The following is a 71,576-nucleotide window of genomic DNA, read 5'->3' on the forward strand; positions in this document are numbered from 1 at the left end:
ATTTTATAATTTACACCGATCATAAACTCCTTACATATGCGTTCAACCAAGATCCTGATAAGTGTTCGCCGCGACAATTCCGGCAACTAGATTACATCGGACAATTCACTACCGACATAAGATATATCAAGGGGTTAGACAATAATGTTGCCGACGCTCTGTCACGCATCGAAGCGATAGGAAAGTCTGTGGACCATCGAGCTCTCGCCGCCGCGCAAGAAGCCGACAAAGAACTAAGCAACATCGTCAACTCCGGTACATCCGCGCTACGGTTAAAGAAAATACGTTTCCCCGATCACGACGTAGAAATATATTGCGACGTATCGGGTGACTTTGTACGACCGTACGTACCGAAATCCTTGCGGCGCGACGTATTTAATTCGCTCCATGGACTTTCCCATCCAGGGATACAACTCTGTTATTTTTCAGATGAAATCCGCACTCTCCGAACAGATCGAAATTCTGCAGTGAAGGGGAAGCTGCAACGACTCAATCCATTTCTCGACAAAGACGGGATGTTGCGAGTCGGAGGCCGACTCAGTCACTCATCAATGCCGTTCAGTCAGAAACACCCACTCATTCTACCCAAATCCTAAGTCACAGCGCTCATAATCGAGCATGAACACCTCATCAATGTCCACTCCGGAACTCAAGCTACCTTATACGCCTTAAGAAGATCTTATTGGCCTATCGACGGCCGTAGTCAAGTTTGGAGCACGCTGAAGAAGTGCGTCCGTTGCTGCCGAGCTAATCCACCTCCAGTGGATTACGTAATGGGCGACCTCCCAGCTGCACGGATAACGGAATCTCGACCGTTTACCAACGTCGGAATAGATTATTGCGGACCGTTTTACATCAAAGAACGAAAGGATCGCAACCGACGCAAAACTAAGGTATATGTAGCAATCTTTATATGTTTTGCAGTCAAAGCAGTCCACATCGAGCTGGTCGGCGACCTCACTAGCGAGGCCTTCATTGCTGCTCTGCGAAGATTCATCGCTCGCCGAGGATTCTGTGTGACAATTTACTCCGACAACGGTACCAACTTCGTTGGCGCCAACAATGAATTACGAGAGCTCCGAAATCTCCTGCAATCCGACGATCATAAGGTAAAGGTTCAGTCCTTTTTAGCCGACCGACGGATCGAATGGCTCTTCATTCCTCCCAACTCACCTCACTTCGGAGGGCTATGGGAAGCTGCAGTGAAGACCTTCAAACGACATTTCAGGCGTGTCGCAGGTAACGAGCTCTTTACATTCGAAAATTTAAATACACTTATCATTGAAATCGAGTCTATGACTCCAGTATCATCTGATCCATTACAACACAGGCTGGGGATACATGGGAGGCAGACGTAGAGAGGACGGAGCTGCGAGCGTAATCGAAATCTCCGGTAAACTGGAGAGCCTGGGCAAGGGAGGTAACCAGAATGGAGGACTAGTGCCTGTGAGCGCAAAACGGGTGTGGATGCGGGTAGTCCGGCTTGGACAAGGAGGAGTTAAAGCAAAACATACCAAGTGTGAGGTTAGGACGGTGGAGTAGCCATATTAGGACGCGTGACAACAGCGCCGCTATACGGGCTACCTGAGGAACTACCCAGACGCAGCCATATTGGCGCGTGCGCCGAAGCGCGTTGCGCGGGCTACTTGAAAGTGACAGCAACTGGCAGAGTGGCAAGTGCTGACCGAGCGACATTTCCTGCCCAACGGGGAAACGGACGCAACCATGGCGAAAGAGAAGGAGGTAGAGGAAAACGCTAGGGGACGGAGGGAAACGGAACTGGCTGCGGAGCCGCCGCACGTTAGCACCTGGAGCGTGACGAAGGCGATGCCGCCAAAGGAGGGACCCTCCCGCTTCACGCTGTACAAGGAGGGAATATAGACTGAGGAAACAACAGAGGAGGAGGAAACCCCCGACAGAGAAGCACCCCGAGCGAAGAGAAAGAAGGCCAACGAATCCCCCGAACTCCCCGCGGACCCGGCTGAAGAAATGAGAACAGCCACAACGGCGGACATAGGAGCCAAACTGATTCGCCGGGCCGCCGAGGTGGCCAAGGCTGCCGAGGCACCCCGCAGCCACAAGGGCACGCAGGGGAAAACCCTGAAGGAGGCGGCGAGAACCATCACCGCGGCCGTGACAGAGATAGTGAGGAGAACGGACCCTGTCACCGACGTACTCGCTATAGCGCAAGGACGCATAGCAACACTGGAGGCGGCGGTAGAGGCACTCCGAAAAGAGCCGGCCTCGCGCCCCACCGCGGATGAGAGCAGCTACAGGGCGCGTCTCGCTGCAGTCGAGCACCATGTAGAGGAGATGAGGTCCTTGCTGCACCGACTGGAGGAACAACTGCAGGGAACAGAAAAAGGAGAAGGAAAGGAGGTCGCCCCTGCCGCGAACACGAGAGGGATGGAGCCTGGAGCCCCAAGCGCCCCAGCGCTCAAGGGAGGCCGAACGGCTGTCACCGAATGGCAGACCGTCGGAAGGAAAAGAAGAGGAATGAAGAAGGAGGCAGGGAAGAAGCAGCCGGCGAAGCTGATCCCCGAGACAGGGGCGGAGAGCCAGAGGAAAACTCCGGAGAGAGGATTGGAGAACGCACGAAGAGGGGGAGGCAGGGGGCCCCTCCCGCGCGCACCGCGAACGTCAGCGGTAACCATCACCCTGACGGACAAATCGAGCCAATCCTACGCGGAAGTGGTGGCTGCGGCCAAGGACAGGGTCTCCCTGACCGATCTCGGCATCAACACGATGAGGATGCGGAAGACCATCACCGGAGGTGTCATCTTAGAGGTCCCTGAGGACCAGGGAAGGGAGAAGGCCGCAGCGCTCGCAGCACAGCTGACGCGGGCTCTAGACCCGAACGAGGTCCGCGTGGCGACCCCCTTCCGAGCCGCGGAGGCAAGGGTGTCCCTGATAGACATAGCGGCCACCAAGGCGGAAATCCAGAACACCCTGGCGAGGGAGAGCGGCTGCAAGCCGGAGGACATCCGGCTGAGAGAAATCCGCCCCGCCCGGAACGGACTTGGCACCGTATGGATACGAGGCCCTGCCAGTGCAGTGAGGAAACTGGCCCAGGCTGGAAAGGTCGCCATAGGCTGGTCGACGGCGAAGGTCGAAGCCATCGAACGGAGACCGTTACAGTGCTACAGGTGCCTTGGGATAGGACACACGGGGAAGACCTGCACCGCCAAGGAGGACAAGGGGCACCTGTGCTTCAGATGCGGCGAACCGGAGCACCAGGCGACAGCATGCACTACTGCGAGCCCGAAATGCCTGCTCTGCGAGGCGCTTGGAGCACCGTCGGTGCACAGGATGGGGGGACCGGCCTGCGCCCCCTCGAAGAAAGGCTGCAAGAGGCAGCGCGAAAGGCTCCCCGTCGCAAAGCGACCCTAAGAGCGCGAACAAGGAGGTAGGCACGGAGGAAGCCACAAACAAGGAAAGAACACCAAAGAACTGAGAATGCGCATCCTCCAGACTAACCTGGGAAGGTCAAGGCGAGCACAATACCTGCTCCACCAAACCATCCGGGAGAGCACGGTCGCCCTAGCGGTGGTGGCGGAACCATACAGAGTTCTGGATGCCCCGGAGTGGGTCGGAGACACGGACGGAATGGTTGCCGTCACCTGGACATCAACGCCCGGGGCGTTCGCCCACGGAGCCCCTGCTGGAACGCGGCAACGGGTACGCCGCGGTCGAGTGGGCAGGGATGATGGTGGTGGGGGTGTACGTGTCACCTAACAGCGGACGGGCAGCGTTCGAAGAATTCCTAGACGGAGTTGGCGACTGCGTCAGGCGACGACTCCCCCGACAAGTGCTCGTCCTGGGAGACTTCAACGCACACTCCACGGAATGGGGGAACGCCAGGACCAACGCGAGCGGCCGCATGCTATCAAACTGGGCCGCGGGACTTGGACTTCTGTTAGTGAACAGGGGCTCGACCAGTACCTGCGTGACGTGCAGAGGGAGCTCCATTGTTGACATAACATGGGCCTCCCCCGAGGCATTCAGGCGGATCTCAGGCTGCAGAGTGGCCGAAGGGGTCGAGACGCTGTCGGACCACCTCTACATATTCATGGAGGTGGACGCACCTGGACCTGGAATGCCGACGACAAACGACGGGCGCGGCCCGCCGAGGGGGAGACACGCGCGCCCACCACCTAGATGGAAAATAAAGGAGAGGAATGAAGATCTACTCCGGGCGGCTGCTATAGCAACAGCTTGGAGCTGGGAGGCCTCAACAACGACGACCGAAGCAGACGTGGAAGAGGAGGCCGAGAACCTCCGCCAAGCCATGACAGCAATCTGCGACGCATCCATGCCACGAGCCACACCGGGCACGGTGCGAAGCAGAGCAGTTTACTGGTGGAACCCCGACATCGCGGAACTGAGGACGAGATGTGTCCGGGCTCGAAGACAGTACCTAAGGGCCCGCCGCTGGCGACGACGCGACGAAGAAGAAGTCTCCTTGCGCTACCGGACGTACCGCGCGCTACGGCGCTCGCTACAAAGGGAAATTAAAAAAGCGAAGGACCGTGCCTGGTCCGAACTGGTCGAAACAGTCGAGTCGGACCCATGGGGGAGGCCATACAGGACGGTGACACAGAAACTACGCGCGAAGGACCCCCTGACTACGGCGGAAATGGAACCTGCGCTGCTGACGCGGATCACCGGAACGCTCTTTCCCCCACAAGAAAACAGAGCGGCGGAACGGCCACGGGAAACGACACGACCGCTGGAATGGTGGGACGACTGGGAAGTCACGGAGGAGGAGATATGTGAGGCAACCAGAAGAATGTCCGCCCGCAACGTGGCACCGGGCCCGGACGGAATCCCTGGCCGGATCTGGGGGGAAGTGATGGGGGTCACGGCTCCCAGACTCCGGCACCTCTTCACAAGATGCCTGAGGGAGGGAGTCTACCCCCGGGCGTGGCGGACGGCGAGGCTGGTCCTGCTCCATAAAGAGGGCCGACCGACGACCTCGCCGTCAGCGTACCGGCCGATATGCCTACTGGACGAGGTCGGCAAACTACTCGAGAGGGTAGTCGCCGCCCGGTTGGAACGACACATAGCGGGCCAAGTGCCAGGTTTGCACGAAAGCCAGTACGGCTTCCGGAAGGGGCGCTCGAGGATTGACGCGGTCAGACGCGTACGAGCGATTGCGGAGGACATGGTCTCCCGGAAAGGCGTGGCGCTGGCGGTTTCCCTGGACATCGTCAATGCGTTCAACACCATGCCATGGGACAGGATAGTGACGGCCCTGGAGCACTTCGAGGTTCCCAGCTACCTCGTCCGATTGATACGAGCCTACTTCGACGACAGGTGGGTGTGTTACACCAGTAAGGAAGGAGAGGAAAAGCGATCCGTTGAGCGTGGCGTCCCGCAGGGCTCGGTGCTGGGCCCCATACTATGGAACGTTGCGTACGACGAGGTACTACGATGCCCGCTACCCCCAGGCGCGGCCATAGTATGCTATGCGGACGACACCCTAATCCTGGTCGAGGGTCGTGGCTGGCACGAGACGCTGCGCATTGGCGGAATCGCAACGGCCTGTGCGACCCGTGCCGTGAACGAACTGGGCCTGTGAGTCTCCCCTGCGAAGTGGGAGGCCACCTGGTTCTTTGACAGGAAGAGGCGAGGGACTCCACCGCCCGGCCTATGCATAAACATGGCAGGTAAAACCGTCCGGGTGGGATCACAGATGAAGTATCTGGGACTCACCATCGACAGCCAGTGGACGTTCGAGCCACACTTCGACTCACTGATCCCGAAGGTGTCAGCGGCTGCCAATGCCCTGTGCGGCCTACTACCGAACATCGGCGGGGCCGGAGACGCGGTGCGCCGACTTTACGAGGGCGTCGTTCGGTCACGAGTGATGTATGTGGGGGCCCCAGTATGGGCGGACGACCTGATGGCAAGCCGTCGCAGCATTCTGCTCCTGAGAAGACTGCACAGAATGACCGCCATCAGAATCATTAGGGGATACCGGACGGTGTCGCACGCGTCGGCGTCCACCCTAGCCGCGTCCCCCCCGTGGGAGCTGCGGGCGCTGGCGCTCAAAAAGAGATACACCCGCCGGAGAGAATGGCACCCGGGAGGAGACCCCACCGAGCAGGCGGCTTCAAACGACACAGGAACCGCCGAAGAGGACACATGGAACCTGTGGCGATCCCAACTGATCAACGGGAGAAGCGAACACCGAGGCGCGGATGCGGTCCTACCAAACTGGGAGGCATGGAGGAGCCGCCACGGCCTCCCACTCACATTCAGGATGACACAAGTACTCACCGGACACGGCGTGTTCTGCGAGTTCCTGAAGAGAAAACGGCGAGATACGACAGACATCTGCCACCACTGCGGAGAGGGCAGGGACACAGCGCAGCACACCCTGGAGCTCTGTCCGGCGTGGGAGCTGCTCCGCTACACCCTGCGGCACGCCGTAGGAGAAACGTTGACCCCCTCAGCGATTGTGGAAGCGATGTTGAGAGGGTCACAGGAATACGAGACCGTCCGCCTCTTCTGCGAGCGAGTTATGCTCGCGAAGGAGCGAGCGGAAAGGGAGAGAAAGAAAAACTCTCAACCCTGCAGGATAAGACGATGGAGAAGGATGGCAGTCAGACGACCCAGAGCCGCCCCGCCTCCACCCCAACGGACTACGACCAGAAGAAGTGACAGCACTAGGGGCAACGACATCCCCCTAACGCCTACTCAATAGCCGGCTCGAACTAGAGAACGCGTGAAGTGGGTGCAACTGAAGTTAATTCATAAGAGAATCCAGGAGCATCCCTGTCATACGCGTCGGGTGGTCATCGTGGAGTTTTAGTCGGTAAGAGTCCGACACTACTCTGCTGTTACGTAATTACTGCAACAGCGGAGTGTCCATGAGGATTTCTCCACGTAAAAAAAAAAAAAAAAAAAATTTGTATGTGAGTTACTCTGGCTTATCAATATGCCCTGTTCAAAGTTGGCCATGCTGAGTACTGTCACAGGCGTCTATCTTCCTTAATAAGAGCTGTACGGGATCGAATAATGAGACTACCAATATGTGTACTCGTTAGTGTATTTAAAACAGATCTTGTCGCAAAACGATATCTATACAGACGTTTAGTCACAGTTTATACTGAATCGTTTGTGATCACGTTCGTTTAGTCATAATCGTCAGAAGGAGGTCAAAAGATACAAATTCGTCTTGTCTTACGGATACATGTAGCGGCGCCATTGTTTTGCCCGGAGCTTATAATTCCTTACAATACCTCTTGATATTCCGAAGCAAAACAACAACATGGTTTGAAGCAAATTCTAACTCTTTTGGCGCTACAGAGCTTTTTAAGGCATGGATAAATTGAATGCATCTTTGTTGAGTCTAGATGATCCAGAATGGCGAACTACCGCAAGTAGAGCAACTAATCGAAATACTAGACATGCACATATACGTAATATGTTTAACATGGATAGGAAATTGTTTTGAAATTTAACAATCATTGCAATAATTACATCGGTTCGGAAGTCGTGTTACTAGATACTTATTGTAATATCGTAAAGTAATTCGAATTAGAAATCAGTTGAAAATAGAAAAACCGTGTACGTCGTGTTTCTGTGGTTCGTTTACATTTAAGAGTGCCTACGTGACTAAAGGCACGTAGTTGGTAGTTCTTACATAGGAATGAGGGAAACAATAGACAACGTTAGAAGAAGGACGGTTTCGCTACGCAAGGCGAGTCGAAAAGTGTGCGTGTTGCGAGAATCAGAGCTAATTGAGTCGTCGAAGAGTAGAGTAGTTAGAGGCATCGAATCGTCGAAGACTAGAGTTGTGAGAATTGATAGAGTTGTTAGAGAGAGAGTGTCTGTGTGTTAGATTCGTTGTGACGAGAGCGGTCAAATAACTGTAAAGTTATTTGATATAGATACGAGTATTGCATTTAGTTTCCGTTAAATAAATATCGTTTCCTGTCCAATTTATATATGTATATTCAATTTAATATTAATAAGTTGCAAGTAATCGGGAAAAAATTTCTATCCTTATTTTCCGATATTACATTATTTTCACAGATTTCAATTCATTTATCCATTGATTGATATTAGGACAAATGAGGAACTTCGCATCTTATTACATTAACAAATAAAATGTATTGTTCCTGATAAATGGTATGCAGAATAGTATTGGAAATAAAAGACTGGTTTATATTACAGTTCAAGTGACTGATAGTAGGAAAGCAGTGATGGAAAGTGAGGCAACGTATTATAAAATTGAATCCCTAATTATAGCACGTAGATAGTATTTTGAGTGTGGACGGAGGACAAAATTATGCACATTCCTTTTTCAATACCAAGGAAGAACATCATCGATGAGTCAGTTGTCAAAACACGATGGAAATTGCTCGTTGTTAATTGAGCAAGTTTGATATAATTACACAAGCTAAAGATTTAACTTGAAATTTGTTTGAAGAAATTTATTTTTGCTTATACCTGATGTCAAGCGCGGTATTAAGTATCATGCTTTTATAACTATTGTTTTAAATATTTTTGTGTTGAAATATTGTCGTTTGGGTATCTGTTTTGTACTGGAGGAGTACCCGAAAAAATTACACTCGCCGTGTACAGCTAAACAACTACAGACAGTTGATTCTATTCCTGGAACGCGTTGGATACGTGTTTACATGGTACGTTGATTGGAATGACTTAGAGGTGGGATACTGGGAGTGTGAGTAATTATGTTTCAGCCAGGATTGGATAGAGAACGCGTTTAATCGACGTTTAAAGATCCGCTTAAAATACACATGCTCTGGTAGTTTCTAATTGGATCGTTATACATGTCGTATACTTTCTGCTAAATCCGTTTTTGGGAGAAATTAAGATGAAAAAGGTCATATTTTTATCTCGTAATGTAATGTAAATTTCGATGATTTGGCTGCATTGGTTGATTTTATGTATCAGGGTGAAGTAAATGTGGTTCGGGAACAATTGGCTAGTTTTTTAACAACTGCTGAACTGCTTGCTGTTCAGGGCCTTGCCGATGGTATAGGAAAAGATAATGATAGTATAGTAGAGGTATGTTTTTCAAAATCGTTAAATATGATTAGATATTTTCTGCTTAAATTAAAATAATACACTTGTATCACGTCAAACTGTGTTTCGGGATGACATTTTTATATCAACGTTATTGTTTTTGTATTCGTAATGACGCAATTTTATTTGATACTAGTGCTTCAAAAAAATATTTAAAAGTCAATAGATCTTGTTCATATATTTGATTTGAATGTAATTTAATATATTATTTTTATAAGATTTATGTTCCATATACAAATACATTTATTTAGTTACTATTCTCTACTTATTTCATACGAATTTCATAGTCTACAGCCTACTTTATCTATTCTGTGTGTAACGTAAAATCATTGGAATAATTATTTTTGCATCAAGATTAATGTACGTGCCAAATAATACGTGCAGTACACCTTCATACGCTATTGATTATTTCCTGTAACTCAAGAATTTTAATATAATGTACAAAATATATAAAATTTAGCACTAAAATTGTCGCACATATATTTAAAAATTAATTGGAGTGAAGTATTTTTCAAAAATTCTTAGAATGTAAGGCCAACGTAAGATTTTACACGGAACTAGTTTCCATTTTCGCGCGTAAGACTACGTCATAAAGACAGGGGAGGGGGTATAGAAAGCGGACTTCAGACGCGCAGCGTAGACTTCCCTTAGTCATCTTACGACTGTGCTGTGAGGAGGGTGTTTTGCTCGGTGGTTTCAAATCCTTTGTGTGAAGTTGTGTGAATCTACATCAAACACGAGTTGGATACAGGTTGGTACACTTTTTACTTATTCAATAATTAGGTGAAATAGTTGAGAAAGCATGGCGAGGACAAAAAAGGGACTTTCAAAAACAAACGCCAACAAGCCAGAAACAGAACGGTTACTAACATGGAATGACGAAGTTCGCCGCAAAAGATCAAAGTGTCGCCGAATGCGCAGACGCGATTTACGGATTGAAGCAATGCTGACGTGCGCTCTTTCCAAAGCTAAAAATGATTTACGCATCCGGCGATTATCAGCAGCTTCAAAATGGCAGAAATTTAAAAAACAATGCTTGAAGAAGAAGGTAAATTATACAAATTATGAACTCTACAATGGTGAGGACACGGAAAATCCGGGATCGTCTCAACAGAATCCCCGGGAGGAGCCATCGTGTCCTGAAGTGGGCAGTTTAGACGATGTCGTGTCTAAGTTGGCAGAAATAAAAGTAACGTTACGACGCTGAAGTAGCGGGAAAAATGCAAGCGATCAGGTTTGGAAGACCTAACTGTGACAAGAGGATTTCTCGCATCGTTTTATCTACCAAATGCGTAGAGATTTCAACAACTAAATGGAATCTCGAGCGATTACGGAGCACCGTGTATTACGTCGGTGCTGCAAGAATAGAAATCGCATTACTATCTTGATGTATATATGGATATTTTTTGTTTGCAGTCTCACCGTACGAGATGGCATTGGGACAAGCGGAGGGAGTTGGTGTTTGCAGCGATGCTGAAGCGTACTGCACGCTCGAGGACCCCATGTTCTCCAGTCTCTGCGCCTTTCATTGGTTTGGTTTATATATTATATTATATGTATTGGTTTGGAAATATACGTAATAATGAGCGTTCGAGGTATGTTCGAAGAGTGTTTGATCCGATATTTTTTATTTTCAGAAATATATACTTTGTATGCTTTATAGTTTGAAGAAAATTTGTATAGTACATTTTAGCTTGTAGATTTAGTAGTATCGTTTCTAATATTCGCTCCATTATACTGTACGTCAAGATTTTGTATATTTGCTTAATGTTGATTAACAGTTTTGTAGACTTTAAGAAATGAAATGAAATTAATAAAATTTGGAAAATGTTTACAGTTTTTCTGCAATCTTCTAGTTCATATTAATGGCAAAAATGCTTTTCTGCCCCGCATACTACACATAACGAAATTCTGTCGCAGGCAAGAGACCCGTACATGTACCCAGGCTGTTGGCCGTCATCGGCAACATTATTTGGCCTGTCTCTGTATGAGATAAGGAACGAGGAGAGAGGATTGGTACGGCATAAAGAAGGGGGAAAATGTCTTTCTTTTTAGAAAATCGTGCATGAAGTTTTCTGGCTGATGAATGGGTTGCACCATGATCAAGTTGTACATAAACGTCTCATCACTCCGCGCTTCCGTATCTTGAACATCCAAGCATCAACTAATTCGAAAATCGTTTGACACGCGATACTCATAGGCTTATTGTGACGAACTACAGCAAATTGTAGCAAATCTTATTTGGTGGGCTCTAATACATTTTGTACGTTATCTGTGCTAATGTGTCTTCTCATGTCCCGAAAAGTGTTTTCATAGCTTGTACCACCAGGTTGTATGCGAGTTGTCGAAGCACACAAGACAAGACTCCACTGAATATCAATAAGGAGAGACTGCGCTAGGGGTAATGGCCCCCCCTAACGCCAATTCAATATTCAGGAAATATTAGGACTGGCTAGAACTAGAGAACGCGTGAAGGGGGTGCAACTGAAGTTAATTCATAAGAGAATCCTGGAGCATCCCTGTCATACGCGTCGGGTGGTCATCGTGGAGTTTTAGTCGGTAAGAGTCCGACACTACTCTGCTGTTACGCAATTACTGCAACAGCGGAGTGTCCATGAGGATATCTCCACGTAAAAAAAAAAAAAAATTTGTATGTGAGTTACTCTGGCTTATCAATATGCCCTGTTCAAAGTTGGCCATGCTGAATACTGTCACAGGCGTCTATCTTCCTTAATAAGAGCTGTACGGGATCGAATAATGAGACTACCAATATGTGTACTCGTTAGTGTATTTAAAACAGATCTTGTCGCAAAACGATATCTATACAGACGTTTAGTCACAGTTTATACTGAATCGTTTGCGATCACGTTCGTTTAGTCATAATCGTCAGAAGGAGGTCAAAAGATACAAATTCGTCTTGTCTTACGGATACATGTAGCGGCGCCATTGTTTTGCCCAGAGCATATAATTCCTTACAATACCTCTTGATATTCCGAAGCAAAACAACAACATGGTTTGAAACAAATTCTAACTCTTTTGACGCTACAGAGCTTTTTAATTCATGGATAAATTGAATGCATCTTTGTTGAGTCTAGATGATCCAGAATGGCGAACTACCGCAAGTAGAGCAACTCATCGAAATATTAGACATGCACATATACGTAATATGTTTAACATGGATAGGAAATTGTTTTGAAATTTAACAATCATTGCAATAATTACATCGGTTCGAAAGTCGTGTTACTATATACTTATTGTAATATCGTAAAGTAATTCGAATTAGAAATCAGTTGAAAATAGAAAAACCGTGTACGTCGTGTTTCTGTGGTTCGTTTACATTTAAGAGTGCCTACGTGACTAAAGGCACGTAGTTGGTTGTTCTTACATAGGAATGAGGAAAACAATAGACAACGTTAGAAGAAGGACGGTTTCGCTACGCAAGGCGAGTCGAAAAGTGTACGTGTTGCGAGAATCAGAGCTAATTGAGTCGTCGAAGAGTAGAGTAGTTAGAGGTATCGAATCGTCGAAGAGTAGAGTTGTGAGAATTGATAGAGTTGTTAGAGAGAGAGAGAGAGAGTGTGTGTGTGTTAGATTCGTTGTGACGAGAGTGGTCAAATAACTGTAAAGTTATTTGATATAGATACGAGTATTGCATTTAGTTTCCGTTAAATAAATATCGTTTCCTGTCCAATTTATATATGTATATTCAATTTAATATTAATAAGTTGCAAGTAATCGGGAAAAATTTCTATCCTTATTTTCCGATATTACATTATTTTCACAGATTTCAATTCACTTATCCATTGATTGATATTAGGACAAATGAGGAACTTCGCATCTTATTAGATTAATAAATAAAATGTATTGTTCCTGATAAATGGTATGCAGAATAGTATTGGAAATAAAAGACTGGTTTATATTACAGTTCAAATGATTGATAGTAGGAAAGCAGTGATGGAAAGTGAGGCAACGTATTATAAAATTGAATCCCTAATTATAGCATGTAGATAGTATTTTGAGTGTGGACGGAGGACAAAATTATGCACATTCCTTTTTCAATTCCAAGGAAAAACATCATCGATGCGTCAGTTGTCAAAACACGATGGAAATTGCTCGTTGTTAATTGAGCAAGTTTGATATAATTACACAAGCTAAAGATTTAACTTGAAATTTGTTTGAAGAAATTTATTTTTGCTTATACCTGATGTCCAGCGCGGTATTAAGTATCATGCTTTTATAACTATTGTTTTAAATATTTTTGTGTTGAAATATTGTCGTTTGGGTGTCTGTTTTGTACTGGAGGAGTACCCGAAAAAATTATACTCGTCGTGTACAGCTAAACAACTACAGACAGTTGATTCTATTCCTGGAACGCGTTGGATTCGTGCTTACATGGTACGTTGATTGGAATGACTTAGAGGTGGGATACTGGGAGTGTGAGTAATTATGTTTCAGCCAGGATTGGATAGAGAACGCGTTTAATCGACGTTTAAAGATCCGCTTAAAATACACATGCTCTGGTAGTTTCTAATTGGATCGTTATAGATGTCGTATCCTTTCTGCTAAATACGTTTTTGGGAGACATTAAGATGAAAAACGTCATATTTTTATCTCGTAATGTGATGTAAATTTCGATGATTTGGCTGCATTGGTTGATTTTATGTATCAGGGTGAAGTAAATGTGGTTCGGGAACAATTGGCTAGTTTTTTAACAACTGCTGAACTGCTTGCTGTTCAGGGCCTTGCCGATGGTATAGGAAAAGATAATGATAGTTTAGTAGAGGTATGTTTTTCAAAATTGTTAAATACGATTAGATATTTTCTGCTTAAATTAAAATAATACACTTGTATCACGTCAAACTGTGTTTAGGGATGACATTTTTATATCAACGTTATTGTTTTTGTATTCGTAATGACGCAATTTTATTTGATACTAGTGCTTCAAGAAAATAATTAAAAGTCAATAGATCTTGTTCATATATTTGATTTGAATGTAATTTAATATATTATTTTTACAAGATTTATGTTCCATATACATATACATTTATTTAGTTACTATTCTCTGCTTATTTCATACGAATTTCATAGTCTACAGCCTACTTTATCTATTATGTGTGTAACTTAAAATCATTGGAATAATTATTTTTGCATCAACATTAACGTACGTGCCAAATAATACGTGCAGTACACCTTCATACGCTATTGATTATTTCCTGTAACTCAAGAATTTTAATATAATGTACAAAATATATAAAATTTAGCACTAAAATTGTCGCACATATATTTAAAAATTAATTGGAGTGAAGTATTTTTCAAAAATTCTTAGAATGTAAGGCCAACGTAAGATTTTACACGGAACTAGTTTCCATTTTCGCGCGTAAGACTACGTCATAAAGACAGGGGAGGGGGTATAGAAAGCGGACTTCAGACGCGCAGCGTAGACTTCCCTTAGTCATCTTACGACTGTGCTGTGAGGAGGGTGTTTTGCTCGGTGGTTTCAAATCCTTTGTGTGCAGTTGTGTGAATCTCTTCTGTTTTGTTCTACAACAAACACGAGCCGGATACAGGTTGGTATACATTTTACTTACTCAATAATTGGGTGAAATAGTTGAGAAAGCATGGCGAGGACAAAGAAGGGACTTTCAAAAACAAACGCCAACAAGCCAGAAACAGAACGGTTACTAACATGGATTGACGAAGTTCGCCGCAAAAGATCAAAGTGTCGCCGAATGCGCAGACGCGATTTACGGATTGAAGCAATGCTGACGTGCGCTCTTTCCAAAGCTAAAAATGATTTACGCATCCGGCGATTATCAGCAGCTTCAAAATGGCAGAAATTTAAATATCAATGCTTGAAGAAGAAGGTAAATTATACAAATTATGAACTCTACAATGGTGAGGACACGGAAAATCCGGGATCGTCTCAACAGAATCCCCGGAAGGTGCCATCGTGTCCTGAAGTGGGCAGTTTAGACGATGTCGTGTCTAAGTTGGCAAAAATAAAAGTAACGTTACAACGCTGAAGTACCGGGAATAATGCAAGCGATCAGGTTTGGAAGACCTAACTGTGACAAGAGGATTTCTCGCAACGTTTTATCTACCAAATGCGTAGAGATTTCAACAACTAAATGGAATCTCGAGCGATTACGGAGCACCGTGTATTACGTAGGTGCTGCAAGAATAGAAATCGCATTACTATCTTGATGAATATATGGATATTTTTTGTTTGCAGTCTCACCGTACGAGATGGCATTGGGACAAGCGGAGGGAGTTGGTGTTTGCAGCGATGCTGAAGCGTACTGCACGCTCGAGGACCCCATGTTCTCCAGTCTCTGCGCCTTTCATTGGTTTGGTTTATATATTATATTATATGTATTGGTTTGGTAATATACGTAATAATGAGCGTTCGAGGTATGTTCGAAGAGTGTTTGATCCGATATTTTTTATTTTCAGAAATATATACTTTGTATGTTTTATAGTTTGAAGAAAATTTGTATAGTACATTTTAGCTTGTAGATTTAGTAGTATCGTTTCTAATATTCGCTCCATTATACTGTACGTCAAGATTTTGTATATTTGCTTAATGTTGATTAACAGTTTTGTAGACTTTAAGAAATGAAATGAAATTAATAAAATTTGGAAAATGTTTACAGTTTTTCTGCAATCTTCTAGTTCATATTAATGGCAAAAATGCTTTTCTGCCCCGCATACTACACATAACGAAATTCTGTCGCAGGCAAGAGACCCGTACATGTACCCAGGCTGTTGGCCGTCATCGGCAACATTATTTGGCCTGTCTCTGTATGAGATAAGGAACGAGGAGAGAGGATTGGTACGGCATAAAGAAGGGGGAAAATGTCTTTCTTTTTAGAAAATCGTGCATGAAGTTTTCTGGCTGATGAATGGGTTGCACCATGATCAAGTTGTACATAAACGTCTCATCACTCCGCGCTTCCGTATCTTGAACATCCAAGCATCAACTAATTCGAAAATCGTTTGACACGCGATACTCATAGGCTTATTGTGACGAACTACAGCAAATTGTAGCAAATCTTATTTGGTGGGCTCTAATACATTTTGTACGTTATCTGTGCTAATGTGTCTTCTCATGTCCCGAAAAGTGTTTTCATAGCTTGTACCACCAGGTTGTATGCGAGTTGTCGAAGCACACAAGACAAGACTCCACTGAATATCAATAAGGAGAGACTGCGCTAGGGGTAATGGCCCCCCCTAACGCCAATTCAATATTCAGGAAATATTAGGACTGGCTAGAACTAGAGAACGCGTGAAGGGGGTGCAACTGAAGTTAATTCATAAGAGAATCCTGGAGCATCCCTGTCATACGCGTCGGGTGGTCATCGTGGAGTTTTAGTCGGTAAGAGTCCGACACTACTCTGCTGTTACGCAATTACTGCAACAGCGGAGTGTCCATGAGGATATCTCCACGTAAAAAAAAAAAAAAAAATTTGTATGTGAGTTACTCTGGCTTATCAATATGCCCTGTTCAAAGTTGGCCATGCTGAATACTGTCACAGGCGTCTATCTTCCTTAATAAGAGCTGTACGGGATCGAATAATGAGACTACCAATATGTGTACTCGTTAGTGTATTTAAAACAGATCTTGTCGCAAAACGATATCTATACAGACGTTTAGTCACAGTTTATACTGAATCGTTTGCGATCACGTTCGTTTAGTCATAATCGTCAGAAGGAGGTCAAAAGATACAAATTCGTCTTGTCTTACGGATACATGTAGCGGCGCCATTGTTTTGCCCAGAGCATATAATTCCTTACAATACCTCTTGATATTCCGAAGCAAAACAACAACATGGTTTGAAACAAATTCTAACTCTTTTGACGCTACGGAGCTTTTTAATTCATGGATAAATTGAATGCATCTTTGTTGAGTCTAGATGATCCAGAATGGCGAACTACCGCAAGTAGAGCAACTCATCGAAATATTAGACATGCACATATACGTAATATGTTTAACATGGATAGGAAATTGTTTTGAAATTTAACAATCATTGCAATAATTACATCGGTTCGAAAGTCGTGTTACTATATACTTATTGTAATATCGTAAAGTAATTCGAATTAGAAATCAGTTGAAAATAGAAAAACCGTGTACGTCGTGTTTCTGTGGTTCGTTTACATTTAAGAGTGCCTACGTGACTAAAGGCACGTAGTTGGTTGTTCTTACATAGGAATGAGGAAAACAATAGACAACGTTAGAAGAAGGACGGTTTCGCTACGCAAGGCGAGTCGAAAAGTGTACGTGTTGCGAGAATCAGAGCTAATTGAGTCGTCGAAGAGTAGAGTAGTTAGAGGTATCGAATCGTCGAAGAGTAGAGTTGTGAGAATTGATAGAGTTGTTAGAGAGAGAGAGAGAGTGTGTGTGTGTGTTAGATTCGTTGTGACGAGAGTGGTCAAATAACTGTAAAGTTATTTGATATAGATACGAGTATTGCATTTAGTTTCCGTTAAATAAATATCGTTTCCTGTCCAATTTATATATGTATATTCAATTTAATATTAATAAGTTGCAAGTAATCGGGAAAAATTTCTATCCTTATTTTCCGATATTACATTATTTTCACAGATTTCAATTCACTTATCCATTGATTGATATTAGGACAAATGAGGAACTTCGCATCTTATTAGATTAATAAATAAAATGTATTGTTCCTGATAAATGGTATGCAGAATAGTATTGGAAATAAAAGACTGGTTTATATTACAGTTCAAATGATTGATAGTAGGAAAGCAGTGATGGAAAGTGAGGCAACGTATTATAAAATTGAATCCCTAATTATAGCATGTAGATAGTATTTTGAGTGTGGACGGAGGACAAAATTATGCACATTCCTTTTTCAATTCCAAGGAAAAACATCATCGATGCGTCAGTTGTCAAAACACGATGGAAATTGCTCGTTGTTAATTGAGCAAGTTTGATATAATTACACAAGCTAAAGATTTAACTTGAAATTTGTTTGAAGAAATTTATTTTTGCTTATACCTGATGTCCAGCGCGGTATTAAGTATCATGCTTTTATAACTATTGTTTTAAATATTTTTGTGTTGAAATATTGTCGTTTGGGTGTCTGTTTTGTACTGGAGGAGTACCCGAAAAAATTATACTCGTCGTGTACAGCTAAACAACTACAGACAGTTGATTCTATTCCTGGAACGCGTTGGATTCGTGCTTACATGGTACGTTGATTGGAATGACTTAGAGGTGGGATACTGGGAGTGTGAGTAATTATGTTTCAGCCAGGATTGGATAGAGAACGCGTTTAATCGACGTTTAAAGATCCGCTTAAAATACACATGCTCTGGTAGTTTCTAATTGGATCGTTATAGATGTCGTATCCTTTCTGCTAAATACGTTTTTGGGAGACATTAAGATGAAAAACGTCATATTTTTATCTCGTAATGTGATGTAAATTTCGATGATTTGGCTGCATTGGTTGATTTTATGTATCAGGGTGAAGTAAATGTGGTTCGGGAACAATTGGCTAGTTTTTTAACAACTGCTGAACTGCTTGCTGTTCAGGGCCTTGCCGATGGTATAGGAAAAGATAATGATAGTTTAGTAGAGGTATGTTTTTCAAAATTGTTAAATACGATTAGATATTTTCTGCTTAAATTAAAATAATACACTTGTATCACGTCAAACTGTGTTTAGGGATGACATTTTTATATCAACGTTATTGTTTTTGTATTCGTAATGACGCAATTTTATTTGATACTAGTGCTTCAAAAAAATAATTAAAAGTCAATAGATCTTGTTCATATATTTGATTTGAATGTAATTTAATATATTATTTTTACAAGATTTATGTTCCATATACATATACATTTATTTAGTTACTATTCTCTGCTTATTTCATACGAATTTCATAGTCTGCAGCCTACTTTATCTATTATGTGTGTAACTTAAAATCATTGGAATAATTATTTTTGCATCAACATTAACGTACGTGCCAAATAATACGTGCAGTACACCTTCATACGCTATTGATTATTTCCTGTAACTCAAGAATTTTAATATAATGTACAAAATATATAAAATTTAGCACTAAAATTGTCGCACATATATTTAAAAATTAATTGGAGTGAAGTATTTTTCAAAAATTCTTAGAATGTAAGGCCAACGTAAGATTTTACACGGAACTAGTTTCCATTTTCGCGCGTAAGACTACGTCATAAAGACAGGGGAGGGGGTATAGAAAGCGGACTTCAGACGCGCAGCGTAGACTTCCCTTAGTCATCTTACGACTGTGCTGTGAGGAGGGTGTTTTGCTCGGTGGTTTCAAATCCTTTGTGTGCAGTTGTGTGAATCTCTTCTGTTTTGTTCTACAACAAACACGAGCCGGATACAGGTTGGTATACATTTTACTTACTCAATAATTGGGTGAAATAGTTGAGAAAGCATGGCGAGGACAAAGAAGGGACTTTCAAAAACAAACGCCAACAAGCCAGAAACAGAACGGTTACTAACATGGATTGACGAAGTTCGCCGCAAAAGATCAAAGTGTCGCCGAATGCGCAGACGCGATTTACGGATTGAAGCAATGCTGACGTGCGCTCTTTCCAAAGCTAAAAATGATTTACGCATCCGGCGATTATCAGCAGCTTCAAAATGGCAGAAATTTAAATATCAATGCTTGAAGAAGAAGGTAAATTATACAAATTATGAACTCTACAATGGTGAGGACACGGAAAATCCGGGATCGTCTCAACAGAATCCCCGGAAGGTGCCATCGTGTCCTGAAGTGGGCAGTTTAGACGATGTCGTGTCTAAGTTGGCAAAAATAAAAGTAACGTTACAACGCTGAAGTACCGGGAATAATGCAAGCGATCAGGTTTGGAAGACCTAACTGTGACAAGAGGATTTATCGCAACGTTTTATCTACCAAATGCGTAGAGATTTCAACAACTAAATGGAATCTCGAGCGATTACGGAGCACCGTGTATTACGTAGGTGCTGCAAGAATAGAAATCGCATTACTATCTTGATGAATATATGGATATTTTTTGTTTGCAGTCTCACCGTACGAGATGGCATTGGGACAAGCGGAGGGAGTTGGTGTTTGCAGCGATGCTGAAGCGTACTGCACGCTCGAGGACCCCATGTTCTCCAGTCTCCGCGCCTTTCATTGGTTTGGTTTATATATTATATTATATGTATTGGTTTGGTAATATACGTAATAATGAGCGTTCGAGGTATGTTCGAAGAGTGTTTGATCCGATATTTTTTATTTTCAGAAATATATACTTTGTATGTTTTATAGTTTGAAGAAAATTTGTATAGTACATTTTAGCTTGTAGATTTAGTAGTATCGTTTCTAATATTCGCTCCATTATACTGTACGTCAAGATTTTGTATATTTGCTTAATGTTGATTAACAGTTTTGTAGACTTTAAGAAATGAAATGAAATTAATAAAATTTGGAAAATGTTTACAGTTTTTCTGCAATCTTCTAGTTCATATTAATGGCAAAAATGCTTTTCTGCCCCGCATACTACACATAACGAAATTCTGTCGCAGGCAAGAGACCCGTACATGTACCCAGGCTGTTGGCCGTCATCGGCAACATTATTTGGCCTGTCTCTGTATGAGATAAGGAACGACGAGAGAGGATTGGTACGGCATAAAGAAGGGGGGAAATGTCTTTCTTTTTAGAAAATCGTGCATGAAGTTTTCTGGCTGATGAATGGGTTGCACCATGATCAAGTTGTACATAAACGTCTCATCACTCCGCGCTTCCGTATCTTGAACATCCAAGCATCAACTAATTCGAAAATCGTTTGACACGCGATTCTCATAGGCTTATTGTGACGAACTACAGCAAATTGTAGCAAATCTTATTTGGTGGGCTCTAATACCTTTTGTACGTTATCTGTGCTAATGTGTCTTCTCATGTCCCGAAAAGTGTTTTCATAGCTTGTACCACCAGGTTATATGCGAGTTGTCGAAGCACACAAGACAAGCCTCCACTGAATATCAATAAGGAGAGACTGCGCTAGGGGTAATGGCCCCCCCTAACGCCAATTCAATATTCAGGAAATATTAGGACTGGCTAGAACTAGAGAACGCGTGAAGGGGGTGCAACTGAAGTTAATTCATAAGAGAATCCTGGAGCATCCCTGTCATACGCGTCGGGTGGTCATCGTGGAGTTTTAGTCGGTAAGAGTGCGACACTACTCTGCTGTTACGCAATTACTGCAACAGCGGAGTGTCCATGAGGATTTCTCCACGTAAAAAAAAAAAAAAGAAAAAAAATTTGTATGTGAGTTACTCTGGCTTATCAATATGCCCTGTTCAAAGTTGGCCATGCTGAGTACTGTCACAGGCGTCTATCTTCCTTAATAAGAGCTGTACGGGATCGAATAATGAGACTACCAATATGTGTACTCGTTAGTGTATTTAAAACAGATCTTGTCGCAAAACGATATCTATGCAGACGTTTAGTCACAGTTTATACTGAATCGTTTGTGATCACGTTCGTTTAATCATAATCGTCAGAAGGAGGTCAAAAGATACAAATTCGTCTTGTCTTACGGATACATGTAGCGGCGCCATTGTTTTGCCCGGAGCTTATAATTCCTTACAATACCTCTTGATATTCCGAAGCAAAACAACAACATGGTTTGAAGCAAATTCTAACTCTTTTGGCGCTACAGAGCTTTTTAAGGCATGGATAAATTGAATGCATCTTTGTTGAGTCTAGATGATCCAGAATGGCGAACTACCGCAAGTAGAGCAACTAATCGAAATACTAGACATGCACATATACGTAATATGTTTAACATGGATAGGAAATTGTTTTGAAATTTAACAGTCATTGCAATAATTACATCGGTTCGGAAGTCGTGTTACTAGATACTTATTGTAATATCGTAAAGTAATTCGAATTAGAAATCAGTTGAAAATAGAAAAACCGTGTACGTCGTGTTTCTGTGGTTCGTTTACATTTAAGAGTGCCTACGTGACTAAAGGCACGTAGTTGGTAGTTCTTACATAGGAATGAGGGAAACAATAGACAACGTTAGAAGAAGGACGGTTTCGCTACGCAAGGCGAGTCGAAAAGTGTGCGTGTTGCGAGAATCAGAGCTAATTGAGTCGTCGAAGAGTAGAGTAGTTAGAGGTATCGAATCGTCGAAGAGTAGAGTTGTGAGAATTGATAGAGTTGTTAGAGAGAGAGAGTGTCTGTGTGTTAGATTCGTTGTGACGAGAGTGGTCAAATAACTGTAAAGTTATTTGATATAGATACGAGTATTGCATTTAGTTTCCTTTAAATAAATATCGTTTCCTGTCCAATTTATATATGTATATTCAATTTAATATTAATAAGTTGCAAGTAATCGGGAAAAAATTTCTATCCTTATTTTCCGATATTACATTATTTTCACAGATTTCAATTCATTTATCCATTGATTGATATTAGGACAAATGAGGAACTTCGCATCTTATTACATTAACAAATAAAATGTATTGTTCCTGATAAATGGGATGCAGAATAGTATTGGAAATAAAAGACTGGTTTATATTACAGTTCAAGTGACTGATAGTAGGAAAGCAGTGATGGAAAGTGAGGCAACGTATTATAAAATTGAATCCCCAATTATAGGATGTAGATAGTATTTTCAGTGTGGACGGAGGACAAAATTATGCACATTCCTTTTTCAATTCCAAGGAAAAACATCATCGATGAGTCAGTTGTCAAAACACGATGGAAATTGCTCCTTGTTAATTGAGCAAGTTTGATATAATTACACAAGCTAAAGATTTAACTTGAAATTTGTTTGAAGAAATTTATTTTTGCTTATACCTGATGTCAAGCGCGGTATTAAGTATCATGCTTTTATAACTATTGTTTTAAATATTTTTGTGTTGAAATATTGTCGTTTGGGTGTCTGTTTTGTACTGGAGGAGTACCCGAAATAATTATACTCGTCGTGTACAGCTAAACAGCTACAGGCAGTTGTTTGTATTCCTGGAACGCGTTGGATTCGTGTTCGTATGGTACGTTGATTGGAATGACTTAGAGGTGGGTTACTGGGGGTGTGAGTAATTATGTTTCAGCCAGGATTGGATAGAGAACACGTTTAATCGACGTTTAAAGATCCGCTTAAGATACACATGCTCTGGTAGTTTCTAATTGGATCGTAATAGATGTCGTATCCTTTCTGCTAAATACGTTTTTGGGAGACATTAAGATGAAAAAGGTCATATCTTTATCTCGTAATGCAATGTAAATTTCGATGACTTGGCTGCATTGGTTGATTTTATGTATCAGGGTGAAGTAAATGTGGTTCGGGAACAATTGGCTAGTTTTTTAACAACTGCTGAACTGCTTGCTGTTCAGGGCCTTGCCGATGGTATAGGAAAAGATAATGATAGTTTAGTAGAGGTATGTTTTTCAAAATTGTTAAATATGATTAGATATTTTCTGCTTAAATTAAAATAATACACTTGTATCACGTCAAACTGTGTTTCGGGATGACATTTTTATATCAACGTTATTGTTTTTGTATTCGTAATGACGCAATTTTATTTGATACTAGTGCTTCAAAAAAATAATTAAAAGTCAATAGATCTTGTTCATATATTTGATTTGAATGTAATTTAATATATTATTTTTACAAGATTTATGTTCCATATACATATACATTTATTTAGTTACTATTCTCTGCTTATTTCATACGAATTTCATAGTCTGCAGCCTACTTTATCTATTATGTGTGTAACTTAAAATCATTGGAATAATTATTTTTGCATCAACATTAATGTACGTGCCAAATAATACGTGCAGTACACCTTCATACGCTATTGATTATTTCCTGTAAATCAAGAATTTTAATATAATGTACAAAATATATAAAATTTAGCACTAAAATTGTCGCACATATATTTAAAAATTAATTGGAGTGAAGTATTTTTCAAAAATTCTTAGAATGTAAGGCCAACGTAAGATTTTACACGGAACTGGTTTCCATTTTCGCGCGTAAGACTACGTCATAAAGACAGGGGAGGGGGTATAGAAAGCGGACTTCAGACGCGCAGCGTAGACTTCCCTTAGTCATCTTACGACTGTGCTGTGAGGAGGGTGTTTTGCTCGGTGGTTTCAAATCCTTTGTGTGCAGTTGTGTGAATCTCTTCTGTTTTGTTCTACAACAAACACGAGCCGGATACAGGTTGGTATACATTTTACTTACTCAATAATTGGGTGAAATAGTTGAGAAAGCATGGCGAGGACAAAGAAGGGACTTTCAAAAACAAACGCCAACAAGCCAGAAACAGAACGGTTACTAACATGGATTGACGAAGTTCGCCGCAAAAGATCAAAGTGTCGCCGAATGCGCAGACGCGATTTACGGATTGAAGCAATGCTGACGTGCGCTCTTTCCAAAGCTAAAAATGATTTACGCATCCGGCGATTATCAGCAGCTTCAAAATGGCAGAAATTTAAATATCAATGCTTGAAGAAGAAGGTAAATTATACAAATTATGAACTCTACAATGGTGAGGACACGGAAAATCCGGGATCGTCTCAACAGAATCCCCGGGAGGAGCCATCGTGTCCTGAAGTGGGCAGTTTAGACGATGTCGTGTTTAAGTTGGCAGAAATAAAAGTAACGTTACAACGCTGAAGTAGCGGGAAAAATGCAAGCGATCAGGTTTGGAAGACCTAACTGTGACAAGAGGATTTCTCGCATCGTTTTATCTACCAAATGCGTAGAGATTTCAACAACTAAATGGAATCTCGAGCGATTACGGAGCAGCGTGTATTACGTCGGTGCTGCAAGAATAGAAATCGCATTACTATCTTGATGTATATATGGATATTTTTTGTTTGCAGTCTCACCGTACGAGATGGCATTGGGACAAGCGGAGGGAGTTGGTGTTTGCAGCGATGCTGAAGCGTACTGCACGCTCGAGGACCCCATGTTCTCCAGTCTCTGCGCCTTTCATTGGTTTGGTTTATATATTATATTATATGTATTGGTTTGGTAATATACGTAATAATGAGCGTTCGAGGTATGTTCGAAGAGTGTTTGATCCGATATTTTTTATTTTCAGAAATATATACTTTGTATGTTTTATAGTTTGAAGAAAATTTGTATAGTACATTTTAGCTTGTAGATTTAGAAGTATCGTTTCTAATATTCGCTCCATTATACTGTACGTCAAGATTTTGTATATTTGCTTAATGTTGATTAACAGTTTTGTAGACTTTAAGAAATGAAATGAAATTAATAAAATTTGGAAAATGTTTACAGTTTTTCTGCAATCTTCTAGTTCATATTAATGGCAAAAATGCTTTTCTGCCCCGCATACTACACATAACGAAATTCTGTCGCAGGCAAGAGAACCGTACATGTACCCAGGCTGTTGGCCGTCATCGGCAACATTATTTGGCCTGTCTCTGTATGAGATAAGGAACGACGAGAGAGGATTGGTACGGCATAAAGAAGGGGGAAAATGTCTTTCTTTTTAGAAAATCGTGCATGAAGTTTTCTGGCTGATGTATGGGTTGCACCATGATCAAGTTGTACATAAACGTCTCATCACTCCGCGCTTCCGTATCTTGAACATCCAAGCATCAACTAATTCGAAAATCGTTTGACACGCGATACTCATAGGCTTATTGTGACGAACTACAGCAAATTGTAGCAAATCTTATTTGGTGGGCTCTAATACCTTTTGTACGTTATCTGTGCTAATGTGTCTTCTCATGTCCCGAAAAGTGTTTTCATAGCTTGTACCACCAGGTTGTATGCGAGTTGTCGAAGCACACAAGACAAGCCTCCACTGAATATCAATAAGGAGAGACTTCGCTAGGGGTAATGGCCCCCCCTAACGCCAATTCAATATTCAGGAAATATTAGGACTGGCTAGAACTAGAGAACGCGTGAAGGGGGTGCAACTGAAGTTAATTCATAAGAGAATCCTGGAGCATCCCTGTCATACGCGTCGGGTGGTCATCGTGGAGTTTTAGTCGGTAAGAGTCCGACACTACTCTGCTGTTACGCAATTACTGCAACAGCGGAGTGTCCATGAGGATTTCTCCACGTAACAAAAAAAAAAAATTTGTATGTTAGTTACTCTGGCTTATTAATATGCCCTGTTCAAAGTTGGCCATGCTGAATACTGTCACAGGCGTCTATCTTCCTTAATAAGAGCTGTACGGGATCGAATAATGAGACTACCAATATGTGTACTCGTTAGTGTATTTAAAACAGATCTTGTCGCAAAGCGATATCTATACAGACGTTTAGTCACAGTTTATACTGAATCGTTTGCGATCACCTTCGTTTAGTCATAATCGTCAGAAGGATGTCAAAAGATACAAATTCGTCTTGTCTTACGGATACATGTAGCGGCGCCATTGTTTTGCCCGGAGCTTATAATTCCTTACAATACCTCTTGATATTCCGAAGCAAAACAACAACATGGTTTGAAGCAAATTCTAACTCTTTTGGCGCTACAGAGCTTTTTAAGGCATGGATAAATTGAATGCATCTTTGTTGAGTCTAGATGATCCAGAATGGCGAACTACCGCAAGTAGAGCAACTAATCGAAATACTAGACATGCACATATACGTAATATGTTTAACATGGATAGGAAATTGTTTTGAAATTTAACAGTCATTGCAATAATTACATCGGTTCGGAAGTCGTGTTACTAGATACTTATTGTAATATCGTAAAGTAATTCGAATTAGAAATCAGTTGAAAATAGAAAAACCGTGTACGTCGTGTTTCTGTGGTTCGTTTACATTTAAGAGTGCCTACGTGACTAAAGGCACGTAGTTGGTAGTTCTTACATAGGAATGAGGGAAACAATAGACAACGTTAGAAGAAGGACGGTTTCGCTACGCAAGGCGAGTCGAAAAGTGTGCGTGTTGCGAGAATCAGAGCTAATTGAGTCGTCGAAGAGTAGAGTAGTTAGAGGTATCGAATCGTCGAAGAGTAGAGTTGTGAGAATTGATAGAGTTGTTAGAGAGAGAGAGTGTCTGTGTGTTAGATTCGTTGTGACGAGAGTGGTCAAATAACTGTAAAGTTATTTGATATAGATACGAGTATTGCATTTAGTTTCCTTTAAATAAATATCGTTTCCTGTCCAATTTATATATGTATATTCAATTTAATATTAATAAGTTGCAAGTAATCGGGAAAAAATTTCTATCCTTATTTTCCGATATTACATTATTTTCACAGATTTCAATTCATTTATCCATTGATTGATATTAGGACAAATGAGGAACTTCGCATCTTATTACATTAACAAATAAAATGTATTGTTCCTGATAAATGGGATGCAGAATAGTATTGGAAATAAAAGACTGGTTTATATTACAGTTCAAGTGACTGATAGTAGGAAAGCAGTGATGGAAAGTGAGGCAACGTATTATAAAATTGAATCCCCAATTATAGGATGTAGATAGTATTTTCAGTGTGGACGGAGGACAAAATTATGCACATTCCTTTTTCAATTCCAAGGAAAAACATCATCGATGAGTCAGTTGTCAAAACACGATGGAAATTGCTCCTTGTTAATTGAGCAAGTTTGATATAATTACACAAGCTAAAGATTTAACTTGAAATTTGTTTGAAGAAATTTATTTTTGCTTATACCTGATGTCAAGCGCGGTATTAAGTATCATGCTTTTATAACTATTGTTTTAAATATTTTTGTGTTGAAATATTGTCGTTTGGGTGTCTGTTTTGTACTGGAGGAGTACCCGAAATAATTATACTCGTCGTGTACAGCTAAAAAGCTACAGGCAGTTGTTTGTATTCCTGGAACGCGTTGGATTCGTGTTCGTATGGTACGTTGATTGGAATGACTTAGAGGTGGGTTACTGGGGGTGCGAGTAATTATGTTTCAGCCAGGATTGGATAGAGAACGCATTTAATCGACGTTTAAAGATCCGCTTAAGATACACATGCTCTGGTAGTTTCTAATTGGATCGTTATAGATGTCGTATCCTTTCTGCTAAATACGTTTTTGGGAGACATTAAGTTCAAAAAGGTCATTTTTTTAAAGAGGAGGAGAGAGGTGGTATGCATTGGATAAAGGTAACAATTTTATATGAAGGATGTTACGCCACGAGGCTCACCACAGGCTGTATTTTCCAACCGTCGCTCGCGGTCCTACAACGTCGCAGGCAGACCATCTTATCTGCCCGCCGGATCATATACAATGTATCGACGAGAGCATAGTTGTCGCCAAGCAGCGAGCTCTAGAAACGTCGATTTTTGACCGTTACGTTTTTCACACAAGAAGAGGCATTCGTGATCATAGGCGCGAGCGGTGGCGTGACCCGTGCATAGTGGGGGTCGTCTTCCAAATGAGACAAAGGAATAATCGAAGGGCGATCAGTTCCTTCTGACGAGTCAAACGTGACACGTCGACAAATATGACGAGCAAACGAATTTATCGAGAGAGAACGCAAAGTCGAGTCAAATTTCTGTAATATAATAATCATATTATTGTTAAATATATTATTTTATGTTAACCTGTTAATACAGTGTTACAGTGTTATTTCTCGGCGTCGATTAACATAATCGTAGCGAGAATTTACGCCTCTCGCTGACGCGTTTTCCTAGCGACCGCGTCTCTCCGCGAACGGTCGTAACATTTGGTCCTTCGAGCCGGATACAGTGGCAAGTGAAAAGTGCACGCCAGTGACTTCCACTACCATACAGTACCACGTGAATCCAATACAAACAGCAGCAGAAGCGTTACCACTCCAGCGAAGTCAGTAGCGCCAGGGACCATCAGTTTTGAAGAGGCATAACCCTCTTGAAAACGCAAGAACGCAACCACGCAGCCTCACGCCAACAACTAGAGGGTTGACTTCAGTAAGAACACGTCTTACACATTAAACGAGACACACGCGGTGACGAGTAACATTTAAACTCGCAACCACAAGGTAAGCTCGTTCATTGCATTCTTCTTACAATCTGCTATACCAATGGAAAACACAGAGAAGGTTACCTCCTTGCATCGGAGACGAGGCTTTCAAATCGGTCGATTTACCTTTCTATCGAAACGACTCGATGATTACGAAAAATCTAGACAACCGAATAAGGCCCATTTAACGGCCTATACGACACTACTCGACGACACGTGGAAACAATATCGATTGTTACAAGAGGAATTAGAAGATTTAGGCGAGATAGACGACGCGCGCGTTTCCGAAGTAACCGACACATATTACAATCTGGTAATACGAATACACACTCTCATGGATGATACACCAGCATCGTCGTCGAAAACACAAGGCTGCGAGTCATCTAATGTCGCCAAGCCGACATCAATTAAACTGCCCTGAAATTCACCTGCCTACTTTCGACGGTACCATCGAAAATTGGCATTCATTTTACGACTCCTTCTTATCCACTATCGATCGAAGCGAGCGACTTACACCCGTGCAGAAATTCCACTACCCACGATCCTCTTTGACCGGAAAGGCCGCGCGAAGCATACAATCGTTAGATGTCACCGAGTTAAATTATTCGATCGCTATTGACGTTCTGAGGGAAAAATTCGACTGCCACCGTCAAGTCTGCATGCGCTACTGGGATTTGATTTTTGATTATCCGAAAATAACCAAAGAGACACCCGAAGCGATAGATGATTTTCTTGAGACGGTTAAGGTAAACCTCCAAGCGTTAGAAAAACTCGGTGAACCAGTTACCTCAAATGTCGCTCTTATAAAATTATTCACGTCGAAGCTACCCTCAGCCATCATTCGCAAATGGCAGCGCACATTGCCGGACAAGAAAATGCCGTCATATACGCATCTGGTAGACTTTCTGAAAACACGGACGAACGGCGACAGGACAAGCTCAGCATCAACCGTGATAAAAAGGGAGTCCGATCAACACAAACGTCAGCGACCGAACGCACCGCGAAGTTACGCATTCACAAGTACACATAATACGTTGGTGTGTCCGAATTGTCAAGGACAACACGAATTATGGAATTGTGATGTCTTCAAAGCGAAGTCGCCTAAAAAACGCCTTGAAATCGCCAAGAGGGCGTCTCTATGTACCAATTGCTTAGGTAAGGGACACGCTATTACTCATTGCTCCGCCGGTTCATGTCGCATCTGCAAGCAGCGACACCATACATACCTACATCAAGACCATGGTCATAGCAAATCACGACCACGTGTAAGCCGGTCATCGAGCGGTCGATCATCGAGCGATCGATCATCCAACGGTCGATCACCGACCCCGCGATAGTCACATCGTTCGAGACGCGCATCCACGTCTCCCCGATCGTCTCCCCGATCGTCTCCGCGAACATCTCCGAAACGTGAATCTCGGTTATCGCGAACGACGGCATCGGGATCAAATATATCGTCCAGTCCTAGACGACAAGGAAAACAATGACGTCATCAAACGACCTTGTGAGGGACCGAACCACAGAAAACGGACTCATTGATCTCGCTTCCTTGTGAACCACTGCAGCACGATTTGTTAGTCACAGCGCAGGTCAACCTATTGAACAATAAAGTTCAACCATTCCGTTGTAGAGTTCTGCTAGACACCGGCTCTAGCATGAACTTTATCACCGAAAAACTCGCTGATTCGCTAATACTTAACCAACGGAAATGTTAGGTCCCAATCGGAACACTCAACACGTTATCGACAACCTCGAAACGTTACATCACGGCCACGATCACCTCCATCGACGGCACATACGAACGCACCTTGACGTTCCTAATCATACCGACAATATCGCCTTGGGTCCCAGATCAACCCGTAGATCGCTCAATAATACATATACCGAGGAATCTCCAACTAGCCGATCCAAGATTCCATAGGCTTGCGCCGATCGAAATATTGTTGAGCGCCGGACCAACGCTAGCATCACTCTGTGTCGGCCAACTTGACATCAGTCAAGCAAACGGGCCCGACTTGCGTCTGCAAAAAACGCGATTCGGATGGGTCATCGGGGAGAGCCCAACCTCGCAATCATCAGCACTCGCATTTCACGCCTCCACGGCGGCTTTACAGGCGGACCTCGCCCGTTTTTGGGAAATCGACGAATGAACGCCCACTGCACACATTTCGGAAGCGGAACGACAGTGCGAAGAACACTTTCGAAATCACGTTCAACGCACCAACGAAGGGCGATACATGGTCGCTCTCCCATTCAACGAAACAACTCCTTCGCTTGGATCCTCTAAGACAATGGCGATGAAGCGACTCATTTCCCTCTGTCGTCGATTCCAACGAGACAAACGATTCGAAGCCGACTATCGCGCCGTGATACAAGAATATGTGGAATTAGGACACATGACGAAGATTACCACGGACAACTGCACGGACGACGGATATTTTCTGCCACATCACGGCGTGATCAAAGAGTCCAGCCAAACTACAAAACTCCGAGTTGTGTTTGACGGATCTGCACCAACCACCACCGGAGTTTCATTAAACGACGTACTTCATACGGGACCGAAACTACAAGATGACTTATTCTTCATCCTTCTAAGATTTCGTTCTCATCAATACGTCATTACAGGCGATGTCGAAAAGATGTATCGACAATTTCTTGTGCGTCCAGAGGATCGAAAATTTCAACAAATTTTGTGGCGCAATTCTGATGGAGAAGTTGACAGCTATCAACTTAATACAGTGACATTCGGGCTGTCAGCGGCCCCTGATCTAGCCATTCGGTGCCTCAAACAACTGGCGGACGACGGGGGACATCGGTACCCACGAGCGGCGACGGTCTTACAGCGAGACTTCTACGTCGACGATGTTCTCACTGGAGTTGATAGAAAGGTCGAGGCACGATCATGGAGAACGGAGCTCACGGAACTGCTTGAACTAGCCGGCTTAAACATTCGAAAATGGGCATCGAACGACCGGGAACTGCTACGAGGACTTTCCGAGCAGGACATAAACGACAAGCTGCTACTAGGCGAATCGCAAACCTTCAAAACTCTGGGTGTGGTTTGGAATTCCTTTGACGATTCGATCCTATATTCCGTAAAAATTAATTCCACCGCCTCTCGAATCACGAAGAGAACAATCAGCTCCGAAATCGCCAAGATCTACGACCCCCTCGGATTATTGGCACCAGTGATCGTTCGAGCTAAGATGCTGCTCCAACGACTCTGGACTTTAAAAATTGATTGGGACGAATCTCTACCGGCTGACGTGCACACGGAATGGAGCAAATATTATGCACAGCTGCCATTATTGAATAACGTGAAGTTTCCACGTAAAACGATAATCAAGGCTGCAGCGGAAATGAATTACACGGGTTCTGTGACGCTAGCGAAAGGGCTTATGGGGCATGCGTTTACCTTCGCATCATCACTCCGGATGGTCATGTCTGGACACGACTCCTCACTGCAAAATCAAAGGTGGCTCCACTGAAATCACAAACCATTCCAAGGCTGGAACTGAGTGGAGCACTTCTTCTCGCATCATTGGCCACCACAGCCCTTCAAGCTTTACCAAGCAACATTTCTCGGACTGTTTACTGGACGGATTCTACAATCGTACTTCATTGGATCAATACATCACCCCATACGCTGAAAACCTTTGTCGCTAATCGTGTGACAGAAATTCAGCAGAAGACTCACACCTCAGATTGGCGTCACATTCCCGCTGCCGATAACCCTGCAGATCTCATATCTCGAGGCCAATCACCCGAAGATTTCCTGCGACCAACCATTTGGCAACATGGTCCGGAATGGCTCCAACAACCAGAAAGATACTGGCCGACGTGGAACCCAGTACCATTAACTGAAATATCAGAGCAGAAGAAAGCAACATGTCTGGCCGTGACTCCCGCTGACCACAGTCTACTGGAGAGATTTTCATCTTGGCCCAAGCTGATTAGAACTACCACTCGTTGCCTCCGATGGAGACAAAAACAGGATCGAGGGAGACCTCTAACCACACATGATTTAACCAATGCGCATAACAAATTGATCAAACTGTTACAACTCTGTTATTTTTCAGATGAAATCCGCACTCTCCGAACAGATCGAAATTCTGCAGTGAAGGGGAAGCTGCAACGACTCAATCCATTTCTCGACAAAGACGGGATGTTGCGAGTCGGAGGCCGACTCAGTCACTCATCAATGCCGTTCAGTCAGAAACACCCACTCATTCTACCCAAATCCTAAGTCACAGCGCTCATAATCGAGCATGAACACCTCATCAATGTCCACTCCGGAACTCAAGCTACCTTATACGCCTTAAGAAGATCTTATTGGCCTATCGACGGACGTAGTCAAGTTTGGAGCACGCTGAAGAAGTGCGTCCGTTGCTGCCGAGCTAATCCACCTCCAGTGGATTACGTAATGGGCGACCTCCCAGCTGCACGGATAACGGAATCTCGACCGTTTACCAACGTCGGAATAGATTATTGCGGACCGTTTTACATCAAAGAACGAAAGGATCGCAACCGACGCAAAACTAAGGTATATGTAGCAATCTTTATATGTCTTGCAGTCAAAGCAGTCCACATCGAGCTGGTCAGCGACCTCACTAGCGAGGCCTTCATTGCTGCTCTGCGAAGATTCATCGCTCGCCGAGGATTCTGTGTGACAATTTACTCCGACAACGGTACCAACTTCGTTGGCGCCAACAATGAATTACGAGAGCTCCGAAATCTCCTGCAATCCGACGATCATAAGGTAAAGGTTCAGTCCTTTTTAGCCGACCGACGGATCGAATGGCTCTTCATTCCTCCCAACTCACCTCACTTCGGAGGGCTATGGGAAGCTGCAGTGAAGTCCTTCAAACGACATTTCAGGCGTGTCGCAGGTATCGAGCTCTTTACATTCGAAAATTTAAATACACTTATCATTGAAATCGAGTCTATGACTCCAGTATCATCTGATCCATTACAACCCAGGCTGGGGATACATGGGAGGCAGACGTAGAGAGGACGGAGCTGCGAGCGTAATCGAAATCTCCGGTAAACTGGAGAGCCTGGGCAAGGGAGGTAACCAGAATGGAGGACTAGTGCCTGTGAGCGCAAAACGGGTGTGGATGCGGGTAGTCCGGCTTGGACAAGGAGGAATTAAAGCGAAACATACCAAGTGTGAGGTTAGGACGGTGGAGTAGCCATATTAGGACGCGTGACAACAGCGCCGCTACAAGGGCTACCTGAGGAACTACCCAGACGCAGCCATATTGGCGCGTGCGCCGTAGCGCGTTGCGCGGGCCACTTGAAAGTGACAGCGACTGGCAGAGTGGCAAGTGCTGACCGAGCGACATTTCCTGCCCAACGGGGAAACGGACGCAATCATGGCGAAGGAGAAGGTGGTAGAGGAAAACGCTAGGGGACGGAGGGAAACGGAACTGGCTGCGGAGCCGCCGCACGTTAGCACCTGGAGCGTGACGAAGGCGATGCCGCCAAAGGAGGGACCCTCCCGCTTCACGCTGTACAAGGAGGGAATATAGACTGAGGAAACAACAGAGGAGGAGGAAACCCCCGCCAGAGAAGCACCCCGAGCGAAGAGAAAGAAGGCCAACGAATCCCCCGAACTCCCCACGGACCCGGCTGAAGAAATGAGAACAGCCACAACGGCGGACATAGGAGCCGAACTGATTCGCCGGGCCGCCGAGGTGGCCAAGGCTGCCGAGGCACCCCGCAGCCACAAGGGCACGCAGGGGAAAACCCTGAAGGAGGCGGCGAGAACCATCACCGCGGGCGTGACAGAGATAGTGAGGAGAACGGACCCTGTCACCGACGTACTCGCTATAACGCAAGGACGCATAGCAACACTGGAGGCGGCGGTAGAGGCACTCCGAAAAGAGCCGGCCTCGCGCCCCACCGCGGATGAGAGCAGCTACAGGGCGCGTCTCGCTGCAGTCGAGCACCATGTAGAGGAGATGAGGTCCTTGCTGCACCGACTGGAGGAACAACTGCAGGGAACAGAAAAAGGAGAAGGAAAGGAGGTCGCCCCTGCCGCGAACACGAGAGGGATGGAGCCTGGAGCCCCAAGCGCCCCAGCGCTCAAGGGAGGCCGAACGGCTGTCACCGAATGGCAGACCGTCGGAAGGAAAAGAAGAGGAAAGAAGAAGGAGGCAGGGAAGAAGCAGCCGGCGAAGCTGATCCCCGAGACAGGGGCGGAGAGCCAGAGGAAAACTCCGGAGAGTGGATTGGAGATCGCACGAAGAGGGGGTGGCAGGGGGCCCCTCCCGCGCGCACCGCGAACGTCAGCGGTAACAATCACCCTGACGGACAAATCGAGCCAATCCTACGCGGAAGTGGTGGCTGCGGCCAAGGACAGTGTCTCCCTGACCGATCTCGGCATCAACACGATGAGGATGCGGAAGACCATCACCGGAGGTGTCATCTTAGAGGTCCCTGAGGACCAGGGAAGGGAGAAGGCCGCAGCGCTCGCAGCACAGCTGACGCGGGCTCTGGACCCGAACGAGGTCCGCGTGGCGACCCCCTTCCGAGCCGCGGAGGCAAGGGTGTCCCTGATAGACATAGCGGCCACCAAGGCGGAAATCCAGAACACCCTGGCGAGGGAGAGCGGCTGCAAGCCGGAGGACATCCGGCTGGGAGAAATCCGCCCCGCCCGGAACGGACTTGGCACCGTATGGATACGAGGCCCTGCCAGTGCAGCGAGGAAACGGGCCCAGGCTGGAAAGGTCGCCATAGGCTGGTCGACGGCGAAGGTCGAAGCCATCGAACGGAGACCGTTACAGTGCTACAGGTGCCTTGGGATAGGACACACGGGGAAGACCTGCACCGCCAAGGAGGACAAGGGGCACCTGTGCTTCAGATGCGGCGAACCAGAGCACCAGGCGACAGCATGCACTACTGCGAGCCCGAAATACCTGCTCTGCGAGGCGCTTGGAGCACCGTCGGTGCACAGGATGGGGGGACCGGCCTGCGCCCCCTCGAAGAAAGGCTGCAAGAGGCAGCGCGAAAGGCTCCCCGTCGCAAAGCGACCCTAAGAGCGCGAAAAAGGAGGTAGGCACGGAGGAAGCCACAAACAAGGAAAGAACACCAAAGAACTGAGAATGCGCATACTCCAGACTAACCTGGGAAGGTCAAGGCGAGCACAAGACCTGCTCCACCAAACCATCCGGGAGAGCACGGTCGCCCTAGCGGTGGTGGCGGAACCATACAGAGTTCTGGATGCCCCGGCGTGGGTCGGAGACACGGACGTAATGGTTGCCGGCACCTGGACATCAACGCCCGGGGCGTTCGCCCACGGAGCCCTGCTGGAACGCGGCAACGGGTACGCCGCGGTCGAGTGGGCAGGGATGATGGTGGTGGGGTTGTACGTGTCACCTAACAGCGGACGGGCAGCGTTCGAAGAATTCCTAGACGGAGTTGGCGACTGCGTCAGGCGACGACTCCCCCGACAGGTGCTCGTCCTGGGAGACTTCAACGCACACTCCACGGAATGGGGGAACGCCAGGACCAACGCGAGCGGCCGCATGCTATCAAACTGGGCCGCGGGACTTGGACTTCTGTTAGTGAACAGGGGCTCGACCAGTACCTGCGTGACGTGCAGAGGGAGCTCCATTGTTGACATAACATGGGCCTCCCCCGAGGCATTCAGGCGGATCTCAGGCTGGAGAGTGGCCGAAGGGGTCGAGACGCTGTCGGACCACCTCTACATATTCATGGAGGTGGACGCACCTGGACCTGGAATGCCGACGACAAACGACGGGCGCGGCCCGCCGAGGGGGAGACACGCGCGCCCACCACCTAGATGGAAAATAAAGGAGAGGAATGAAGATCTACTCCGGGCGGCTGCTATAGCAACAGCTTGGAGCTGGGAGGCCTCAACAACGACGACCGAAGCAGACGTGGAAGAGGAGGCCGAGAACCTCCGCCAAGCCACGACAGCAATCTGCGACGCATCCATGCCACGGGCCACACCGGGCACGGTGCGAAGCGGAGCAGTTTACTGGTGGAACCCCGACATCGCGGAACTGAGGACGAGATGTGTCCGGGCCCGAAGACAGTACCTAAGGGCCCGCCGCTGGCGACGACGCGACGAAGAAGAAGTCTCCTTGCGCTACCGGGCGTACCGCGCGCTACGGCGCTCGCTACAAAAGGAAATTAAAAAAGCGAAGGACCGTGCTTGGTCCGAACTGGTCGAAACAGTCGAGTCGGTTCCATGGGGAAGGCCATACAGGACGGTGACACAGAAACTACGCGCGAAGGGCCCCCTGACAACGACGGAGATGGAACCTGCGCTGCTGACGCGGATCACCGGAACGCTCTTTCCCCCACAAGAAAACAGAGCGGTGGAACGGCCACGGGAAACGACACGACCGCTGGAATGGAGGGACGACTGGGAAGTCACGGAGGAGGAGATATGGGAGGCTACCAGAAGAATGACTTCTCGCAACGTGGCACCGGGCCCGGACGGAATCCCTGGCCGGATCAGGGGGGAAGTGATGGGGGTCATGGCCCCCAGACTCCGGCACCTCTTCACAAGATGCCTGAGGGAGGGAGTCTACCCCCGGGCGTGGCGGACGACGAGACTGGTCCTGCTCCATAAAGAGGGCCAACCGACGACCTCGCCGTCAGCGTACCGGCCGATATGCCTACTGGACGAGGTCGGCAAACCACTCGAGAGGGTAGTCGCTGCCCGTTTGGAACGACACATAGCGGGCCAAGTGCCAGGTTTGCGCGAAAGCCAGTACGGCTTCCGGAAGGGGCGCTCGATGATTGACGCGGTCAGACGCGTACGAGCGATTGCGGAGTACATGGTCTCCCGGAAAGGCGTGGCGCTGGCGGTTTCCCAGGACATCGTCAATGCGTTCAACACCATGCCATGGGACAGGATAGTGACGGCCCTGGAGCACTTCGAGGTTCCCAGCTACCTCGTCCGATTGATCCGAGTCTAAGTCGACGACAGGTGGGTGTGTTACACCAGTAAGGAAGGAGAGGAAAAGCGATCCGTTGAGCGTGGCGTCCCACAGGGCTCGGTGCTGGGCCCCATACTATGGAACGTTGCGTACGACGAGGTACTACAATGCCCGCTACCCCCAGGCGCGGCCATTGTATGCTATGCGGACGACACCCTAATCCTGGTCGAGGGTCGTGGCTGGCACGAGACGCTGCGCATTGGCGGAATCGCAACGGCCTGTGCGACCCGTGCCGTGGACGAACTGGGTCTGAGAGTCTCCCCTGCGAAGTCGGAGGCCACCTGGTTCTTTGACAGGAAGAGGCGAGGGACACCACCGCCCGGCCTATGCATAAACATGGCAGGTAAAACCGTCCGGGTGGGATCACAGATGAAGTATCTGGGACTCACCATCGACAGCCAGTGGACGTTCGAGCCACACTTCGACTCACTGATCCCGAAGGTGTCAGCGGCTGCCAATGCATTGTGCGGCCTACTACCGAACATCGGCGGGGCCGGAGACGCGGTGCGCCGGCTTTACGAGGGCGTCGTTAGGTCACAAGTGATGTACGGGGCACCAGTATGGGCGGACGACCTGATGGCAAGCCGTCGCAGCATTCTGCTCCTGAGAAGACTGCACAGAATGACCGCCATCAGAATCATTAGGGGATACCGGACGGTGTCGCACGCGTCGGCGTCCACCCTAGCCGCGTCCCCCCCGTGGGAGCTGCGGGAGCTGGCGCTCAAAAAGAGATACACCCGCCGGAGAGAATGGCACCCGGGAGAAGACCCCACCGAGCAGGCGGCTTCAAACGACACAGGAACCGTCGAAGAGGACACATGGAACCTGTGGCGATCCCAACTGATCAACGGGAGAAGCGAACACCGAGGCGCAGATGCGGTCCTACCAAACTGGGAGGCATGGAGGAGCCGCCACGGCCTCCCACTCACATTCAGGATGACACAAGTACTCACCGGACACGGCGTGTTCGGCGAGTTCCTGAAGAGAAAACGGCGAGATACGACAGACATCTGCCACCACTGCGGAGAGGGCAGGGACACAGCGCAGCACACCCTGGAGCTCTGTCCGGCGTGGGAGCTGCTCCGCTACACCCTGCGGCACGCCGTAGGAGAAACGTTGACCCCCTCAGCGATTGTGGAAGCGATGTTGAGAGGGTCACAGGAATACGAGACCGTCCGCCTCTTCTGCGAGCGAGTTATGCTCGCGAAGGAGCGAGCGGAAAGGGAGAGAAAGAAAAACTCTCAACCCTGCAGGATAAGACGATGGAGAAGGATGGCAGTCAGACGACCCAGAGCCGCCCCGCCTCCACCCCAACGGACTACGACCAGAAGAAGTGACAGCACTAGGGGCAACGACATCCCCCTAACGCCTACTCAATAGCCGGCTCGAACTAGAGAACGCGTGAAGTGGGTGCAACTGAAGTTAATTCATAAGAGAATCCTGGAGCATCCCTGTCATACGCGTCGGGTGGTCATCGTGGAGCTTTAGTTGGTAAGAGTCCGACACTACTGTGCTGTTACGCAATTACTGGAACAGAGGAGTGTCCATGAGGATTTCTCCACGTAAAAAAAAAGAAAAAAAAAATTTGTATGTGAGTTACTCTGGCTTATCAATATGCCCTGTTCAAAGTTGGCCAAGCTGAATACTGTCACAGGCCTCTATCTTCCTTAATAAGAGCTGTAGGGGATCGAATAATGAGACTACCAATATGTGTACTCGTTAGTGTATTTGAAACAGATCTTGTCGCGAACAGATCTTGTTCGTTTATTCATTATCGTCAGAAGAAGGCCAAAAGATACAAATTCGTCTTGTTTTACGGTTACATGTAGCGGCACCATTGTTTTGCCCGGAGCTTATAATTCCTTACAATACCTCTTGATATTCCGAAGCAAAACAACAACATGGTTTGAAGCAAATTCTAACTATTGTGCCGCTACAAAGCGTTTTAAGGCATGGATAAATTGAATGCATCTTTGTTGAGTCTAGATGATCCGGAATGGCGAACTACCGCAAGTAGAGCAACTAATCGAAATACTAGACATGCAGATATACGTAATATGTTTAACATGGATAGGAAATTGTTTTGAAATTTAACAATCATTGCAATAATTACATCGGTTCGGAAGTCGTATTACTAGATACTTATTGTAATATCGTAAAGTAATTCGAATTAGAAATCAGTTGAAAATAGAAAAACCGTGTACGTCGTGTTTCTGTGGTTCGTTTACATTTAAGAGTGCCTACGTGACTAAAGGCACGTAGTTGGTAGTTCTTACATAGGTATGAGGGAAACAATAGACAACGTTAGAAGAAGGACGGTTTCGCTACGCAAGGCGAGTCGAAAAGTGTGCGTGTTGCGAGAATCAGAGCTAATTGTGTCGTCGAAGAGTAGAGTCGTTAGAGGTATCGAGTCGTCGAAGAGTAGAGTTGTGAGAATTGATAGCATTGTTAGAGAGAGAGAGTGTGTGTGTGTGTGTGTTAGATTCGTTGTGACGAGAGTGGTCAAATAACTGTAAAGTTATTTGATATAGATACGAGTATTGCATTTAGTTTCCGTTAAATAAATATCGTTTCCTGTCCAATTTATATATGTATATTCAATTTAATATTAATAAGTTGCAAGTAATCGGGAAAAAATTTCTATCCTTATTTTCCGATATTACATTATTTTCACAGATTTCAATTCACTTATCCATTGATTGATATTAGGGCAAATGAGGAACTTCGCATCTTGTTAGATTAACAAATAAAATGTATTGTTCCTGATAAATGGTATGCAGAATAGTATTGGAAATAAAAGACTGGTTTATATTACAGTTCAAGTGACTGATAGTAGGAAAGCAGTGATGGAAAGTGAGGCAACGTATTATAAAATTGAATCCCTAATTATAGCATGTAGATAGTATTTTGAGTGTGGACGGAGGACAAAATTATGACCTAGCCGGTCGACTTGCAACCATAAAGCGCGAACTCGATGAATACGAAGCGTCTGGGAAGGCAAACAGAATCTTCCTAACATCTTGCCGCAGCTCGTTCGATGAACTTTGGAGGAGGATACTCGCGGTTCAAGAAGAGTTAGATGGGTTAGATGAGGGGGAAGATGCGCGTGTAGCTTCGTTGTCGCAAGAGCATCGGGAGCTTGACGTGCGGTTCCTAGGTCTCTTTGAGCAAATGTCAGCAACAACCCCGTCGACAACAAAAACAGGCGAGACATGCCGGAAACCAGAGCCGACCACCTTTCCAGAGGTCCGCGTGCCCCAATTCGACGGTGCCCTCGAGAACTGAACCTATTTCTACGACACGTTCTCATCCATAGTGGACCGTAACGAAAGTTTGCCGAATATCCAAAAGTTCCAGCATCTACGCTCATCTATAACTGGACGGGCCGCACAGAGTATCCAGTCATTAGAACTCACAGAGGCCAACTATCCCATCGCGCTTGACACACTGAAGGATAAGTTCAATTGCCCCCTCCAAATCTGCATGCGCCATTGGAATTTGATGCGCAACTATCCGGAAATCAAAAAGGAAACTCCAGAAGCCCTAGAGGATTTTTTGGAAACCATCAGCGTAAATCTAAAGGCGCTCGAACACCTAAAAGAGCCCGTCACATCAAATATAGCGATTATCGAATTGATCGCGTCGAAATTGCCCTCGTCCAGCCTGCGTAAATGGCAACGCACACTGCCCCGCCAGCAGGTGCCATCCTATCAGCATCTGATACACTTTCTCAAAACACGGGCGAACGGGACTCAATTCCTCTCTAAAGCGAAGGAATCAAAAGAGTCAATCCACAAACACCACAGTCAGCGAACAAGCATACCGCATGGGCGAACCCTTGCTACAACCAGCAGAACGGTAGTGTGTCCGACCTGCAACGGACCTCACGATATCAGACACTGTAAAATCTTCAAGGCCAAATCATCGACCAAACGTTTTCAGATCGTGAAGAAGGCATCGTTGTGTATAAATTGCCTAGGCAGAGGACATTCGCCGACACAGTGTACATCGGGTTCGTGTCGTATCTGCGGTCACCGACACCATACTTACCTACACCGCGAACAAACCCAGGTAGACTCACGGTCGTCGAGCGGTCGATCTTCGAGCGGTCGATCGTCGAGCGGTCGATCGGCAAGCGATTGGTCGCCGAGCAGTCGGTCGTCGGACAGTCGCTCATCGAGCGGTCGGACGTCGGGCAGTCGCGCACCGAGCGGTCGGTCGTCGGGTAGTCGTTCATCACACAAGCGAGCCTCCACCGAACAATCACCATCTGGATCATCGAAATCGCGGTCGTCCCACAAGTCGAGACGAACATCCGACACTTCACGGAAACATACATCTTCAGCTCCAAGAGGTACGAAAGGGCATGCCTCGTATGAGTCACGCTCAGCCCGGATCAAGAACACCACCCCTACCTCCTCGTCCAAGTCCCAACCGGGGCAAAACTGACTGTCCGAGACTACGACAGCAAGGGGGATCGGACTAACAAACACATCTCCCCACAGCCCTCTGCATCATGATCTGTTGGCCACAGCACAGATCAAGGTTTTGAACAAACAGGCACAACCAATCCGAGCCCGAGCCTTACTCGACACTGGGACGAGCATGAACTTCATGACCGACAAGCTCGCGAATTCCCTCGGTATAAAACAAAGGAGATGTGCGATCCAGATCGGAGCCCTCGACAATTTGAGCACAACGGCAAAACGATACACCACGGCCACAATCACGTCGACGGACGGCAAGTATAAGAAAACATTGAGATTTCTTGTTATCCCGGCCATGTCGACTTTCATACCAAGCGAGCCCATCGACCCCTCGAGTCTGGGATTACCCAGAAATATTCAATTAGCCGATCCACAATTCCATTGCCCAGCCCCGATCGATGTCTTACTTAGTACCGGATCAACATTTGCGTCGCTGTGCATCGGGCAGGTCAATCTGGCGCAACCAGGCGAACCTGAACTACGTCTACTTAAAACACGGTTCGGCTGGGTAATCGGGGGGAGTCCAACGTCCCAAGCCGCGATAAATACGTTCCACGCAACCACAACGGCTCTGCAAGAGGACCTCGCACGGTTTTGGGAGATCGACGAGGGACCGGCCACTACTCATCTTTCGGAATCTGAACGACTATGCGAAGAACATTTCCGAAACCACGTCCGACGAACAAGGAAGGCAGATACATCGTTGCATTACCATTCAACGAAAAGCTTTCCTCACTAGGGTCATCGAAGGCCGCTGCAATGAGCAGGCTCGCCTCTCTTCATCGTCGATTCCAACGCGACAAACAATATGAAACCGCGTATAGTGCTGTGATCCAAGAATATTTAGACTTGGGTCACATGACGAAGATCAACACGGATCACGCCACCGACCACGGATATTATTTACCACATCACGGCGTGATCAAGGAATCGAGCGACACCACCAAGCTCCGGGTTGTGTTCGACGGCTCCGCATCAAGTACCAAGGGAGTGTCCCTAAACGACGCCCTTCATACGGGCCCGAAATTACAAGAAGACCTGAGAAACATCCTATTGAGATTCCGGTCATTTCAATATGTCCTTACCGGCGACATCGAGAAAATGTACCGTCAATTCATCCTACGTCCAGAAGATCGTCCTTATCAAAAGATTCTGTGGCGTGCCGACAACGGAGAGATCGAAACATACCGAGTCAACACCGTAACGTTCGGTCTATCCGCAGCCCCGTATCTGGCCATCCGATGTCTCAAACAGTTGGCAGAAGACGAGGGACCTTGATTTCCGAGAGCAGCGCAGATCCTACGGCGAGACTTCTATGTCGACGATGCGTTGACCGGAGCCGATACGAAGGACGAAGCCTTATCAGTCAGGAATGATCTCACGAAATTACTTAAGCTGGCCGGTCTAAATATCCGCACATGGGCATCAAACGATCGGGATCTGCTACGAGGGCTACCTGAAGAAGACACCAACCAGAAATTACATCTCGGTGAGTCATCCACGTCAAAACTACTCGGCGTCTTTTGGGATTCAGCCGACGATGCCATACTCTGTTCGGTCAAGACGATCAGTGACACTTCCCGAGTCACAAAGCGATCAATCAGTTCAGTCATCGCACAAATCTATGATCCACTAGGATTGCTCGCGCCGGTAATCGTTCGAGCAAAAATGATTTTGCAACATGTCTGGACATTGAAGGTAGATTGGGACGAATCCCTTCCGACAGACGTACACACAGAATGGATCAAATACCACACCCAATTGCCGTTGTTAAATGTGGTAAGGTTCCCTCGGAAGACCATCATTGAATCCGCAACGAAAATTGAGCTACACGGATTCTGTGACGCTAGCGAAAGGGCATATGGGGCGTGCGTCTACGTGCGGACGACGGACCGAAAGAACAATATTTGGACTCGACTCCTCACGGCGCGGTCGAAGGTAGCGCCGCTCAGATCGCTTTCCATACCACGTCTCGAATTAAGCTCGAATTAACTTATTTTGACGTTCTTGATTTCGTCAATACGACAGGCCCTGGCGACCAAGATATCGCGGATAGTATACTGGACTGACTCCACCATCGTGCTCCATTGGATCAGCTCTTCGTCGCACACCTTGAAAACATTTGTGGCGAATCGAGTCGCTGAGATACAGACCAAGACCAATACCTCCGACTGGCGTCATGTGCCTACCGACGATAATCCAGCGGATCTCATCTCCCGAGGCCAGACGCCCAAGGAATTCCTATGTCCGTCCATTTGGAAAAACGATCCAAGGTGGCTCCTGCAAAGCGAAAACTATTGGCCGGTCTGGAGCCCGACACCGGTAGTCGACCTCCCGGAGCAAAAGAAGACGATCTGTCTGAGGACGAATATTAGCGACAACACACTCCTCCATCGTTACTCGTCTTGGCCAAGACTAATAAGAATCGTCGCCCGGTGTCTTCGATGGAGACATAAGCAACACCTATCTGCCCATCTCACCACAGACGAACTGACTGCAGCGCACAACAGACTAATAAAAATATTACAATCCAGTCGTTTCGCGCCTGAAATTCGGATCCTCCAGAAAAATCGAAGCGAGGATGTTGGAGGGAAACTACAGCCATTAAACCCCTTCCTCGACGAAGATGGGCTACTCCGGGTAAGAGGACGACTAACCAACTCCGCCATACCCTTCAGCCAAAAACACCCGATCATCCTACCGAAATCCCCGGTGACAGAGCTAATTATAGAGCAAGAGCACCGGAACAATCATCACACAGGGACACAAGCTACACTATACGCGGTGAGACTGCGCTATTGGCCGATCGACGGTCGTAGCCAGGTATGGCGCACTCTCAGAAGGTGCGTCCGATGATGCAGAGCCAACCCTCCACCAGTGGAATACTTGATGGGTGATTTGCCAGAGGCGCGTATTACCGAATCGCGGCCGTTCACGAACGTCGGAATCGACTACTGCGGCCCATTCTACATCAAGGAGAGGAGGGACCGCAACCGACGTAAAATCAAGACGTACGCCGCCATATTCGTTTGTCTGGCGACAAAGGCGGTCCACGTAGAGTTAGTCAGCGACCTAACCACCGACGCCTTCTTGGCCGCGCTACGCCGTTTCATCTCGCGGCGAGGATACTGCGCAACGATCCTCACCGACAACGGCACCAATTTCGTCGGGGCTAATCGGCAGCTGCAAGAACTCCGGACCCTATTGCAGTCCGACGACCACCAGGATAGGGTACAGAATTTTCTCGCCGACCGACAAATACAATGGCGTTTTAATCCTCCGAACTCACCACATTTTGGCGGCTTATGGGAAGCCGCGGTTAAAGCGTTCAAACGCCATCTCATCCGCGTGGTCGGCACGGAGCTCCTGACCTTTGAGCACCTCAACACCCTTGTGATCGAAATTGAAGCCATTCTCAATTCACGCCCACTGACTCCCATCTCATCCGATCCGAAAGATCCTCCTGTCCTCACTCCCGGACATTTTCTGATCGGTGACACACTAACCAGTTTACGGGAGCGTGATTTCAGGACAGTTCCATCAGGCCGGCTATCCAGTTGGCAGCGCATTCACCAGATTAAGCAGCACTTCTGGAGCAGATGGTATCGAGAATACCTAAATGAGCTAACCCGCCGCAACAAATGGGACAAGGGCAAACATAACATTCGTGAAGGCACCGTAGTAATCCTCAGGGAGGATAACGTACCCTCTATGCAGTGGCCGTTGGGCCGCGTAATCAAGGTCCATCCAGGAGCCGACGGAATCATCCGGACCGCTACCGTGCAGACGGCAACAAGCATCCTGGACCGCGGTGTCAAAAGACTGGTCCCCTTACCCATCCACCCAGATCCAGACGAGGCCGAACGTCCACACGGAGCGAAGGAGGTCACCAACGACACACCTGACTCCACAGCCAGAATTTGATCGGTGCCCTCTCAACGGGGGGAGGATGTTACGCCGCCTAAAACATCTGCACGCCAGCCCGGGCGACCGGACAACAACCGACCTGCGTAACGTCACTTCGACCCTCAATAAACCTAAGGACCCACCATAACTTTCACTTCCCTGTATTGTTTCGCCATGTGTCTTCAATCCGTTTGTCTTGAAGAATTTCTAAAGCTTAAAAATATTCTCGAGACACAGTCGGTTTTTAGAGAGGTCCTTGGGTTTATTAGTCGCACTTAAAACACGGAGAAAGCGGGTATGCACCCATTAGGAAAATCCGAATAGCCCTGTAATAAAACAAGCTAGGTTTTTCTCACGCTCACAGTCATCTATCCACCACGATGGTTGTTTCGATCGTTCGCGGAGAGACGCGATCGCGAGATATCACGTCAACGAGAGTTGTAAGTTCCCGTTACGATTAAATAATCGACGCCACGAACTGATCGATTCCCTTATTTCGATTAGGATAATAAGGGTAGTTCAATGAATTCCACAGAATTAACACAAATAAATTAACGTTTATTTTAACAAATTATCAACTAGGAAGACATAAAGAGAACAACAAAAAGAAATGTAACTGCGTTTTGCTTGTTAAGTAATGCGCGATATAAGAGATGTGTTGACGGTTCGGCTTCTCGAAGAGTTCTGCTCGCCTTTCGATTTTTCCCGTTTTTTATGGAAGGCGACCCCCACTACGTTCGGACCACGCCACATTCTTTTACGCGAGGTAAAATAACGGCCACGAATCGACGTTTCTGGAGGTCGCCCTGCTTAATGAACCATGCGCTTGCCACTACAAGTTTGTTTGCCGGGCAGCCGCGACGATCCATCTGCGACATTATAGTGCCGCGAACGACAGTTAAGAATATGATCTATGGTAAGCCGCATGGCGTAACATTCTCCCCCCGTTGAGAGGGTACCGATCAAGTTAGGTTGAAGTTCCCATCTTAGTTCGTCTCGGTGGCTAGTTGTTCGGGTTTCTCTAAATCGGGTTGAATTGGCAGTGGGACAAGCCTTTTGACGGCCCGATCCAAAACGCTCTTTGCCGTCTGAACTGTAGCTGTCCGGATGACACCATCGGCGCCTGGATGAACCTTGATAACTCGGCCCAGAGGCCAATGCATGGAGGGAACGTTGTCCTCTCTGAGGATGACGATTGTGCCCTTTTGGATGCCGTGTCCACCCTTGCTCCACTTATTGCGGTTGGTTAGCTCGTTCAAATACTCCTTATGCCAGCGGTTCCAAAAATGCTGTTTAAGCTGTTGGATATGCTGCCATCTGGAGAGTCGGTTCGATGGAATGTCTCTGAAATCTCGATCACGTAAGCACATTAGTGAATCGCCAATGAGGAAATGTCCGGGAGTGAGGACTAGGAGATCATTTGGATCGGTGGAGATAGGAGTTAGCGGGCGGGAATTGAGGACTGCTTCTATTTCTATGATAAGAGTATTCAATTGTTCAGAGGTGAGTAACTCGTTGCCGGCTACACGCCTGAGGTGGCGTTTAAATGACTTCACCGCTGCTTCCCATAGCCCACCGAAATGCGGTGAATGAGGGGGAATGAAGCGCCATTCGATTTGTTTGTCGGCTAAAAATGCGGTTACTTTTTCTTTGTGATCGTCCGATTGTAATAAATCATGAAGCTCTCGTAATTCGTTGCTTGCTCCTCTGAAGTTGGTGCCGTTATCAGAATGGATGGTGGAGCAATACCCTCGTCGAGCGATAAATCTGCGAAGAGCGGCGATGAAGGCTTCGCTAGTGAGATCGTCAACAAGCTCGATGTGTACCGCTTTAATTGCTAGGCATACGAAAATGGCTACGTATACCTTTATCTGACGACGGTTACGATCTCGTTTTTCTTTGATGTGGAACGGCCCGCAGTAATCGACGCCGACGTTTGTGAATGGGCGAGATTCCGTTACTCGCGCCTCCGGCAGATTACCCATCACGTATTCTACCGGCGGTGGTTGAGCGCGGCAGCAGCGGACGCAGCCTTTGATCGCCCGCCATACTTGACTTCGACCGTCGACGGGCCAGTATCTTTGTCTTACTGCGTATAATGTAGCCTGCGTTCCGGAGTGCATGTGGATCTTGTGCTCGTGTTCTATGATGCGTGTTGTAACGGATGACTTAGGTAATACTATGGGATGTTTCTGGGCGAAGGTCATCGACGAATGACTGAGTCGACCCCCGACTCGCAATATTCCTTCCTTGTCTATGAATGGATTGAGTCGCGTGAGCTTACCCTTTATCGCCGCGTTCCGATCTTTTTGGAGTGTACGAATTTCCTCGGAGAGATGGATGTTTTGCAACAATTTTATCAGCTTATTGTGCGTTATGCGTAATTCGGTAACGGTTAGGGGTGCCGCTCGGTTCTTTTTCTGTTTCCAACGGAGGCAACGAGCTATGATTCGTATCAACTTGGGCCAGGATGAATACCTTTGCAACAAACTGTAATCGGCGGGGTTTGCGGACAGACAAATCGCCCCTTTCTGCTCCGGTAGTTCAATTTGCGGTGTTAGCTCCCATGTCGGCCAATAGCCTTCCGACTGGTAGAGCCATGCAGGACCGTGCTGCCAGATGGTTGGGCGCAGAAACTCTTCGGGTGTTTGGCCGCGTGATATTAAGTCCGCGGGATTGTCGTCGGTAGGAACGTGGCGCCAATCGCGGATGCTGGTTTTTGTTTGAATTTCGGAGACTCTGTTAGCGACGAATGTTTTAAGGGTGTGAGGTGATGTATTGAGCCAATGGAGGACGATAGTGGAATCGGTCCAATAGATAGTTCGAGTAATTTTATGTGATAGGGCTTGTTGTACTGTCGACATCAGGGACGTAAGAAGGAGTGCTCCGCTCAGCTCGAGCCGAGGAATTGTCTGGCACTTGAGGGGGGCGACTTTCGATTTTGCGGTTAAAAGTTGGGTCCAAACACGGCCGTTGGTGTTAAGGGTTCGGAGATAAACACAGGCTCCGTAAGCCTTTTCGCTGGCATCGCAGAAACCATGCAGTTCAATTTCTATTGCAGACTCGATTATTGCCTTGCGTGGGAACCTGACGTTGTTTAATAAGGGTAATTGGGCATAGTACCTTTCCCACTCTATATGTAACTCGATCGGAAGTGATTCATCCCAATCGATTTTCGACGACCATATTCGTTGAAGTAGCATCTTGGCCCGAACAATCACCGGTGCGAGCAGACCGAGCGGATCGTAAATTTTTGCAATCTCCGAGCTGATGATTCGTTTCGTGACTCGGGAGGGCGTGGGTTTGACTTCGACCGAGTAAAGAATAGAGTCGTCGGATGAATTCCAAAACACCCCCAGCGTCTTCAAGGTTTGCGAGTCGCCCAAAAAATGTTGGTGATTTGTTTCTTCTAAGGAAAGTCCGTGTAATAAGTCATTATCGTTTGACGCCCATTTTCGTATGTTTAAGCCGGCCAGTTGAAGTAAATTGGTGAGTTCTGTTCTGAGCGTGAGGGCTTCGTCCTTCGTTTCAGCTCCGGTGAGAGCGTCGTCGACGTAGAAATCCCGCTGCAGTACCTGTGCTGCACGTGGAAATCGATGTCCTTCGTCCTCTGCCAGTTGCTTGAGGCACCGAATAGCTAGATACGGTGCTGCGGATAAACCGAACGTTACAGTGTTAAGTTCATATGTTTCTGTTTCTCCACTCGCGCTGCGCCATAATATCCTTTGATATTTCCGATCCTCTGGTCGTACGAGGAATTGCCGATACATTTTCTCGATGTCGCCAGTGAGTACGTATTGATGAGCGCGGAATCTAATTAATATACAAAATAAATCTTCCTGTAACTTGGGTCCTGTGTGAAGTGTATCGTTTAGGGAGGTTCCGGTAGTGCTTGGTGCCGATCCGTCGAAAACTACACGGAGTTTGGTGGTTTGACTCGATGCTTTGGTCACGCCATGATGGGGTAAATAGTATCCGTTGTCGTCGGAGTGGTTGTCATTGACCTTCGTCATGTGTCCCAACGCCAGGTATTCCTGTATTACCGTTCGATATTCTGATTCGAAGCGTTTGTCGTGCTGGAATCGGCGATTGAGTGAGGCGAGTCGTTTACTCGCCAGCGTTTTAGAGGATCCGAGTGACTGAAGCTGATCGTTGAAAGGTAGAGCGACGATGTATCGTCCTTCGCTGGTGCGTCGGGTGTGGGCTTGGAAGTGTTCTTCGCATCGTCGATCTGCCTCTGAGATATGTTTAATTGAGGGTCCTTCATCGATTTCCCAAAACCGCGCGAGGTCTGCTTGTAAGGTCGTCGTGGATGTGTGAAATATGTTTGTCGCGGTTTGGGAAGTTGGACTCCCCCCGATTACCCATCCGAATCGCGTCTTTTGCAGACGCAGTCCAGGCTCGTCTGGCTGCGTGAGGTTGACTTGTCCCACACACATCGACGCGAGTGTTGAACCTGAGCTTAGTAGTACATCTATCGGAGCTGGTAAATGAAATCGTGGATCGGCCAATTTGAGATTTTTTGGTATCTCAAGTGTCGAACGATCGATGGGTTCGCTGGGAATGAAGGTTGATATGGTTGGAATGACAAGGAACGTTAATGTCCGCGTGTATGTACCGTCAGTGGAAGTGATCGTGGTCGTGATGTGTCGCTTAGAAGTCGTTGTCAAGGTATCTAGAGCTCCGATCGGGACCGAACATTTGTTTTGCCTTATCTTTAGCGATTTTGCTAATTCCTCGGTAATGAAATTCATACTGGATCCGGTGTCGAGCAACGCTCGACGACGGATTGGTTGCTGTTTATCATTCAAAATGTTAATCTGCGCTGTGATGACTAGATCATTGGACAGTAATTCGGATGCTATTGGTCTGATATGTTCGGTCATCAACGGAGTCGTCGATCGTCGGCGTCATTGGTTGTGTGTTCGTTTGTCACTGGGCGGTGGACTTGGAGACGCGGCTGTTCGTGGTGTTTCCGATCTGTGGTCTGTTGTGTGCTTTTTGCGACGAGTGGGTGATACGTAGGGCGGCAAAGAAGGTGTTGTGGATCGGCTATTTGATGGGGAAGATTTCGGGCTGGACGTGCTGGAACGAGACCCTGAATGGCGTTTTGTCCTATGCAGCATTGTATGATGTCGTTCTCCGCATACGCGACATGATCTTGCGAAACAATGCTTCGTTGTGTGCCCTTTCTCGAGGCAGTTGAGGCATAGTAATGCTCTTTTGACCTCCCGAATGCGTTCGCGAAGGGATTTGGTTTTGAAGGTGTCACATCTCCAAATGGGGTGTGGTCCTTGACAGGTGGGGCATGTTGGAGTAACCTATGTCGCCGTAAGTGCATGCCCTCGTGATGCGCGTTGACGGACCGGAGTAGTTTGTTCCGGTGATTCTCTTGTTTGTCTGACCCTGGTGATCGGTCTGGAGCTTCGTGCTAATCTCTCTAGGAAGTTTAGTAAATGAATGTACGGAGGCACCTCGTTATTGGGCAGCGTCATTTCCCATTGCTTTTGGATACTTAGTGGTATTTTCGAGAGGATGAGGCTGTTGAGCGTAGCACTGGTATCGAGGTAGGATTCTCCTAATTTGTTCAATGCATATATGTGTTGTTTAAATGTGTGGACTAAGCGCCTTAATTCCGTTGGAGATTCCTTGGTTATCCTTGGATAATCAATTATTGCCATGCAGTGACTGAAAGCTGTGTATCGTGTACATTCGAAACTCTCCTTGAGAACGGCTATAGCCTGACTGTAGTTTACATTACTAAGGGGTAACGCGATTAAACAATCGGCTGCTTCTCCTTGCAGGGTGGACTGCAGGTAATGGAATTTTTGTATGTCAGTGAGACTAGGATTTTTATCGCTTGTGGAGGAAAAGGTATCATAAAACGTGTTCCATTTTTCTAAGCTTCCGTCAAAAGTAGGGAGCCGAAGATCTGGTAATTTAATGGATATCGGATTTAAACTTGCGGATGATGCACAGGTTGGAAGGTTTATGGATGTCGACGGCGAAGCTGTTTGCGCGTTCCTCAGAAGATTTTGTAGCCTTGTGTCTACCGCGACGTACTGGTCCCTTATTTCGAAGCCGCGTGCTTGTTCCTCCTCGTCTAATACTTCTAATTCGAGTTGGATCGCTTCGAATTGACTCGCAACTTCGGTCAGTTGTTTCTCGTAATTCGTTAATAAGGAGTTTTGCTGACTGTCGGATTGCTCGTACTCGTCCAGTCGGTTCGATAAGTATGTGAATCGGCCGCTACAATAGCCTCGTCTCCGACGCAGGGAGATGAGTTGGTCTTCGCTCGTCATCGTTGCCGAGGATAGGAGATGGTCGAAATAAGGAACGAGCTTACCTTACTGTCGTGCTGCGTGAGGTCGCGTGTATGTTTGGTGAGGAACGCCTTGTTCCTTCCCGACGGCCACTCGTTCGGTTGTATTGTTAAGTTGTGAAATTCGTTGCGTTGATGATTGTCCAGCTGCGACGGAAGGCTGCGTGGTTGCGTTCCCTTGCCAATGGGATGTGTTTCTTCGAAGATGACGCGCCTGACGTCACTGGTTTCGCTGTGGTGGAAGCTCCTGCTCCCGCTGCTGGTTTTGATAAAGTCACGTGGCACTGTGTGGTCACTGGTAAGTGCACTCTTCACTGGCACGTGATCCGGCTCGAAGGACCAAAATGTTTCGATCGTTCGCGGAGAGATGCGATCGCGAGATATCACGTCAACGAGAGTTGTAAGTTCCCGTTACGATTAAATAATCGACGCCACGAACTGATCGATTCCCTTATTTCGATTAGGATAATAAGGGTAGTTCAATGAATTCCACAGAATTAACACAAATAAATTAACGTTTATTTTAACAAATTATCAACTAGGAAGACATAAAGAGAACAACAAAAAGAAATGTAACTGCGTTTTGCTTGTTAAGTAATGCGCGATATAAGAGATGTGTTGACGGTTCGGCTTCTCGAAGAGTTCTGCTCGCCTTTCGATTTTTCCCGCTTTTTATGGAAGGCGACCCCCACTACGTTCGGACCACGCCACATTCTTTTACGCGAGGTAAAATAACGGCCACGAATCGACGTTTCTGGAGGTCGCCCTGCTTAATGAACCATGCGCTTGCCACTACAAGTTTGTTTGCCGGGCAGCCGCGACGATCCATCTGCGACATTATAGTGCCGCGAACGACAGTTAAGAATATGATCTATGGTAAGCCGCATGGCGTAACATTCTCCCCCCGTTGAGAGGGTACCGATCAAGTTAGGTTGAAGTTCCCATCTTAGTTCGTCTCGGTGGCTAGTTGTTCGGGTTTCTCTAAATCGGGTTGAATTGGCAGTGGGACAAGCCTTTTGACGGCCCGATCCAAAACGCTCTTTGCCGTCTGAACTGTAGCTGTCCGGATGACACCATCGGCGCCTGGATGAACCTTGATAACTCGGCCCAGAGGCCAATGCATGGAGGGAACGTTGTCCTCTCTGAGGATGACGATTGTGCCCTTTTGGATGCCGTGTCCACCCTTGCTCCACTTATTGCGGTTGGTTAGCTCGTTCAAATACTCCTTATGCCAGCGGTTCCAAAAATGCTGTTTAAGCTGTTGGATATGCTGCCATCTGGAGAGTCGGTTCGATGGAATGTCTCTGAAATCTCGATCACGTAAGCACATTAGTGAATCGCCAATGAGGAAATGTCCGGGAGTGAGGACTAGGAGATCATTTGGATCGGTGGAGATAGGAGTTAGCGGGCGGGAATTGAGGACTGCTTCTATTTCTATGATAAGAGTATTCAATTGTTCAGAGGTGAGTAACTCGTTGCCGGCTACACGCCTGAGGTGGCGTTTAAATGACTTCACCGCTGCTTCCCATAGCCCACCGAAATGCGGTGAATGAGGGGGAATGAAGCGCCATTCGATTTGTTTGTCGGCTAAAAATGCGGTTACTTTTTCTTTGTGATCGTCCGATTGTAATAAATCATGAAGCTCTCGTAATTCGTTGCTTGCTCCTCTGAAGTTGGTGCCGTTATCAGAATGGATGGTGGAGCAATACCCTCGTCGAGCGATAAATCTGCGAAGAGCGGCGATGAAGGCTTCGCTAGTGAGATCGTCAACAAGCTCGATGTGTACCGCTTTAATTGCTAGGCATACGAAAATGGCTACGTATACCTTTATCTGACGACGGTTACGATCTCGTTTTTCTTTGATGTGGAACGGCCCGCAGTAATCGACGCCGACGTTTGTGAATGGGCGAGATTCCGTTACTCGCGCCTCCGGCAGATTACCCATCACGTATTCTACCGGCGGTGGTTGAGCGCGGCAGCAGCGGACGCAGCCTTTGATCGCCCGCCATACTTGACTTCGACCGTCGACGGGCCAGTATCTTTGTCTTACTGCGTATAATGTAGCCTGCGTTCCGGAGTGCATGTGGATCTTGTGCTCGTGTTCTATGATGTGTGTTGTAACGGATGACTTAGGTAATACTATGGGATGTTTCTGGGCGAAGGTCATCGACGAATGACTGAGTCGACCCCCGACTCGCAATATTCCTTCCTTGTCTATGAATGGATTGAGTCGCGTGAGCTTACCCTTTATCGCCGCGTTCCGATCTTTTTGGAGTGTACGAATTTCCTCGGAGAGATGGATGTTTTGCAACAATTTTATCAGCTTATTGTGCGTTATGCGTAATTCGGTAACGGTTAGGGGTGCCGCTCGGTTCTTTTTCTGTTTCCAACGGAGGCAACGAGCTATGATTCGTATCAACTTGGGCCAGGATGAATACCTTTGCAACAAACTGTAATCGGCGGGGTTTGCGGACAGACAAATCGCCCCTTTCTGCTCCGGTAGTTCAATTTGCGGTGTTAGCTCCCATGTCGGCCAATAGCCTTCCGACTGGTAGAGCCATGCAGGACCGTGCTGCCAGATGGTTGGGCGCAGAAACTCTTCGGGTGTTTGGCCGCGTGATATTAAGTCCGCGGGATTGTCGTCGGTAGGAACGTGGCACCAATCGCGGATGCTGGTTTTTGTTTCAATTTCGGAGACTCTGTTAGCGACGAATGTTTTAAGGGTGTGAGGTGATGTATTGAGCCAATGGAGGACGATAGTGGAATCGGTCCAATAGATAGTTCGAGTAATTTTATGTGATAGGGCTTGTTGTACTGTCGACATCAGGGACGTAAGAAGGAGTGCTCCGCTCAGCTCGAGCCGAGGAATGGTCTGGCACTTGAGGGGGGCGACTTTCGATTTTGCGGTTAAAAGTTGGGTCCAAACACGGCCGTTGGTGTTAAGGGTTCGGAGATAAACACAGGCTCCGTAAGCCTTTTCGCTGGCATCGCAGAAACCATGCAGTTCAATTTCTATTGCGGACTCGATTATTGCCTTGCGTGGGAACCTGACGTTGTTTAATAAGGGTAATTGGGCATAGTACCTTTCCCACTCTATATGTAACTCGATCGGAAGTGATTCATCCCAATCGATTTTCGACGACCATATTCGTTGAAGTAGCATCTTGGCCCGAACAATCACCGGTGCGAGCAGACCGAGCGGATCGTAAATTTTTGCAATCTCCGAGCTGATGATTCGTTTCGTGACTCGGGAGGGCGTGGGTTTGACTTCGACCGAGTAAAGAATAGAGTCGTCGGATGAATTCCAAAACACCCCCAGCGTCTTCAAGGTTTGCGAGTCGCCCAAAAAATGTTGGTGATTTGTTTCTTCTAAGGAAAGTCCGTGTAATAAGTCATTATCGTTTGACGCCCATTTTCGTATGTTTAAGCCGGCCAGTTGAAGTAAATTGGTGAGTTCTGTTCTGAGCGTGAGGGCTTCGTCCTTCGTTTCAGCTCCGGTGAGAGCGTCGTCGACGTAGAAATCCCGCTGCAGTACCTGTGCTGCACGTGGAAATCGATGTCCTTCGTCCTCTGCCAGTTGCTTGAGGCACCGAATAGCTAGATACGGTGCTGCGGATAAACCGAACGTTACAGTGTTAAGTTCATATGTTTCTGTTTCTCCACTCGCGCTGCGCCATAATATCCTTTGATATTTCCGATCCTCTGGTCGTACGAGGAATTGCCGATACATTTTCTCGATGTCGCCAGTGAGTACGTATTGATGAACGCGGAATCTAATTAATATACAAAATAAATCTTCCTGTAACTTGGGTCCTGTGTGAAGTGTATCGTTTAGGGAGGTTCCGGTAGTGCTTGGTGCCGATCCGTCGAAAACTACACGGAGTTTGGTGGTTTGACTCGATGCTTTGGTCACGCCATGATGGGGTAAATAGTATCCGTTGTCGTCGGAGTGGTTGTCATTGACCTTCGTCATGTGTCCCAACGCCAGGTATTCCTGTATTACCGTTCGATATTCTGATTCGAAGCGTTTGTCGTGCTGGAATCGGCGATTGAGTGAGGCGAGTCGTTTACTCGCCAGCGTTTTAGAGGATCCGAGTGACTGAAGCTGATCGTTGAAAGGTAGAGCGACGATGTATCGTCCTTCGCTGGTGCGTCGGGTGTGGGCTTGGAAGTGTTCTTCGCATCGTCGATCTGCCTCTGAGATATGTTTAATTGAGGGTCCTTCATCGATTTCCCAAAACCGCGCGAGGTCTGCTTGTAAGGTCGTCGTGGATGTGTGAAATATGTTTGTCGCGGTTTGGGAAGTTGGACTCCCCCCGATTACCCATCCGAATCGCGTCTTTTGCAGACGCAGTCCAGGCTCGTCTGGCTGCGTGAGGTTGACTTGTCCCACACACATCGACGCGAGTGTTGAACCTGAGCTTAGTAGTACATCTATCGGAGCTGGTAAATGAAATCGTGGATCGGCCAATTTGAGATTTTTTGGTATCTCAAGTGTCGAACGATCGATGGGTTCGCTGGGAATGAAGGTTGATATGGTTGGAATGACAAGGAACGTTAATGTCCGCGTGTATGTACCGTCAGTGGAAGTGATCGTGGTCGTGATGTGTCGCTTAGAAGTCGTTGTCAAGGTATCTAGAGCTCCGATCGGGACCGAACATTTGTTTTGCCTTATCTTTAGCGATTTTGCTAATTCCTCGGTAATGAAATTCATACTGGATCCGGTGTCGAGCAACGCTCGACGACGGATTGGTTGCTGTTTATCATTCAAAATGTTAATCTGCGCTGTGATGACTAGATCATTGGACAGTAATTCGGATGCTATTGGTCTGATATGTTCGGTCATCAACGGAGTCGTCGATCGTCGGCGTCATTGGTTGTGTGTTCGTTTGTCACTGGGCGGTGGACTTGGAGACGCGGCTGTTCGTGGTGTTTCCGATCTGTGGTCTGTTGTGTGCTTTTTGCGACGAGTGGGTGATACGTAGGGCGGCAAAGAAGGTGTTGTGGATCGGCTATTTGATGGGGAAGATTTCGGGCTGGACGTGCTGGAACGAGACCCTGAATGGCGTTTTGTCCTATGCAGCATTGTATGATGTCGTTCTCCGCATACGCGACATGATCTTGCGAAACAATGCTTCGTTGTGTGCCCTTTCTCGAGGCAGTTGAGGCATAGTAATGCTCTTTTGACCTCCCGAATGCGTTCGCGAAGGGATTTGGTTTTGAAGGTGTCACATCTCCAAATGGGGTGTGGTCCTTGACAGGTGGGGCATGTTGGAGTAACCTATGTCGCCGTAAGTGCATGCCCTCGTGATGCGCGTTGACGGACCGGAGTAGTTTGTTCCGGTGATTCTCTTGTTTGTCTGACCCTGGTGATCGGTCTGGAGCTTCGTGCTAATCTCTCTAGGAAGTTTAGTAAATGAATGTACGGAGGCACCTCGTTATTGGGCAGCGTCATTTCCCATTGCTTTTGGATACTTAGTGGTATTTTCGAGAGGATGAGGCTGTTGAGCGTAGCACTGGTATCGAGGTAGGATTCTCCTAATTTGTTCAATGCATATATGTGTTGTTTAAATGTGTGGACTAAGCGCCTTAATTCCGTTGGAGATTCCTTGGTTATCCTTGGATAATCAATTATTGCCATGCAGTGACTGAAAGCTGTGTATCGTGTACATTCGAAACTCTCCTTGAGAACGGCTATAGCCTGACTGTAGTTTACATTACTAAGGGGTAACGCGTTTAAACAATCGGCTGCTTCTCCTTGCAGGGCGGACTGCAGGTAATGGAATTTTTGTATGTCAGTGAGACTAGGATTTTTATCGCTTGTGGAGGAAAAGGTATCATAAAACGTGTTCCATTTTTCTAAGCTTCCGTCAAAAGTAGGGAGCCGAAGATCTGGTAATTTAATGGATATCGGATTTAAACTTGCGGATGATGCACAGGTTGGAAGGTTTATGGATGTCGACGGCGAAGCTGTTTGCGCGTTCCTCAGAAGATTTTGTAGCCTTGTGTCTACCGCGACGTACTGGTCCCTTATTTCGAAGCCGCGTGCTTGTTCCTCCTCGTCTAATACTTCTAATTCGAGTTGGATCGCTTCGAATTGACTCGCAACTTCGGTCAGTTGTTTCTCGTAATTCGTTAATAAGGAGTTTTGCTGACTGTCGGATTGCTCGTACTCGTCCAGTCGGTTCGATAAGTATGTGAATCGGCCGCTACAATAGCCTCGTCTCCGACGCAGGGAGATGAGTTGGTCTTCGCTCGTCATCGTTGCCGAGGATAGGAGATGGTCGAAATAAGGAACGAGCTTACCTTACTGTCGTGCTGCGTGAGGTCGCGTGTATGTTTGGTGAGGAACGCCTTGTTCCTTCCCGACGGCCACTCGTTCGGTTGTATTGTTAAGTTGTGAAATTCGTTGCGTTGATGATTGTCCAGCTGCGACGGAAGGCTGCGTGGTTGCGTTCCCTTGCCAATGGGATGTGTTTCTTCGAAGATGACGCGCCTGACGTCACTGGTTTCGCTGTGGTGGAAGCTCCTGCTCCCGCTGCTGGTTTTGATAAAGTCACGTGGCACTGTGTGGTCACTGGTAAGTGCACTCTTCACTGGCACGTGATCCGGCTCGAAGGACCAAAATGTTTCGATCGTTCGCGGAGAGATGCGATCGCGAGATATCACGTCAACGAGAGTTGTAAGTTCCCGTTACGATTAAATAATCGACGCCACGAACTGATCGATTCCCTTATTTCGATTAGGATAATAAGGGTAGTTCAATGAATTCCACAGAATTAACACAAATAAATTAACGTTTATTTTAACAAATTATCAACTAGGAAGACATAAAGAGAACAACAAAAAGAAATGTAACTGCGTTTTGCTTGTTAAGTAATGCGCGATATAAGAGATGTGTTGACGGTTCGGCTTCTCGAAGAGTTCTGCTCGCCTTTCGATTTTTCCCGCTTTTTATGGAAGGCGACCCCCACTACGTTCGGACCACGCCACATTCTTTTACGCGAGGTAAAATAACGGCCACGAATCGACGTTTCTGGAGGTCGCGCTGCTTAATGAACCATGCGCTTGCCACTACAATGTTTGTTTGCCGGGCAGCCGCGACGATCCGTCTGCGACATTATAGTGCCGCGATCGACAGTTAAGAATATGATCTATGGTAAGCCGCATGGCGTAACAATGGTAGAAGACTCCCTACTCATCCCTTCGAGCAGTAGTGCAGGTCATGACCAATCGACACCGCGGTTCGTAACCCTCACTTTTCCTAACGAAAATGGGAACAACGAATCCGCGTTCTTTAGGCACAGGGGCACACCCACACCGAACTTTTCTTCCGTATTAGAAAAAGAGCGACAGACAGTCTAAAAACTAACGCCTAACGCGGCAGTCTACACATAGCGCGAGAGTCGCATACTTCACGCAAATCTTTTGTCGGTTCTCGGTGTTGTCGAACATACATCTTCTCTCCTAAATATATTATAGTGCTAAGTCCATTAAAACATTAATTTCCATTATAAGAGCCCTGCTCTAGCGTACATATCTATCGCATCTTCGTGCGACAAGTTGTTAACTATTTATTTCTCTACGTCAGTGTAATCTAAGTGTTGGAAATATATAATTTATAATTCTGTGAATCACAGTGTTATACAAACTCAATCACCCCAATTATCTCAACGGAAATCAGGGGATCGATCAATTCGTGGTGTCGATTGTCATAATCGTAGCTACCGTAATAAATCGTAATAGATTTACGACCCCCGTTGACGTCTCTCCGCGCGATTACGTCTCCCCGCAATTGGTCGAAATTTACATGAGGAACGTATTATAAAATTGAATCCCTAATTATGGCATGTAGATAGTATTTTGAGTGTGGACGGAGGACAAAATTATGCACATTCCTTTTTCAATTCCAAGGAAAAACATCATCGATGAGTCAGTTGTCAAAACACGATGGAAATTGCTCGTTGCTAATTGAGCAAGTTTGATATAATTACACAAGCTAAAGATTTAACTTGAAATTTGTTTGAAGAAATTTATTTTTGCTTATACCTGATGTCAAGCGCAGTATTAAGTATCATGCTTTTATCACTATTGTTTTAAATATTTTTGTTTTGAAATATTGTCGTTTGGGTGTCTGTTTTGTACTGGAGGAGTACCCGAAAAAATTATATTCATCGTGTACAGCTAAACAACTACAGACAGTTGATTCTATTCCTGGAACGCATTGGATTCGTGTTTACATGGTACGTTGATTGGAATGACTTAGAGGTGGGATACTGGGAGTGTGAGTAATTATGTTTCAGCCAGGATTGGATAGAGAACGCGTTTAATCGACGTTTAAAGATCCGCTTAAAATACACATGCTCTGGTAGTTTCTAATTGGATCGTTATAGATGTCGTATACTTTCTGCTAAATCCGTTTTTGGGAGACATTAAGATGAAAAAGGTCATATTTTTATCTCGTAATGTAATGTAAATTTCGATGATTTGGCTGCATTGATTTTATGTATCAGGGTGAAGTAAATGTGGTTCGGGAACAATTGGCTAGTTTTTTAACAACTGCTGAACTGCTTGCTGTTCAGGGCCTTGCCGATGGTATAGGAAAAGATAATGATAGTTTAGTAGAGGTATGTTTTTCAAAATCGTTAAATATGATTAGATATTTTCGGCTTAAATTAAAATAATACACTTGTATCACGTCAAACTGTGTTTCGGGATGACATTTTTATATCAACGTTATTGTTTTTGTATTCGTAATGACGCAATTTTATTTGATACTAGTGCTTCAAGAAAATAATTAAAATTCAATAGATCTTGTTCATATATTTGATTTGAATGTAATTTAATATATTATTTTTACAAGATTTATGTTCCATATACATATACATTTATTTAGTTACTATTCTCTGCTTATTTCATACGAATTTCATAGTCTACAGCCTACTTTATCTATTATGTGTGTAACTTAAAATCATTGGAATAATTATTTTTGCATCAACATTAATGTACGTGCCAAATAATACGTGCAGTACACCTTCATACGCTATTGATTATTTCCTGTAAATCAAGAATTTTAATATAACGTACAAAATATATAAAATTTAGCACTAAAGTTGTCGCACATATATTTAAAAATTAATTGGAGTGAAGTATTTTTCAAAAATTCTTAGAATGTAAGGCCAACGTAAGATTTTACACGGAACTAGTTTCCATTTTCGCGCGTAAGACTACGTCATAAAGACAGGGGAGGGGGTATAGAAAGCGGACTTCGGACGCGCAGCGTAGACTTCCCTTAGTCATCTTACGACTGTGCTGTGAGGAGGGTGTTTTGCTCGGTGGTTTCAAATCCTTTGTGTGCAGTTGTGTGAATCTCTTCTGTTTTGTTCTACAACAAACACGAGCCGGATACAGGTTGGTATACATTTTACTTACTCAATAATTGGGTGAAATAGTTGAGAAAGCATGGCGAGGACAAAGAAGGGACTTTCAAAAACAAACGCCAACAAGCCAGAAACAGAACGGTTACTAACATGGATTGACGAAGTTCGCCGCAAAAGATCAAAGTGTCGCCGAATGCGCAGACGCGATTTACGGATTGAAGCAGTGCTGACGTGCGCTCTTTCCAAAGCTAAAAATGTTTTACGCATCCGGCGATTATCAGCAGCTTCAAAAAGGCAGAAATTTAAAAAACAATGATAGAAGAAGAAGTTAAACTATACAAATTATGAACTCTACAATGGTGAGGACACGGAAAATCCGGAATCGTCTCAACAGAATCCCCGGGAGGAGCCATCCTGTCCTGAAGTGGGCAGTTTAGACGATGTCGCGTCTAACTTGGCAGAAATAAAAGTAACGTTACAACGCTGAAGTAGCGGGAAAAATGCAAGCGATCAGGTTTGGAAGACCTAACTGTGACAAGAGGATTTCTCGCAACGTTTTATCTACCAAATGCGTAGATTTCAACAACTATATGGAATCTCGAGTCGGTGCTGCAAGAATAGAAATCGCATTACTATCTTGATGTATATATGGATATTTTTTGTTTGCAGTCTTACCGTACGAGATGGCATTGGGACAAGGGGAGGGAGTTGGTGTTCGCAACGATGCTGAAGCGTACTGCACGCTCGAGGACCCCATGTTCTCCAGTCTCTGCGCCTTTCATTGGTTTGGTTTATATATTATATTATATGTATTGATTTGGTAATATACGTAATAATGAGCGTTCGAAGTATGTTCGAAGAGTGTTTGATCCGATATTTTTTATTTTCAGAAATATATACTTTGTATGTTTTATAGTTTGAAGAAAATTTGTATAGTATATTTTAGCTTGTAGATTTAGTAGTATCGTTTCTAATATTCGCTCCATTATTCTGTACGTCAAGATTTTGTATATTTGCTTAATGTTGATTAACAGTTTTGTAGACTTTAAGAAATGAGATGAAATTAATAAAATTTGGAAAATGTTTACAGTTTTTCTGCAATCTTCTAGTTCATAGTAATGGTAAAAATGCTTTTCTGCCCCGCATACCACATATAACGAAATTCTGTCGCAGGCAAGAGACCCGTACATGTACCCAGGCTGTTGGCCGTCATCGGCAACATTATTTGGCCTGTCGCTGTATGAGATATGGAGTGACGAGAGAGGATTGGTACGGCATACAGAAGGGGGGAAATGTCTTTCTTTTTAGAAAATCGTGCATGAAGTTTTCTGGCTGATGAATGGGTTGCACCATGATCAAGTTGTACATAAACGTCTCATCACTCCGCGCTTCCGTATCTTGAACATCCAAGCATCAACTATTTCGAAAATCGTCTGACACGCGATACTCATAGGCTTATTGTGACGAACTACAGCAAATTGTAGCAAACCTTTTTTGGTGGGCTCTAATACCTTTTGTACGTTATCTGGGCTAATGTGTTTCCTCATGACCGGAAAACTGTTTTCATAGCTTGTGCCACCAGGTTGTATGCGAGTTGTCGAAGCACACAAGACAAGCCTCCACTGAATATCAATAAGGAGAGACAGCGCTAGGGGTAATGGCCCCCCCACCCCTAACGCCAATTCAATGTACAGGAAATATTAGGACTGGCTAGAACTAGAGAACGCGTGAAGGGGGTGCAACTGAAGTTAATTCATAAGAGAATCCTGGAGCATCCCTGTCATACGCGTCGGGTGGTCATCGTGGAGTTTTAGTCGGTGAGAGTCCGACACTACTCTGCTGTTACGCAATTACTGCAACAGCGGAGTGTCCATGAGGATTTCTCCACGTAAAAAAAAAAGAAAAAAGATTTGTATGTGAGTTACTCTGGCTTATCAATATGCCCTGTTCAAAGTTGGCCAAGCTGAATACTGTCACAGGCCTCTATCTTCCTTAATAAGAGCTGTAGGGGATCGAATAATGAGACTACCAATATGTGTACTCGTTAGTGTATTTAAAACAGATCTTGTCGCGAAACGATATCAATACAGACGTTTAGTCACAGTTTATACTGAATCGTTTGCGATCACGTTCGTTTAGTCATAATCGTCAGAAGGAGGTCAAAAGATACAAATTCGTCCTGTTTTACGGTTACATGTAGCGGCACCATTGTTCTGCCCGGAGTTCATAACTCCTTGCAATACCTGTGACCTAACGGTCTTGATACTCCGAAGCAAAACAACAACACGGTATGCAGCTAATTCTAACTCTTGTGCCGCTACATCACCCCCCTACCAGTGATAACGTTTTATTGCCTTTGCCGAGAAAGTCCCCGTGGGTAATCTTTTGTGATGCCTAGCCGAAACCTGCCTGTAACCAGTCGGGAAAACGAACTCTTCGGCCTGACCGTGTAACATACCTATTACTAGTGTTTCCTTCGTTGTCGCTATTCACGTCGCTTTCATTGCGAGCGTTCATTTGTTCTAGTGGAATAAGTATGTCACGGGTTTCGGCGGTTTTCGCGTCGAGATCCTCTGATACTACAAATGCTGGCTTAAGCCGGTCGACGGAAACTTATATATCGCGATTGTTAACATTGATGGTGTACATTTTCTCGCCTCTTCCCGTTGCTCTAAACGGTCCATCGTAAGGCGGCTGTAAAGGGCCTCTAATTGCGTCGTGTCGCAGGAATACGTAGGGAGAAGACTCCAATTCGCGGAAAGTGAATAATTTCTTTTCCCTGTGTTGTGTCACAGGCTGAGGCCGGACTTTCTCCATTTGTTCCTTGAGCAGGGATGCAAATTCCGTGGTGGCACGCTGCTTAGTTGGGTATCGTGCGAACATTTAACGTTCGGTAGTCGCCGCATGGTCGCAAATTTCCATCCTTTTTGGGCAGAACGTGAAGGGGTGAGGCCCACGGGCTTTTCGATGGGCGCATCACGGCTTGTTCTATCATCAACTAAAATTCAGCTCTCACCTGCTTGAGGCGGCCCGGTACAAGGCGTTGGTGTTTGTTGTAGACCGACGGGCCAGGCGTAGTTTCGATGTGGTGTACTACACCGTGTCGGGCCTTTTCCTTCCCGAAAGACGGAGGACGCGTGAGGGTCGGGTATTCCGCCAGTAATTGGGGGTACACCGAATCGCCGCAGATAGTTTTCACCGATGGCGTGTTGTCTATGGCGGCGTACCCCTTTGATGATAACTGGGTCGTCGTGTCGATTAATCTTTTGTTCCGTGGGTCCACGAGCAACCCGTAGTGACTCAGGAAATCCATGCCGAGGATAGGTGTCTGGACGTCAGCCACTGTAAAATACCACTTGAAGGCGCGTCGGAGGGACGGGTTGAGGTGGATCGCGACTGTACCATTCGTCGCAATTCGTGCCCCATTAGCCGCGAACAACTCGTACTCGCTCTTCATCGCAGGTCTCTGCACTTTGCTGCGCGGGTAGACGCTGATATCTGCGCCGGTGTCCACCAAGTACGAGATGCGCGTGTTTTTATCCAGAACAAAAATGCAGCGGGAGATCAAACCGTCGTCGTTTGCCGCGTTTACGGACGGCCGGTTCCGTTTCCCGATTTCCATGTGCACGGTGAGTGCACTTCTCGGTGCAATTTCTCGCGCGTTCCCCGTACGTCGCATGATAAAGGCATAAGCCACCTTGCCGTGACGGGCTTCGGGATCGCCAACGGCGACGGTATTTAGCGCTGGAGAATGGTCGCCGGCGGCCCCCGATGGTCAACGCGCTTACCTGCGCCTGTATCTGCGTTATTTGTTCCTTCAGCTCGTTGATGGCGGCAGCCGTAGCATCGTTCACCCCGCCGCCGTACGTTGTTGGATTGCCTCCTGCCGTTGTTCGGTCTGTACTGACCGCAACAACCTGTCTTAGTTCCGGGCGTATTTCGTAGATGCTGTCGGCGATCGCGGTCAAAGTTTCGGACCTCTTATCTTGGACGGCGGCTAGGACGCGTTGCACGTACACCGGGAGTCGGCCTTCCCAGAGAGTCCGGATTAATTCGTCTGATATTGCCGGAGTGGCGAGGCTTTTCAGATCCCGTAGAATTGAGAAGGCGTCCCGTCGTCTAGTTGTTGACTCACTATTATTTTGCGTAGGCGTCCGGCGTCTGATTCGCCCAGGAGCGTAGGACGAGCTGCGTGGCACCTCGATCCAAGATGCTCCTTGCCGTGTGAACAACAGCCGTCCGGATGATGCTGTCGTCCCCAGGGTGAACTTGGCGATGCGGCCGAAGGGCCGTTGCCTGGATGGCACGTTGTCTCCGTTGTAGTCTAGATCGCCGTCTTCCTCGTCGATGCCGAGCGATTTCCAGGTGAAATTCACGACCCAGGAAGTGTCGTGGATCTTGCTTCTGGAAGTGTCGTTAAACACCTCGGCCCAGGAAGTGTCGTTGAAGGGAACGTCGGTGGTGCTTTGTGAAGATTCATCAAGCGCGGTGCGGAGTTTTGAGGTTCATTGGGAGGCTGGACTCCCCCCGATGACCCGCTCGAATCGCATTCTCTTAGTGATGATCCTCGGTGGAGAATGACCGTTGGACGTCGTGACTGTGACTTGCCTTGGTGTTGGAGAGTATACTGGCGTTTTTGGAGCCACGGGTGACTCCAGTGAGATGTTTATGATACGCGACTAGTTCGGTACGGCGCTCTGTGAACTCAGTAGAGAATCGTTGAGATCAGATAGAATGTTCTGTAAATTACCGACACCATTTGAGTGATTAGTCATGGTATTAATAATGCTGAAATTATTCTGAGTAGGACCAATTGCAGGCGTAGCACATGTCTGAGGTGGCGAAGGAGGAGTCTTCACGTTACGTCTCGGAGTGTGACTGTCCGATGCAATGTTTCTAATCTGGGGTGGTGCAGATGACGTGATGTAAGAGAGATGATTGGACGTCGATACGTTGTGTTGGACGTCCATCGTGTAAGTATTGGCCGAAGAAACACTGCCCCTGGATGGTTTGTTCACAGTGGATTTCGAAGCCTTTACAGTATGTTTCGACTCGACGTTGACCTTGTTGCTGTCCTGGATGGGACTCAACCCGTTACTTTCTAGGTTGTGAACTACGGTCAAAGAGTCATGAACGTTCTGTAACAGATTGGGGGAGATTACTTTCTGAATCGATTTGTCGCCTGGTGAGACCTTCTCTTTCTTCAGGTCCGAAGGCTCGTTGAAGGTTGTCACCTTTAAGGTTGTTTGTGTCTGTTAAGGAAATTCGAGGATTTGGAAATACAAATAATTGACTATATTTCACACACAACAGCTATACATCTATATTACACTCTGAAGAACGTCTTGCACGCACGCCTGTCGCCACCCGACTATCCAGAATCTTCTAACGTCAGTCTTTTGTCTCAACTAAGACCTGGACGCCCTCTGACCCTTACACACACACACTCTCATGTACAGTGTAAATGTATCACTTCCCTAACACGCCTCCTTACATTTATACTGTACACTTAATTTTATTTACATACTTGTCGAATTAACAAAATATTTACCATTTATCGCTTTATTTACATTTCTCTTATTTTACATTCATCCATGACCTAAACCTTTCAAGTTTCTCTCTACACAGTGTCTTCGTAAAAATATCCGCAGTGTTTTCTTCTGTACTTACTTTTATTATGTTTATCTTATTTTCCTTTACGTACTCGTGAACGTAGTGGTAATGAACTTCAATGTGTTTAGAATTTTTTGTAAAAGTTCCGTATTTTGCTATACTCATTACTCCAGTGTTATGCTCATAGATTTTTACAGGGTTATCGTCTACATTTACATCGAAGATTTTAATTAGTTCTCTGATAGTCATTACTTCGCTCACCGCTTCCGATAGAGTAACATACTCTGCATACGTCGAGGCTTTTGTCACACACCTTTGTTTTTTAGACTTCCATCCAATTACATTTCCATACAATCTAATTACATACCCACAAGTCGATTTCCTATCTATATAATCTCCTGCCCAATCAGCGTCCACATAACAATCTATCGTTTCGCACTTTTCATTTCTTTTATAATGTAGCCCTAAATCTCTAGTCCGGTACAAATATTTCAATATTCGCAAGGCATATTTAAAATGTGTCTCGTTACAACAATCTTGAAATCTACTCAGGTAATTCACACTATAACTTATATCGGGTCTGGTATTTACACTAATATACAGCAATGCGCCAATTAAATTCTTGTATCCAATGTCCTCTCCATTTATCTCAGCTTTTTCAATTTTTAAGTTGGTCTCCATAGGTGTACAGTACAATTTGCTATTATGTAATTTATATTTGTTTGCTAATGATTCTATGTATTTCTTTTGGCTTAATCTCATTTCATTTTTTAAATAATCATACTCTATATTAATTCCAAGATATTCTTTTACTTCACCTAAATCTTTCATTTCAAATTTATCAGTTAATAATTTTTTTTACACTTTGTATCTTCCCTTTGTTTTTACCACAAATCAACAAATCGTCTACGTATATTAACAAATAAACAACATTTTCTCCCTCTCCATAAGTATATAGGCACAGCTCTATATTGTTCTTCTTAAAACCTAATCTCGTCACATACTTATCAAAACACTCATACCAGTCTCTCGGACTTTCTTTTAACCCATAAAGCGCTTTCGATAATTTACAAACTCTATTCGTTCCGTCCGCATATCCCTTTGGTTGATTTACATATACCTCCGAGGTTACTTCACCATTTAAAAAGGCAGTTTCTACATCCATTTGCTCAATTATTAATCTATTTTGACAACAATATGATAGCAATATCTTAAAGGTCTGATTACTCGCCACTGGAGAATATATGTCATCGGCTACGTTTCTTTGTTGAAATCCCCTTACCACTAATCTAGCCTTATACCTGTCCTCTGATTTTTTCGTGTAAACCCATTTTACATCTAATACTTCTTTGCCTTTTACCATTTCTACCAATTTCCAAGTTTTATTCTTATAGAGACATTCTATTTCCTTATCCATAGCCTGTTTCCAAACTTCATTATTTTCGCAACAAATCGCCTCCTCAAATGTACGAGGGATATCTACTTTACAATAATTTGCATGAATCTCGCAAATATTTTCCTTTTCTGGATACCTTACTGGAGTTTTCTTAATACGTGTAGATCTCCTAGTAGTGTTTGAGCTTTCAGTACTACTATCATTTTCATCTTCCCTACCTTCTAACTCTTCCTTATCCATACCATCCAATGAATAGTTATCTTCGCTATCATTTCTCTAATCTGCCTCCAATGAGTTTTCCTCAAAACCGATACATTAAGTGTCTGTCTCTATGACCTCTACATGTCTAGCTATTGTTATTTTTCCACCTAATAAGACTCTGTATCCTTCTTCACTATATCCTAATAGAATTCCCATATCTGCCTTCTTGTCCCATTTGGAAACTCTTTTTTGTTCTGGCCTTCTTACAAAAACTTTACTTCCATATAGATGTAGATTTTTAACACTTGGCTTTCTCCCGAAGAATATTTCAAATGGTGTCTTTCTCTCTATAGTATTCGCTAATATTAGATTTTTCAAGTATACCGCTGTACAAACTATTTCCGGCCAGTACCTTTTATGTACTTTCGCTTCCGCTAACAAGCACCGCGCCATATCCATCACTGTTCTATTATACCTTTCCGCTGTCCCGTTTAATTCATGTACGTATGTTGGGCAATTATTTATTCTTATACCTTTATCCCTAGCAAATTTATAAATTCGATTATTTAAATATTCTTTGCCATTATCGCATCTTAATATTTTTAACCTCTTGCCCGTTAAATTTTCGGCTTCATTTACGAACTGTACGAAAGAATCAAAGACCTCATCTTTTGATTTTATACAATAGATCCTAGTTATTTTACTATAATCATCGATAAATGAAATAAAATATTTTTCTCCATTGAATCCGGTAGTCTTAAAGGGACCACATACGTCCGTATGAATAATTTCCATTATTTCCCTAGCCTTAGTTCGATTATTTTTGAAAGGTAAGTTATGCATTTTGCTTTCTATACACACCCTACATTTCAAAAGTTCCTTTTCAAATTCATTCGGTATGCCAGTCACTAGCTGCTCTTTACCCAAAATCTTTAAGTATTTAAAATTTACGCCATAAATTTACGCCAAGTATTTAATATTTATGCCATCTTTCCTTTTTACTCATACCACTACGTTCGGCGCTGTTTACTAAGTGCTTCTTCCCTTTCAATATACTGAGGTGGTATGGTGATAGGTGCGTAAGGAACTACTCTTGGTGTTTTTAACGAACAATAGTTTAATTAGAACTAATCAACAATCAGAGTTAACAATTAACAACTAACCATTACACTTAACAGACAACAGGTAACAACTAACAAATAACGATAGACACCGAGAGATCATTCGACGCGTTGCTATGCAAATAGTACCGAGGAGTTACACATTTAATGGCGCAAGACAGACTGACTCTGCTTTTGTTTCGGATCGCGCAGATTCTTCCCTTCGTAGCCCATCGATATCCCCCACTAGCGTGCATTCATTAGATGTGCCGCCAGTGCTGGCACGTGTATGCTCTGCCGAGAATTCGGCGGAAAGAGTGTGAAGATATCGATGGTACATTGGGCACGTCGGTGTTGCGCTTTGGCGGCGTCGCGCTTTGCATCCGGAGCCGTTGAAAAGTTCCGTGGCCCGTGCCGCCACAGTACCCCCTTACCAGTAATAACGCTATATAAATGAAAAATATATAAATGTTACAGGCAAGGGTGCACGTTCGCCGGCTCCTAACGCCTATCCGAGACCCGCCTGAAACCAATCAGGAAATCGAACTCTCCTGCCCGCGCGTGTGGTGTGATGAACTCTTGAGTCCCCTTCGCTTTGTTCGTTTTGGGCACCGGGCGGTATTGTTACATTGCGCCCTTCCGTGCTATGGTGTTCAATATTATCGTTAAATAGAAATGCGGGTTTCAATCGGTCTATGGACACTATTACGTTTTTATTATTTATTTGAATAGTGAAGGTCTTTTTTCCTCGCTCTATAACCTGATACGGCCCGTCGTAGGGTGGTTGTAAGGGGTCTCCGATGGCGTCGCGACGCAGAAATACATAAGGCGATGTTTCGAGGTCGCGGAACACGAAAGTTCTCTTTTCGCCGTGTCGCGTAATTGGATGAGGTCTGATTTTTCCTATTCGGTCTTTTAGGAGACTTGCGAATTCCGAATTGGCCTGTTGTTTAGTCGGTATAAAAAATTCGGCCGGCAATCGTATGCCGGTGCCATAAACCATTTCGGCTGCCGTCGCGTTTAGGTCCTCTTTAATAGCTGTTCGTATGCCTAATAGAACTATCGGCAAGATATCCACCCAGTTGCTCGTATCGTGGCATTTGATTGCTGCTTTTAGTTGTCGGTGGAGGCGCTCTACCATCCCGTTGGACGCGGGGTGATAGGCTGTCGTGCGCAAATGTCTGATGCCGAGCAACCGGCATAGT

General features: G+C 45.8%; 6 protein-coding genes across 6 annotated transcripts in view; 5 read left to right on the plus strand and 1 right to left on the minus strand.

The window, feature by feature from the left end:
• The first annotated feature begins 3,456 nt into the window (after positions 1-3,456).
• LOC117161772 (uncharacterized) lies at positions 3,457-30,328 on the plus strand. Its single transcript, XM_076626886.1, has 3 exons — positions 3,457-3,678; positions 23,367-23,480; positions 29,342-30,328. Exons 1-3 carry the CDS (start codon positions 3,457-3,459, stop codon positions 30,326-30,328), a joined length of 1,323 nt encoding a protein of 440 aa, XP_076483001.1.
• Positions 30,329-31,282: 954 nt separating this feature from the next.
• On the plus strand, positions 31,283-34,183 carry LOC117165426 (uncharacterized). Its single transcript, XM_033348823.2, has 4 exons — positions 31,283-32,273; positions 32,339-33,202; positions 33,566-33,750; positions 33,947-34,183. The coding sequence occupies exons 1-4, from the start codon at positions 31,283-31,285 to the stop codon at positions 34,181-34,183; spliced, it is 2,277 nt and encodes a 758-aa protein (XP_033204714.2).
• An 8,388-nt stretch (positions 34,184-42,571) lies between these two features.
• Positions 42,572-43,731, plus strand: LOC143304425 (uncharacterized). Its single transcript, XM_076626888.1, has 2 exons — positions 42,572-43,103; positions 43,193-43,731. The coding sequence occupies exons 1-2, from the start codon at positions 42,572-42,574 to the stop codon at positions 43,729-43,731; spliced, it is 1,071 nt and encodes a 356-aa protein (XP_076483003.1).
• Positions 43,732-44,121: 390 nt separating this feature from the next.
• On the plus strand, positions 44,122-45,309 carry LOC143304426 (uncharacterized). The gene is made up of 2 exons (XM_076626889.1): positions 44,122-44,232; positions 44,482-45,309. The coding sequence occupies exons 1-2, from the start codon at positions 44,122-44,124 to the stop codon at positions 45,307-45,309; spliced, it is 939 nt and encodes a 312-aa protein (XP_076483004.1).
• Positions 45,310-45,342: 33 nt separating this feature from the next.
• Positions 45,343-46,377, plus strand: LOC117165431 (uncharacterized). The gene has a single exon (XM_033348826.2). It carries the CDS (start codon positions 45,343-45,345, stop codon positions 46,375-46,377), a length of 1,035 nt encoding a protein of 344 aa, XP_033204717.2.
• Positions 46,378-66,740: 20,363 nt separating this feature from the next.
• Positions 66,741-71,576, minus strand: part of LOC143304427 (uncharacterized) — a 7,904-nt gene continuing 3,068 nt past the window's right edge. The window contains exon 3 of the mRNA XM_076626890.1: positions 66,741-67,313. Within this exon, the coding sequence (XP_076483005.1) occupies positions 66,741-67,313 (573 nt within the window). The remainder of the gene's footprint in view (positions 67,314-71,576) is intronic.

Source organism: Bombus vancouverensis, unplaced genomic scaffold (assembly GCF_051014615.1).
Source record: "Bombus vancouverensis nearcticus unplaced genomic scaffold, iyBomVanc1_principal scaffold0035, whole genome shotgun sequence".
In the NCBI taxonomy this organism is placed as follows: domain Eukaryota; kingdom Metazoa; phylum Arthropoda; class Insecta; order Hymenoptera; family Apidae; genus Bombus; species Bombus vancouverensis.

What these genes read in the sequence shown, in the direction of transcription:
- LOC117161772 (XM_076626886.1), top strand. Translation starts at nt 3,457, where the DNA reads ATGCGCATCCTCCAGACTAACCTGGGAAGGTCAAGGCGAGCACAATAC. An exon ending in CTGCTGGAACGCGGCAACGG is followed by an intron (nt 3,679 to 23,366) that starts GTACGCCGCGGT and finishes TTTATGTATCAG; the next exon opens with GGTGAAGTAAATGTGGTTCG. An exon ending in ATAATGATAGTTTAGTAGAG is followed by an intron (nt 23,481 to 29,341) that starts GTATGTTTTTCA and finishes ATGATACACCAG; the next exon opens with CATCGTCGTCGAAAACACAA.
- LOC117165426 (XM_033348823.2), top strand. Translation starts at nt 31,283, where the DNA reads ATGGCGATGAAGCGACTCATTTCCCTCTGTCGTCGATTCCAACGAGAC. An exon ending in TGACGTGCACACGGAATGGA is followed by an intron (nt 32,274 to 32,338) that starts GCAAATATTATG and finishes ACGATAATCAAG; the next exon opens with GCTGCAGCGGAAATGAATTA. An exon ending in TCACTCATCAATGCCGTTCA is followed by an intron (nt 33,203 to 33,565) that starts GTCAGAAACACC and finishes TATGTCTTGCAG; the next exon opens with TCAAAGCAGTCCACATCGAG.
- LOC143304425 (XM_076626888.1), top strand. Translation starts at nt 42,572, where the DNA reads ATGAACTTCATGACCGACAAGCTCGCGAATTCCCTCGGTATAAAACAA. An exon ending in TTCGGAATCTGAACGACTAT is followed by an intron (nt 43,104 to 43,192) that starts GCGAAGAACATT and finishes TTTCCTCACTAG; the next exon opens with GGTCATCGAAGGCCGCTGCA.
- LOC143304426 (XM_076626889.1), top strand. Translation starts at nt 44,122, where the DNA reads ATGATTTTGCAACATGTCTGGACATTGAAGGTAGATTGGGACGAATCC. An exon ending in AATTGCCGTTGTTAAATGTG is followed by an intron (nt 44,233 to 44,481) that starts GTAAGGTTCCCT and finishes TCAATACGACAG; the next exon opens with GCCCTGGCGACCAAGATATC.
- LOC117165431 (XM_033348826.2), top strand. Translation starts at nt 45,343, where the DNA reads ATGGGTGATTTGCCAGAGGCGCGTATTACCGAATCGCGGCCGTTCACG.